The sequence below is a fragment of the Pseudochaenichthys georgianus genome, chromosome 6, assembly GCF_902827115.2.
Source record: "Pseudochaenichthys georgianus chromosome 6, fPseGeo1.2, whole genome shotgun sequence".
NCBI lineage: Eukaryota > Metazoa > Chordata > Actinopteri > Perciformes > Channichthyidae > Pseudochaenichthys > Pseudochaenichthys georgianus.
Genome location: NC_047508.1, coordinates 41,631,845 through 41,703,933, shown reverse-complemented (window position 1 = coordinate 41,703,933; position 72,089 = coordinate 41,631,845). Strand labels below are relative to the sequence as shown.

The 72,089-nt window shown below is 40.6% G+C and overlaps 1 protein-coding gene and 1 long non-coding RNA gene across 2 annotated transcripts; one reads left to right on the top strand and one right to left on the bottom strand.

The window, feature by feature from the left end:
- Window positions 1–26,991: 26,991 nt before the first annotated feature.
- Window positions 26,992–28,798, bottom strand: LOC139434024 (uncharacterized). Its single transcript, XR_011643426.1, has 3 exons — window positions 28,689–28,798; window positions 28,409–28,448; window positions 26,992–28,092 (listed from the first exon to the last, which is right to left on the bottom strand). It is a non-coding gene; the product is annotated as an uncharacterized lncRNA (long non-coding RNA).
- A 4,431-nt stretch (window positions 28,799–33,229) lies between these two features.
- kitlga (kit ligand a) lies at window positions 33,230–62,011 on the top strand. The gene is made up of 10 exons (XM_034085986.1): window positions 33,230–33,525; window positions 52,348–52,458; window positions 53,349–53,405; window positions 53,817–53,969; window positions 54,199–54,379; window positions 56,310–56,363; window positions 57,589–57,680; window positions 57,900–58,009; window positions 58,528–58,592; window positions 58,710–62,011. The coding sequence occupies exons 1-9, from the start codon at window positions 33,511–33,513 to the stop codon at window positions 58,556–58,558; spliced, it is 804 nt and encodes a 267-aa protein (XP_033941877.1). The 5' UTR covers window positions 33,230–33,510; the 3' UTR covers window positions 58,559–58,592; window positions 58,710–62,011.
- The last annotated feature ends 10,078 nt before the right edge of the window (window positions 62,012–72,089 follow it).

The window sequence follows — 72,089 nt, the reverse complement described above, 5'->3', positions numbered from 1 at the left end:
TAAATTATTTGCTGTGGCCAATTGTTTTCATTGCATTTACAGACCTGTGTAACTCTCTGATACCACCCAATGAATGCATTGACTTGCTTGTAGAACCACGCTACACAAAACAGATGGCAACACCTATAAAAACTATTTAAAAAAAGGGGCTACTGTATCAACCTATATAAAGTATATAAATATAGTTTTTCTCCCTGCAGGAGAGGGGAGCGTGCTTTGAGATCAACTCAGCGGTCCAGACATAGACATCATGCCAGTTACTTTTGGCATTAGGGCAGGGATATCTTTCAAGGTTTGACATAATGAATTGTGCTACTTTTAAAGCAAGCAACGATGTTTTCAAATCTGTAATCAAAAAGCTCCTCAAAAACACTATAAAAGCAGTTCCTGCCGTTGTTACGTTAGTTCAAACAGTAACAACGGACTACTTTTCTTAGCGGATGCATGTCAATTTAAATCAATACAAAAAACTATTTTTTAAATCAATAAAATCTTTTTCTAAATCCATAAAAGCATTTCAATTATTATTGGGAGTCATGTCGTTACTTTGTTGAGAATGTGGCCATGTGTAATAAGCGGGATAATAGAGAGCCGCAGTGACGCGTCCTAAAACCCGGATGTAAACTTCTTCCGGTTCCTTCGTCAAAAACGCAATGCAATTTCTCCATAGGATTTTGGAAAATAGCTCGAAATAAGGTCTGTGGTTGACACACATTTAAGAGAAGGATCATGTTTTGTTCAGCCGGATAATCTCCACATGTCTCTCCTACTTTTATAATTTTTGAATCATAAATCTAGTCGCCAAAAGCGAAATGCTAACGTTATGCTATAAACGAACTACAAGCCAGTACAGCAGCAGGGTCGCACGACTTCAACGTCACGCCAACTTAAGATCGTTTCAACTGACTTGCACTGAAACTGCACTTTGAACACTTTAAATATATTAACATTTTAAACTGTATACCCCGTTTATCTAGGCCCTTTTTGTTTTGTTTTATGTATACATGTCACAATGTGGGAAACGATATTTCTGGATGTATAACACATGTAGAATTTGTTTACAATAAAGCTGACTTTGACTTCCGCGTGCTTGCATATTTTAACAAAGCTTTTCATTTTAGCCACACTGAATTTAACTAGAAGTCATGGCAATTGCCAGTCTGATATCGTTTTACAAAGATGACAAGAAGAATGGAGATAGAGGAGAGAACCACTACAAGTCAGGACACGTACAGCAGTGCAGCCTAGATGAAGGTGTGCTTACCGGTGTTGTCAGGGCTAGCATGAGGGACACGGTTTATAGAGTGTCGGTGAGTAGTGATAGCAAGAGTACCGTTAACCTAGAGTTAATTTATTCACATTAATTCCCATCAACAAATCCATTTTATGTGTCACATGAAATCTTTATTAGGCAAGGCAAGTTTATTTATATAGCACTTTTCAACACATGGCAATTCAAAGTGCTTTACAAAAAATGAAAGACATTAAGAAATGGCATTTAAAATCAGTCATTAAAAAGCAAAGCTAATAAAATAAACATTAAAAGAAAAAATACATGGATAAAAGTTACAGTGCAGTTTAAGATGTGAATAGTTCAATTAAAAGCAGCGACAAAAAGAAAAGTCTTCTTGCTGGATTTAAAAGTAGTCAGAGTTGCAGCGGACCTGCAGGTTTCTGGGAGTTTGTTCCAGATGTTTGGAGCATAATAACTGAACGCTGCTTCTCCATGTTTAGTTCTGACTCTGGGGACAGAAAGCTGACCAGTCCCTGAAGACCTGAGAGATCTGGATGGTTCATAGTTTAGCAGGAGGTCAGAAATGTATTTTGGGCCTAAACCATTCAGGGCTTTATAAACCAGCAGCAGTATTTTGAAATCTATTCTTTGACACACAGGAAGCCAGTGTAAAGACTTCAGAGCAGGAGTGATGTGATCCACTTTCTTAGTGTTAGTGAGGACTCGAGCAGCGGCGTTCCGAATCAGCTGCAGCTTCCTAATAGATGTTTTAGTGAGACCTGTGAAGACACCATTGCAGTAGTCCAGTCTACTGAAGATAACGGGACAAGTTTTTCCAAATCCTGCTGTGACATTAGTCTTTTAATCCTAGATATGTTCTTTAGGTGATAGTAGGCTGATTTCGTAACTGTTTTAATGTGACTGTTGAAACTCAGGTCAGAGTCCATGACTACACCTAGATTTCTGGCTTTATCTGTTGGTTTGAACATTGCAGACTGAAGCTCAGCGCTAACTTTTATACGTTCTGCCTTGGCTCCAAAAACCATTACCTCAGTTTTATCTTTGTTTAATTGGAGAAAGTTCTGACACATCCAGTCATTGATTTGTTCAATGCACTTACTCAGTGTTTGAAATGGAGCATAGTCTCCTGGTGAAATGGTTAGGTAAATGTGTGTCATCCGCATAGCTATGGTAACTTATTTTGTTGTTCTTCATTATCTGAGCCAGTGGTAGCATGTAGATGTTAAAGAGAAGAGGCCCCAAGATTACAAATTTTACACACCAGAAAACACAGAAATATCCATGAAATAAACATACAGTAGGCTATAATTGGGAAGGCATTACAAATGTAAATATATTTTAAATAATAAAACAATCCCACCACCACAGGTATCTACAGGAGAAGAGGGAATTCTCTCCACAAAATGTGAATGCCCAGGTGGAGAATGGAAATGCAGTCATGCGGCTGCATTAGCCATCTTTGCCATCCACACTTTCAGCTGCACTGACACCCCCTGTCAGTGGAAGAAGCCAAAGGCAGCTAAACGTACGCATTCAGTGGAGGAGCTATTTCCTCCAACCAATAACTCATTCAACCCGCTGACAAGAGAGCCCACCTCCGAAGATCGTGACTGGCTGAGGGACAGACTCGGGGGCAGGTTCTCAGGAATGTCTTGGCTTCTCTCCCCCGAGCCAGAAGAGGAACGCTACAGCTTGGAAACACTTACTGTTCCTGAAATTCTCAAATCTGTTGGGCATCAGGGGCCTGAGGCAATTGTGGCAAGCATGGCATTGTCTGAGGAGCAACAGAGGGCAATTCAGGTGGCTACCACTGGTCAGCGAACCAACCCAAACTGGCATTTGTTCAGGAAAGGAAGGTTGACTGCCAGCAACGTTGGAGCTGTCCTGAGGTCAAAGCGTGTGACTGCTTCCCTTAGTGCCAGGGTGCTAGGGCAACAACAGACCCTTGGTGGTGTTTTGTCTGTACAGTGGGGGACTATGAATGAATGTGAGGGCGTCAGGGCATTCACCACTGCAACCCAGATGCAGCTCCATGAATCAGGTTTGTGGCTCTCCCAATCAGGAGTGTTGGGGGCATCTCCAGATGGTCTGGTAGGGTCTTCCTCTGTGCTGGAGGTAAAGTGTCCCTACGGAGCCAGGGAAATGACAATTAGTGAAGCATTGCAAGTCAAGGGCTTCTGTGTCAGTAAGGAAGGAGAAACAAGCCTGCGTGAGGAGCATCCTTACTGGCACCAAGTGCAAGGTCAGCTTCACCTCACTGCAAGAAAGAAGAAGAAATTAAGAAATTGTGAATCGTTTTTAATTTACATTTACTCGCCTTTGCAATGTTGTGGTTGTTAGAGTGTTACCCCCTAAACGCACCAGGAGCATCTGCGCCGCGTTACGTTGCGGCTGCGCCACGCTGCGACCTCCTCCTGCGACCTAACACACCAGGCGCGTTTCAAAACGTTGCGGAAGCGGAGCGTCGTGTGTGCAGCCTCGCAGTTCTTAATTAACTTTAAAACATTAATATGTAGTTGTTACCTTCCACTCCACAAACTGCAGCGACTAAAAACCAGGCCTTGTCCTTTCTGATGTTGTCCTTGTAAAAAGCATTGGTTACATCGTATACAATGGTGTGTTTCTCCACTTCCATTATGAACACCTCGTCGTCCATTGTGCGTATCGTAGTGGAGGTGTTGTGATGAAGGAGGGGGGTCTGCTAAATTAGTATATACGCAGGATGGGCCTGGCCCGGATGCTCACCTTTCCACTTCCTGCGAGGGGGGGGTTGCCTGTCCGACCTTACCTTACGGCTGCGCCGCGGCAAAAATAGGATTCATCCTAATTTTAGAGAAGCGCTGCGCCGAGCCGCTTCTGGGACGTGTCTGAGCCGTAACACGGCGCGTGTGGTGGAATAGCACCCATTGACTAGAGTGGCCGCGATCCTTACGACCGCCGCGGCGCAGCCGTAACGCGGCGCAGACGCTCCTGGTGCGTTTAGGGGGTTAGGCTTCCTGTCAGCTCGTCTGTTGGGAAGATATAAAATATTAGTTTCATGGAAGTCACATCGTCACAAATAAGAGCATTAAGACATACAGTACATAGGCTAAAACAAAACATCTAAAGATATAACCTTGCACTTTGTCTCGTGAACATTTTCACTATTTTGACATTTTTATAGATCAAAATTGAACTAAAGAAATAAAGGTAGATTAATCCATATTGAAAATAGGTGTCAGCTGCTACACTAATTATAATAGTTATATTTCTTAATTAATTAAGATATTACTGTATTGATCCCAATTGGGGAAATGTTTGTGTTGCAGCAGCATAACAAGAAAAACAAAATATAAGTTATTATATATACAAAAGTATGTTAGGGATGGAATATTAAATTGAATATAAATGTAAAATGTACATGTGATGTTACGTCCAAGAGAAGCTATGGAGCAGAGAGTTCTCTGCCGGCCAGAGGTGAGTTGTTATTAGTTCAATATGTCAAACTGATTTCCCTGACTACAATCTTTAGTCACATGGTGAAACGTTATGCTGCTTGTACTAATTAGACTTATCATATAAGCCACACAGGTTTTAATAGGATGTATTCATTATCTTTACTTATTTTGCGGTCTTTTCAGCAGCGCCATCTCTAAAACGGCGATACAGTCACTACCCGTCATTTACATTTCACCGTGACATGGACAACAATGTAACGTCAGCTTACCTCATGGCACGAATCCAGACTCTCCTTTGGAAAACATTGGCTGGGAAACGAAAGAACGAGCACGTTTCATGCGAAGACCTGTGGCTGCAACCCGGAGCAAAGCAACAAACCATTGCGTAGCTAACTAGTAGCGCTAGCTTTAGCTAACGTTAGCCAACGAAACGAACTGCCGAGTAAAATTGGAAAACACTGGTAATTAATTGTTCTATAATTTATAAAACTACGGTGTTAAAAATGACCATTTCAAAAATAGAGATTCTAATGGTAAGATATAGATACTAAAGAGACTACAGATAGGCTACTAAAGATAGGCAGGTACTTGCTTTCAAGCAGAACACAGGGGAAAACAAACTTAGCGGGAGTGTTTACGTGTGTAGGCGTAATGACGTACAACGGACTTGACCATTTCTGTAGTCCTATTCAGTCCTATTCACCCTCGGTAACAACCATCGTTTTTCAGACACGTAAACTCTTCACAAATCACCAGTGGGGTCACTGCTGATGTATCTACTGTCGTAGAACAAAACGTGATTTATCTCTTAAATTTGTGTCAACCACAGACCTTATTTCGAGCTATTTTCCAAAACCCTATGGAGAAAATACATTGCTTTTTTGACGAAGGAACCGGAAGTGCTAAAAATGCTAACTTACTTCCGGGTTTTAGGACGCGTCACTGCGGTTCTATAATGTGCCTTCATGCCGATCTAGATCCCTCCGCAAAAACAAAACAAAAAACGTCTCGTTCGCGGGCGAGAGCCGGCTCCCGTCGTTCACTATAGGAAACGCCCCTATAGGAAACGCCCCTATAGGAAACGCCTCCTTGCTGCGGTCTGCAGACAGACTCTATTGCATCAATCTGCTGCTGAGCGCGCCACATTCGAAATGGCTGAGGTGAAGCTCTCTAGTGGAGAATACAGCATTTTCAATAACACTTCCTCAAGAGCGAAATCCAACGTCTGGGAGGCTTTTGGTTCCTAGATGGAGAAAAATAACCAACATCCCACGCTTTTTGAGACAAATATGCAACTGCGTGTGTTAATAATTGCACGTTTTCACTGCTCATATGCGGGGTCGGGTCGGGTTGCGGAACTAATTGGCAATATGTGCGGGTAGCGGGGCGGGTTCGGTATTGCACGTCGCGGGTGCGGGGCGGGAGCGGGTCTTGAAAATCAGACCCGTGCAGTTAGCGTTTTCCCACCAAAAATATGACTTTGTCAAGAACTTTGAGGCAGCCGACTGAATGAGAACCACGCAAAAACACCTGATTCTCTATGTGAGAAAATAAGAATTTCAGGAAACAATAAAATAAAGAATGTTGCTGTGTAGGCCTACAGGTTTTATGGGGTAACGGGTTCAATGTAACACGATCATGTTAACCAGGATACATAAAAAGGTAACCCTTACATATTCCCTTAGTTACAGTACATACAAAATAACAGGATTACTGGTGTATTTTAAATGGGGATTACTCGCAGGATTACGAAAAATAAAGATTGATTCATTATAAGTAGATACACTGCCTGAATTCTCTTTTAGTTTTTCATTATTTTTTAATGCGGTAGGTGGACACCTGATTCATTAAACAATAATACTGTGTTTTCTGTCATTCATGTATTTAACTAAAACAGCATTTGCAAACAAAGACTAAGGTTACATTGTTCTGTTGTCTTACATAATACACATAAGTAAATACAGCTTATTGATATTTATGTTATCTTGTCTTTATTTGAATTGCATTTTATATAGAGGTAATCCAAATGTAACAGAAAGTGATCAGGTTACTTTCACATTGTGAATACAGTATATTGGATTACTGACTACATTTTTTACAGGTAACTACATGTAACAGATACATTTTTTAGAGTAACTCTTACTAACGCTGGCGGTGTCTAAGGTGTCACTTCAGAGATAAATACTGTAGTGCAGGTGTGTTCATGAAGCGTTTGAGCCGCTGTGCACTGAAGCACGATATTCACACTGACATTTTAAATGTTGTGTTTTCAAGCATATCATTTGAAAGAAAGTGCACACCTTGACCTGTATTCCTCAAAGTTCAAACACTGACTTTGTTTAACTTTAGTATTGGATTACAAACCGATTGAGGAGTTGGTTGAAAACATTTAAATATTGCTACAGTACAAAGAATTCTTGCTGTGAAAATCCCAAACTAATTATAAAAGTATTGGCAGTGGAACAGACTCCGTCCAATATAAAAGTTAATCAACGTAACGGGTCCCTTTCAGGATGGATATTCATTTATACAGGTATATGTATATGCTACCTGGATACTAATTCATTGAGATGGTGAGGGGTTAATATTATAGAGCTAATAGGAGAATGAAAATTAGTAGATAAGCGTGAGATATACACCATATAAACAAAAGTATTAGGACACGCCTCTTAATCATTGAATTCAGGTGTTTCATTCAGTCCCATTGCCACGGTGTATAAACTCAAGCACCGAGCCATGCAGTCTGCCTTTACAAACATTTGTGAAATAATGGGTCGTTCTAAAGAGTTCACTGAATTCGACACGCCCTACTCAGATTGGTGTGTCCCACACCGTTGTGACTTTTCAACCGTGCCGACGCCTTTTCCACCGAAAACCCACCGATTCCACTTGTCGAACCGGTGGGCAGTCGGCAAAATAAATCACTCTGATTGGCTGAAGGCAAGAAGGCAAATCTGAGATTTCATTGAACTCCAGCTCTCGACACAGGTTCGGGAAAGCCCCGTGAGCTTCTCGCTGTAGAGTGAAATTGGAACGCACACGCTATTTGTTGTTTGTTTATATCACGCAGTCTGTTCTTCTTCTCTCGTTGTATCACACAGTCTGTCTTCCGGTTGTCGCCTCTTTTGAATGATGAATACACACTACCGCCGCCTGCTGGTAAGGAGAGTTGTTGCCACTCACGCATGCGCAGTTCGCACGTGCTTCTTGGCCGTCGGCTGAAGTCTTTGCGGTGTGTTCCAGTGCGACACATGGCCAAGACGCAGAGACGCGAGGTGACAGTCGGGGGTCCGTCTGTGTCAGTTCTTTGGTGTCAGCTTGGTGTGTCCGGGCCTTTAGATGAAAATAAGGAGCCCCTCCCCACGCCCCTCTGAGAGATATTTGGTTAAAAAGAACACAATGGTGCTCTAGGAAGAGATTCAGGTGATAAGGGGGGGGGGGGCAAATCGTTTTTGCTGAAACTTCCAGAATCTCTTTACACAGAGGGAACACATGTTTATGTAAAAATGAAAAAGTGGATTTTGCATAATTTCTGACTTTTAATATCAGCACTAAAACTGCCTCAGAATGACCTATCAGAATGGTCCTATCCTCACTGCTGCCTTACTTCCTCCTCTACCAGCCTTGTACTTCACTTGAGTATCTTCACATCATGCTACATAGAACGTATACTCAACTATATTTTAAAGTTGAATTTGTTACTCCACTCCATGTATTTAACAGCTAGAGTTACTAGGTACTTTGCACATTTAGATTCTAAACACTAAATGTAAATCAACTTATAAAGTATTTCATAATTTTAAAGGTTGAAATACCAAGCAGGGTATGAACTAATTTTAATAGACACAACCTTTACCGATTGCAACATTAAAGTGATAAACATTAATCCAATTATAATACAGTAATTTAATATACAAATTATTCGGAAACGGGCCGCACTGCAAAAGGAGTACTTCTGTTAAGTATATTTTGATCTAAAAAGTTTAGTACTTTTACTCGAGTACAATTTTGATTGAAGGACTTTTACTTGTAACAGAGTATTTTTACAATGTAGTATTGCTAAATGTACTTAATATACAAGTTTTAAGTAAGTGAGCTAGTGTTTGCTAAGAAGTAAGTCATACATGCTGAAAAAGATGATAATCAGCCATCCTGTGAGCTTTTTTCTGGGCTCTTGTGGCCAAAAATCAATTAATGCCGCTAATGCTTATATGGTGGTCTGATTCTCCAGACATTCCTTAGGGGACTTTTAGTACAGACAATCTTGTCTAGTCTGGTATACACTCATTGATTAATATCAGGGGAGCCATAGTATGTTACAGACAGATTTAGCTAAATAAGCACATTATGTAACAATGCCTCTCAGACTCTAGGTCAGAGGAAGGTGGGCTGGGCTTCGCTAAACAATTAGGCCTCTGATTGCTAATCCTATTATTTCTCGGAAATCAGTACAAATCCTGCACCCACACCACAACATTATTTTCAAAGCTGAACACAGTGTGCAAATCATCTGCAATCAACACACACAAGATTCCTTCTCCTCTGACGAGCCACCCCACAAGCAGGTGGTGACATTTCTGAGCTTCAAGCAGTCATGGTACATATTTAAGAAGTACAAAACCAGTTTCTCTCCCCTTTAGGACACTGAAGTGTTTTTCGAAATGTGTGTGTTAGAATTCCTTTCCTCAGACACTCCTGGGGCTTTTACCTGTACAGTGTAGGATAAATACAGTGGCCACGGTAACTCAAGAGACAAAGAAAGTGATTAATACAAACAGACAAAGTGTTAGCTGTGCCAACATGTTTGAAAAAGTAATTTCAGATTACAAGCAAATAATAATAATAATCTATTTTATTTATAAGCGCACTTTTCATTCGAATAAACACAACTCAAAGTGCGACAGAGTAAAAACCTAACTAAACCTAACATATCTGTCGAGTCACAACATTATCCCCCCCTCTAGGGACGTCTCCTGACGGCCCAGGCAGATTAGGATGTTGCCTGTCGAAATCCCTGATCAACTCCTGATCCACAACGTAGCGAGAAGGGATCTACATCCTATCCTCTGCTCCATAGCCTTTCCAGTCAACGAGGAACTGCTTGCCACGTCCCCTTCTCCGGACTGCCAGCAGTTTCTTGACCGTATAAACAAGGCAAGTTTATTTATATAGCACTGTTCAACACAAGGCAATTCAAAGTGCTTTACAAAAAATGAAAGACATTAAGCATTAAAAAAAGAAAAGCTAATAAAATAAACATTAAAAGAAAAAATACATGGATAAAAGTTACAGTGCAGTTTAAGATATGAATAGTTCAATTAAAAGCAGCGACAAAAAGAAAAGTCTTCAGCCTGGATTTAAAAGTAGTAAGAGTTGCAGCGGACCTGCAGGTTTCTGAAATCTATTCGTTGACACACAGGAAGCCAGTGTAAAGACTTCAGAACAGGAGTGATGTGATCCACTTTCTTAGTGTCAGTGAGGACTCGAGCAGCGGCGTTCTGAATCAGCTGCAGCTTTCTAATAGATGTTTTAGTGAGACCTGTGAAGACACCATTGCAGTAGTCGAGTCTACTGAAGATAAAGGCATGGACAAGTTTTTCCAAATCCTGCTGTGACATTAGTCTTTTAATCCTAGATATATGCTTTAGGTGATAGTAGGCTGATTTAGTAACTGTTTTAATGTGACTGTTGAAACTCAGGTCAGAGTCCATGACTACACCTAGATTTCTGGCTTTATCTGTTGGTTTGAACATTGCAGACTGAAGCTCAGCGCTAACTTTTAAACGTTCTGCCTTGGCTCCAAAAACCATTACCTCAGTTTTATCTTTGTTTAATTGGAGAAAGTTCTGACACATCCAGTCATTGATTTGTTCAATGCACTTACTCAGTGTTTGAATTGGAGCATAGTCTCCTGGTGAAATTGTTACGTTTGTGTGTGTCATCTGCATAGCTATGGTAACTTATTTTGTTGTTCTTCATTATCTGAGCCAGTGGTAGCATGTAGATGTTAAAGAGAAGAGGCCCCAAGATGGAGCCTTGAGGAACCCCACATGTCATATTTGTCAACTCAGATGTGTATTTACCTATAGAAACAAAGTTGTTTCTGTCCTTTAAGTAGGATTCAAACCAATTTAGAACTGTTTCCGAAAGTCCCATCCAGTTTTCCAGTCGGTCTAGTAATATGCTGTGGTCAACAGTGTCAAACGCAGCACTGAGATCTAATAATACTAACACTGAAGTTCTGCCACTGTCTGTGTTTAAGTGAATGTCATTAAAGACCTTTACAAGAGCAGTCTCAGTGCTGTGGTTTGGACGAAAGCCTGACTAGAACACATCGAAACAGTTATTTAAAAGGCCACCATCAACAATTCTGGGGGGTGGCGGAGGTTTAGTTGCGGGCACCAAACTGCTTTCCTTGACAGGCTTGATCTTCCCAACGTGGAATGTAGGGTGGACCCGCAGGGACCTGGGGAGTCGCAGGCGCACAGACACAGGGTTCGCAATCTTCGTTATTGGAAAGGGACCAACAAACCTGGGGGCTAATTTTCTTGAAGCGACATGGAGGGGTAGATCTTTCGTGGACAACCACACCTTCTGCCCAGGCTGGTAAACTGGAGCTGGCCGGCGGTGTCGGTCAGCCCCCCTTTTCATTGAAGAAGAACTCCTTAGAAGGGTTCGACGGGCAGCCGCCCAGATGCGGTGGCAACGTCTGACCAGGGCATGTGCAGACGGGACCAAGACCTCCTTTTCAGTCTCAGCAAACACGGGTGGTTGGTAGCCAAAGACGCACTGGAAGGGAGTCAGACCAGTGGCAGAGGTGGGAAGAGAATTGTGGGCATATTCCACCCAGGTTAGATGCTTGCTCCACGATGAGGGATTCTGAGCCACCAAGCACCTCAGACATGTCTCCAACACTTGATTTAATCTCTCCGTTTGTCCGTTGGACTGGGGGTGACCCAGAGGAGAGGTTAGCGGTGGCTCCAATGAGACTGCAGAACTCTTTCCAGAACTTGGAAACAAACTGTGGGCCCCGGTCTGACACAATATCCCTGGGAAATCCATGTACCCGGAACACATTCCGGGTACATGAACATCATAATTTCCGCCGTTTCCTTGGCCGAGGGTAGTTTGGTCAATGGAATAAAATGAGTCATTTTAGAAAAACGATCTACCACTGTTAGTACAGTGGTATTGCCTTGAGACACCGGGAGTCCAGTAACAAAGTCCATGGATATGTCAGACCAGGGCCGTTGAGGAGTGGGCAACGGCTGCAGCAACCCAGCCCGAGACCTGGAAGAAGATTTGCTGCGAGCACAAACAGGACAGGCATTCACATATTCACCAACATCTTTAGCCATGGACGGCCACCAGAAACGCTGCTTAAGTGCGAACATGGTTCTTCTAACCCCAGGATGACAAGTGAGCAAGGACGTGTGAGCCCAGTGAATTATCTTGGAGCGTAAAGGCACTGTAACAAACAGCCTATTAGGCGGACACTCACTAGGTGCTGGGTTCTCAACATTTGCTTGCTGCACCTCTTTTTCTATCTGCCAAGTTACCGCTCCTAACACACGGTTCAGTGGTAGGATGGGTTCTGGTTCCTTGGCAGCAGGCTCAGGGTCAAACAGACGGGACAAGGCATCTGGCTTGGTGTTCTGGGAGCCAGGTCTAAATGACAAGGTAAAATCAAAACGACTGAAAAAAAGTGTCCATCTAGCCTGGCGTGAATTCAGTCTCTTAGCCTTTCTTATGTATTCGAGGTTCTTATGGTCTGTCCATACCAGGAACGGCTGAGCGGCCCCCTCTAGCCAATGTCTCCACTCCTCCAAGGCTTGTTTCACTGCCAGTAGTTCACGATTGCCCACGTCGTAGTTCCTTTCCGCTGGGGACAACTTACGGGAGAGATAAGCGCAGGTATAGAGCTTATTATCCTTTGCAGCCCGCTGAGAGAGAACTGCCCCCACACCGAGGTTAGAGGCATCCACCTCTACCACGAACTGTCGAAGTGGATCTGGGATGGTGAGGATGGGAGCAGAGGTGAACATCTCCTTTAGAGCTTGAAAAGCGTTAGCAGCTTTGGAGTTCCATTCAAAAGGGACATGAGGAGAGGTAAGTACATGTAGCGGGGAAGCAATAGAACTGAAATTTCTGATGAAACGTCTGTAAAAATGTGCAAACCCCAGAAACTGCTGTAGTCTTTTCCTGTTGACAGGAACTGGCCACTCAGCCACGGCACTTACCTTGGCAGGGTCCATCTTTATTTGACCGGGGGCAATGATGAAACCCAGGAACGATGTGGTTTGGACATGGAACTCGCACTTCTCTGCTCTAACATAAAGTTGGTTCTGTAGCAGGTGGTCGAGGACTTGACGGACATGCTGCTGGTGGGTTATGTTGTCAGGAGAAAAAATCAAAATGTCATCAAGATATACAAACACAAACTTATTCAGGAAGTCCCCCAACACCTCATTTATGAGGGCCTGAAACACTGCCGGTGCGTTTGTCAAGCCAAAAGGCATCACTAGGTACTCATAGTGTCCACTAGGTGTGTTAAATCCAGTCTTCCATTCGTCCCCCTCCCTGATTCTCACCAAATGATAAGCATTCCTTAAATCCAGTTTGGTGAAAATGTTGGCGTCTTGCAAAAGTTCAAAGGCGGAGGAGATGAGTGGGAGAGGGTACCTGTTTTTGATGGTGATTGCGTTCAGAGGGCTGTAGTCTATACAGGGCCGGAGTGATCCATCCTTTTTGTCTACGAAAAAGAAGCCCGCTCCCGCCGATGACGAGGAAGGGCGAATGAGTCCGGCCTGCAAGGAGGTCTCAATATAATTGTTCATGGCCTCCCTTTCGGGTCCGGAAAGAGAGTAGATGCGACCCTTGGGAATGCGGGAGCCAGGTACCAAGTTGATAGCACAGTCATTAGGTCTATGTGGTGACAGGGCAGTGGCTCGGGCTTTACTAAAAACCTCCTTTAGGTCCCAATAGCAACTGGGCACCTTGGACTTGTCAGGGAAATATTGCTCCTGTACTTGGATAGCCTCAGTCATTTCTGTACATGCAATCTGAACAACAGCTTGGGTCTCAATCCTTCTAGCATGGGGAGTGTTGTCACCAGTCTTATTGTCTCTCAAACAGAAATGCTTGCAGTCCTCTCCCCATCCCTTAACTCTCCCAGATCTCCAGTCTATGTGTGGGTTGTGCTTGACTAACCATGGGTAACCAATAATAAGTGGATGCTGAGCAGAGTCAAATAAATGGAAAGTCATGTGTTCAGTATGTGTTGCATTTACGGTTACTTCAATGGGCATAGTACAGTGGGTAACGGTAAACAATAACCGACCATCCAGAGCAGAGGCCTTTAACGGTTGCGTCAAAGGAATTACCACACAGTTCCACTTCTTGGCCAACCCCCAATCCATTAAACTTTCATCTGCACCAGAGTCTATGAAAACCCCCTGAGTTAAAACATGTCTGTCTACTTTTACTTGTACGTGTGTCAACGTACGAGGAGGGAATCCAGATGACAGTCGGCTCACCAGGGTCCTCTTCGTCCCTGATGAGCCCGATCTTTTGCTGTACAAGAAGCCAGGAGGTGCCCCTGCTCCCCACAGTAAAAACACCTGCCCTCCTGAATGCGCCGAAGACGTTCCTCCGGAGTCAACTTTGCCCGACCCAACTGCATGGGCTCCTCTGAGACACTAGGGAGCACTCTTCTCTCAGGAGGAATATCGACAGGAGGCCTCCAGGCGGGACGATGGCTTGGTGTGTCCCCTTGGTGTCGAGGCAGACGTGCCACATTCTTGAACCTTTCTTTTTGTCTTTCGGCCAGTCTATTGTCTATTCGAACTGCCAGTGCAATGACAGAATCCAAGTCTTCTGGGAGGTCCAAAGGTATTAACTGGTCTTTAAGGGAATCCGAAAGACCAGACAAAAAGGCGTCGAGCAGTGCTGCAGAATTCCAGCCACTATCTGCTGCAAGGGTCCTGAACCCAATGGCATAGTCCGATACTCTGCGCTGACTCTGCGTAATCTGCATCAGTGCTCTGGCTGCCTCCCTTCCAGGAGCCGTGCCATTAAACACCTTGGTGAGAGTGTCTGTAAATACATCCAGAGAATTACAGGTAGATGAATCTCTCGCCCATTGGGACGTAGCCCAGGCCGCTGCTCTCCCCGTTAAGTGGCTCACCATGAAGGCCACTTTGGAGTGATCAGTGGGGAATGCAGCAGGGTTATATGTATAATGGAGATCACAATGAACAATGAAAGGGCGACAGTCACCGGAATCTCCGGAGAATCGCTCTGGAGATGCCAGACGAGGCGGTGGAGCATGGAGTGGCACATGGTCAGCTGGAACAATTGATGTGTGAGCAACAGCAGGAGGCTGATGGGATGAACCAGCTTCCAGGTGAGCGAGGACACGGTGCAGCTGTTCGGCAAGGTGATTCACCTGAGTATTGACGGAGGCTTGAACATTTTCCTGACGGCCGGTCAGGTCCCTCACCCCCAGGTTGATGGCGCCCAGCTGCTCCTCATGCTGGTGTAGTCTTGTTCCTTGAGCTCGCAAAGCTATCTTCACTGTCTCTGAATCCGCTGGGTCCATATTTTGGTCAGTTCGTACTGTTATGAACCGAGACACAGGACGCAGGACCCAAAAGCAGGACTCGGAGACAGTTGTCCAAAAATAGAATGTTCTTTAATCAGAAAAACTAAATCGTACTTTCCAAAAATAGAAAGTAGTTAAAAAGCCAAAACAAAGTTGTACAGCAACACAAAAACTCACTTGGCAAAAGGTCTAAATCACAAGGTGTACGTATCAGGTGTCAAAAGGCCTAGGTGCTCACGACATGAAACATAACGAACTGACAAAGGAACAAAGAAACACCAGGGCTATATATATAGGTGAGGGGGATGGGCACAGGTGAAAACAATCAGGGCAGGGCCAAGCAATCTCACGGGCGGGAAACACACAAAGGCAGGAACTGTGAGATCTGGAATGACAGGAAAGATTACTTTCAAAATAAAAACAGGAAGTGACAAGATCAAAACACACAACTAGAATAAAAACATAACTAAACCTAACATATCTGTCGAGTCACAACAGGTTTTCAGTTTGGTCCTGGGGGGAAGGAGGAGTGTGTGGTTTTGTAAATTGTGTTTAGTGTTCTGAGAAACTGAACAATTGAAAAAAGATGTGTGATAGCAATCGAGAAAAACTGTAACTGAAGGAAGTTGTGCTTCATCCACACCTGTATCTCCTCCAGGCATGTTGTTATTGTGGATGATGGCAGAGGCAAATAACAAATAAACCATTTAAATCGAATGTGTGCACTTTAAAAATATTCACCGTGAATTCACAATAAATACCTGGCAACTTTTTGCATGACTTTCACAGTAGGTTCACAGCAATTTACTGTGAATGTCTTCACAGCAATGTATTGTAATTTCACATCCATGATATTACAATGCATTGTTGTAAAGGTAAAACTGTATACTGTAACTTCACAGCTTCAATGACTAAGGAATTACTGTGATATTACAGTATGTTACTGGGGAATTACATCATTTTGTTGTACATGCATTACAACATTTACATTTCTATTGTGAAAGCAATGCAGGAGTTGCCAGTGATTTACTGTGAATTTACAATGTGTAGTGTGAAAGTAATGCAGATGAGTTGCCAGTAATTTACTGTCAATTTACAATAATAGACGTGCATAACTGTAGTCCCCAGCTCCGGCACTTCCTGGAGGAAGCTCATACAATGGTTTCCTGTCAAATACTATTGGATGACGTGATTAATCACGTCATCCACAAACAGCAAGCAAAAATGCACAAAAAGCATTTCACACGTGAGTCCAGTTGGGTCAAATCAAATAGGCTACACTCTAAAAGAAAAACTCGTAAAAAAACGGTCAAAGTACTGGCAGCAGCGGCTGCCAAACAAAAACCCTTACATTAAAGTAAAAATACTAACTGAAATAAAGTTCAAAAGCCATTAATTTACGGGAATTGTCCTTAAAGATTTTACAGGAAAACACTGTAATGTTACAGATGTTTCCTTACATTCAAATACCTTAAAGGGGACCTATCATGCAAAATGCACTTTTGTACGTCTTTTATACATGAATATGTGTCCCCGGTGTGTCAGGGAACTCACCAAGTGTCAGAAAACACAACCCTCTCTCTTTTCCTCCATACCCAAATCTCTAAAAACGGGGCTGCAACGGATCTGATACAGATTTGTATTTTTCTGATGTCACAAAAGGGGTGCTACGCCTATATGGGCAACTCTCCACCTATCAGGGGAATGAGAGGTTGAGCCACGGCCATTGCCGCTCGAAAGCGCTGGAGACGCTGTAGTACATATGCCAGGCCTTTAAGTGGCGCTGTAGTCTGCCACAAAAGCAGCGAAGAAGACTTCTCACAGAATCAGCCCCTGTTTCTGTGAGAAACAGGGGCTGTTTCTCACAGAAACATGTTTTATATAGGTATGGCCCTACAATATATTATTCAAATATAGCATGATAGCTCCACTTTAAATAAAGTTCTGATGAGAAAAACAGTTTTTAACATTTTTTGTATTAGATTTGTCAAACACTAAACAAATACAGAACCTAACGTTCTACAGGTAGAATACTGTTATTTTACATTTTCCAATCAAACACGTTCAATAAAATGACAGCACAAAATGTTCTATAGGGAACAATTACAATAAAACGTTTTTAATTGAAAATATAAAAATATTTGTAGAATTATACAACCATTAATGAATACAGCATTTCATATTTAAACATCTACATATAAACAGTAGAAACAAAAGTAAGTTACATTTTTTAAGATTACTTTGAAACATTCTCAACTAGGGGTGTAACGGTTCACAGAAGTCACGGTTCGGTTCGTACCTCGGTTTGGGGGTCACGGTTCGGTACGGGTTCGGTACAACAAGAAACAGCAAAAAAAAGTCCCAAATGCATAATTCCAGGTTTGTTGTTATTTATTTTTGAACAGTAGTGCAAGTTTCAGTTTAAAAACAAGGAACTCTGACATTTTGAATAATTAACTGTATTAAACAGTTAAAAACAAACCACAAACAGTACCACACACTCAGGTGGCCATATTATCTATAATGGCTGATGTCAAACAAAAAGGTTTCATCAAGCTGTAAAACTAAAAACAATGTCTTGAAAATATTACATCATAAATAATAAGAAAGTGTTTCCAGAGCGCAAAGCCGTTGAAAAACATATGCCAAAAGCTTCCGTTATTTCTTTTGGTCTCACGGCTCTCATGTCTATTGGCTTCTTAAAAACAGCGGGGATCAGCTGTTGAACTGCTGTTGTCTTTTGCCGGGCTCCGGTGATTGGCAAACCTGGGTGATCCCTTCTGATATGATTTAGCATGTTCGGCGTGTGTTACTATTAGCATACCGCACCGCTATCGAACAACGCCGACACACCGTCCTCGTCCGATCCACCACTCGCGCACTCCATCGTTATTGTAGTCCACAGGGAACCCGAAATGTTCCCACACAGAAGAAGAAGGTGGGTTATAGTTCCTGTGTGTTATCTGAAATCGCCATACTAACTTTTCTTCTTCTTGTATTTTGTTCGTTTTGTTGTTGTGTTTCTTCTTGTTCTTCATTTGTTGTTTAAGGGCGGCTGGCAAACAGCTTTTAGGCGCAATACCCCCCCCCTGGATTATAAATAGTGTAGTGGATACTGCCCTGAATTACTTTTTTCCCATTCGTAAAAAAAAGGCGTAATCGTCGTGTGACTGTATTTGCCGAACCGTGACGTCCGAACCGTGACGGTACGGGACGAATACGGATACCGTTACACCCCTATTCTCAACTGAAAATAACAGAAATTACAAAATGGCGACATATGCTCACATCGTCCATTTGAAAGAGCAGTGTGCAGGATTTAGTACGTCTAACAATGGGGATGTAGGTTCCAACCAATGGATAACTTGTTCACTCACCCTCCTATCCCAAGTTTGTAGGAGAATGCGTATTGGCTGCAAAAAACTTGAGGCCCAATCATGTTTCCTCTGTCCATTCTGCGCTACTGTAGACGTGGCAGTTCAAAATGGAGGACAAAAAGACAACAATTAGTAAACCACAATGGTGAATGTTATTATCAGCAGCTGCCAATAGATCCCCTATCTTGTATGTTGGACCTTTGAAGCAGGGTTGGAAACTTAAACACACACACACACACACTATTGATTGTAAAACAGTTCTTGATAGCATCCCAAGGGAATTGATCCTATGCTAAACCCCTTCCAGAACACAAACTTTCTAATACCTTAGAAACTACAACTAGGCGCTGGCATGCCTCAGCTTCCTACAACTTTAAAGCTGTGTGGATGTGGCTCTATGAAGAGTCGTTCATATTTTTCTCATTCATTTCATACGTTTAGAAGGGGGGAACATAGTCTAACTACAGTTAGCTTTTGTTAATGTTACCTCGAGCCAAACTTGTGAGACTTGTTTCTGAAATCCCTTTCTCTTAAAGTGAATACATTAAAAAGAACAATGGAGTTTACCCTAAAACTAACCACTGGATTGCTTGTCTAACATGACCTAGTGCAGGGGTGGCCAACCCGCGGCTCTCGATCCGCATGCGGCTCTTTGCCTAGTTTCATGCGGCTCTTCAGTTCATATCGAATTTTATATGTGTGAGTTTGGGGGAGAGACACTGACTCCTGACTAGTGTTGCACGGTGTACCGATACTTCAAAGGTATACCGCGATACTCTGCCGTTAAAAACGTTACGATTCCTCCGTTTCATTAGTATCGGTACTTTAAGAATGATGGGGGAAAGTACTCCGGTGAGAAAGCGCCGTTTTAATAAGAGCCGTGTGTGTTCAGCGCTCTGCTTCCACTCCCTGCACTGCAGCCGTGCCTGCAGTCCCTCCCCTCTCAAGCACGCTCTAAGTCCCTCCCCTCTCAAGCACGCTCTAAATCCCTCCCCTCTCTCGTGCACGCGCTAGCTGCCAGAGCATGTGAGAAAACAAGAAGCATGGCTGCAAGTGGGAGTCCAACTGCCGCTGCGCCTCGGCTTGTTGACAAAAAAGACGCCAGAAGCGAAATTTGGAAGTATTTTAGCGATATCTCTGACAGTGAGGGCAAGCCTACGGACACCACGAGGCCTGTCTGTGAGAAATGTATTAATTTTATTTAATACGAATTATTGTCATTTATTTTATTTATTGTTCTCATTGTTTAAAAGTGTGTTATGGTTCTGGTGTGAAATAAAGCACAATAATTACATTTAAGACTGTTTCCCTCTTTTTAAGAAAAGTATCGAAAAAGAATCGGAATCGCAATTCTTGACTTGGTATCGAAACCAAAATGTTGGTATCGTGACAACACTACTCCTGACAGTTAAACCTGATATCTAGTTGGTCTGTTAAGTATTGAATGCTGATAATTCTGACGTAATTTGGCCGGTCAAAGTTGTTTGGGCTCGGATAAAATCGCTCTGTTACTTTCGTCCCGTGTTACTTTCGTCCCGGCTCTCCCTACGTGTGTATGTATGGTGTCAGGTGTCAGTATGAGAGGATGACAGCGCGTCTAATTTTGATGTGGCCCAAGAGCCAATCACAATAATACCTGCGATGCAGTGAACCAATCACCTTTGAGGGGGGGGGGACCTATCGTTGATTAAACACTATCCAGTGTTTCCCCTACCATTGTTTTGGAGGGGCGCTGCGCCCCGCCAACGGAGCCCCGCGCCCCCTCTGAAATTCAAGGTGTTTAAAAAAGAATATATATATTATTTTATTTTTTTAAATATATATGTAGCACTAAATTTAAAATAATCTATGACGATGTCACTTTTCACATTGAACATGTGCTCTTTTATTAAATAAACTAAACGCTTTCATTTTAAGTGGTGGGTTTAGTGTTTTTGACCCTAAGATGCATTAATCAATAACAATAATCCACAGCGCCTCTCTCTGCTCCAGAGGATTTAAAAAACATATATCCCAATGCCACAAAAATGCATCCGTGACGTGGTTGAAATCTTGTCTCCAGAAAACAAAAAACTGAAACAAGCGGTATCAGTGACTGTGTGTTTGATGTGGCTCTTTGCAGTAACAGAGAAAAAATGTGGCTCTTAACCTCTGACTGGTTGGCCACCCCTGTACTAGTCCATAAATGTGGTAAGGGTGGGAACAATCAAACGCACCCTCCCAGGCACTGCATGTCAAAACAATTGTCTGATGATCTTTGTTGAACAAGGTCTGATTGTCCTGTACATGTACAATGTGGGGTCTTTTAAAATACTTTACTAAACCACATTCAATACTATGTTAGACACAAGTTAGTTATTACTCACATATCAAAGTCTTTTCATCTGCAAGATGGAAGAATAGCTGGGTGCTGCCTGGAGAGACTGATGAGGGACACAGGCTGGCTTCAGCAGCTTTCCACACAAAGCCATCACATCTTCTCTTCCATAGTCTTCACTCCACTGGTGCTCTGTCAAAACAGTGAACATCACAGCCGTCATGTTAACCCTTTGTTACACAACATACAACCAACATGTGTCAAAACAAAGTGACCCGAATTAGTTTTAATTGTAAATATCTTTGCAATAAATTACTTGAACCATTCAGGATTCCAGGTATTCCTCAATGAACCTGTTTTGGATCAACACCATTTCTCATTTTAATTTTTCCTTTCTTACTTTTTGAATAAAAATCATGTTTGTATCTCTACCCTTCTAAGGCACAACATGGGTCAAAAATGATCCGTATTATTTTCCTATGTTATATCATGCATGACCGAAAGAACGAGATCGCGGATACAAGCGGCCGAGATGGGTTTTCTCCGCAGGGTGGCTGGCGTCTCCCTTAGGGATAAGGTGAGAAGTTCGGTCATCCGGGAGGGACTCGGAGTTGAGCCGCTCCTCCTTCGCGTCGAAAGGAGCCAGTTGAGGTGGTTCGGGTACCTAGTTAGGATGCCACCTGAGCGCCTCCCTAGAGAGGTGTTCCAGGCACGTCCAGCTGGGAAGAGATCAAGGGGTAGACCTAGGACCAGGTGGAGGGATTATATCTCTTGGCTGGCCTGGGAGCGCCTTGGGACCCCCCAGTCAGAGCTGGTTGATATGGCCAGGGAAAAGGAAGTTTGGGGCTCTCTGCTGGAACTGCTACTCCCGCGACCGACCATGGATAAGCGGGAGAAGATGGATGGATGGATGGATGGATATCATGCATGGCTGAGTGTTTCTTTACTATACATTTTCAAATCTATTTATTTAGTCATTAAAGGTGGGGTAGGTCATTTTGGAGAAACCAGCTCGAGTGCGCTAGAATTTGAAAATACACAGCCGGAACAAATCTGCCACTTCCTCACAGAGCCCCTCCTCCAACACACGAACGCGCACATGACCAATGAGGGCACGAGATAAGTTTGTGCACAGATGGACGGCTGACAGGCAGGTAGGCCATTCAGTTACTTTAGCCGGGCCGGCTCAGATGATTGGTCGTGCTTTTTACAGCGCCACGGCTTCCACAGATGATATGTTGTTATGGATTTTTTGTCAAAGCACTTCAGATATTCATTGCTATCGGGATGTTAAGAGCATTCCCTGGAATATAACAAAAAGTGTATCTCGAGCCGGTTTCTCAAACTTACCCACCCCACCTTTAATATTCAAAGTATTAATTAAATACCTTGTTTTTGATTGCAACAAATCATTATTTTCATTCTCCCGTTCTCAATTGATGAACTAAAATAGTTGATGCCAAGTGTGATAAAAATGCAAAAAAAATACATACTATAATAATAATTTTGTTAAAAATATTAATTTTAGCAGTGATTTGGACAAAGCATGTATGATGTAGTAATACAAAAACTATTTTAGTTCACACAGTGTGACATTAGCTAGTCATGTTAGTTTGTAATATACAGAGCAGAGCTAACAAGCAAGTTGGGTGTAACGCGTTAGGGTTAACGGGCTAACGGGCTAACGCTACTTTAGCACATAAAAGCGATCTTTTCTACTTCATATTATCTGCACAATCGACATATCATATGAAAGCTGATATTCCACAGATTCCATATGTATACGTCTCATCACTGTACGACCAATACTCACTGAACTAGAAGAAGAAACGTAACCTTAAATTAAATATAAAACATTCACAAACTAAGGATTATCTAAATACATGTTTAACTCCATTACAGTTGCCGAACTCACCAGATCTCAAGTCTTCTGTTCTTTGTTGACGTCCCGATGCTCATATTTAATGTGTAGATGTAAAACGATCCCAATATTAATCCATAAACTCCTGCAGCAGACATACAGACAGCTGTAGCTCGCAGGAGGAGACCCGCTCAAACTGACGTGGATGTTTCAAATGTGAATGACAGGCGTGGACAGTTCTCATTGGCAGGTTTCTTCGATGATGTTTATATTAACCAATCAGGAGTGTTGTGGACTCATTCCAAACATGCCTGACTTGTCTGCCGTGTTTTGGCCAAGCGGCAAACTCTGGGGAAGAGCCGGGAAGCCAATACGGAAGTGCCACACACTGCAGTTCATATATTGGCCGATAGGCGATGGCTGCAGAAAGGAGCAATTTCCATAGACCCCCATGTTAAAATGCCCAACTTTACAGCGGAAAAAAACATGTTTTTCTCCCTGGCTCCATACATTTTATTATCGATACAGTTAGATTCCACCTTCATGATTATGGATCTGTGAGTGAATTGTTTTCTAACGCAACCCTTTTATTTATATTAGGTCTTAAAGTTTTTGCATTAATTAGGGCGTGGTCACGTTGATGGACACGTACATGCCTCACTGTCAGCTAACAGCAACTTGTCCACTCTGCTAGGCTACAACCATAGAGGCTACAACGTTAGTTAGTCATAGTACTGTACTTGACCCTTTAGCTTTAGCCGTGTTCGTGGGTGATATACCAGACAATTAAGATGTCGTGCTGTGCGCTTGAATGTACTAACAGAACTTCCAAGAAGTCTACTCTCAGCTTTTTTCGGTGAGTAAAATGATAATATTATACATGTTAACCCCGTTAGCAGGTGTTTGTGTGCTTGTTAGCTTAGCTTGTTATGTAGCTTATTAGCCAGCTAAGGATGTAACCCTTTATACGTGTGTATATATATATATACAGTTTAGTTTATGATTCAGCCTTGGGTAAGACTTTTATAGTCTATGGCTATGACGCCCATAATGCTAAACGGGAGCAAATGTTAAAAGGGGACCCAATTATCCCAGTGGTGGGATAACCGAAGCTAACCGGAGCCGTAGCTAGCCCTTTGCGGCTCCGTTAGCTTCGGCCAGCGGCGGAGCCCGGCGTTATAACTGGAGATCAAGGAATGCAGCGAAACGCGGACTTGGTTCGCCTGCAGCCCGCTATAGTATTAGCTAAAGAAATGATGTTGAACAAGTCTTATTAAGCTGAACATCGCCACAATTGTTCTGCTATGTATCGGTATTTATTTTATTTTATTAACGTGTGAATGACAAGCATTAAGAATAACAACAAATAGCTATTTATCTTGCATATTGTCTCGTTTGATTATGAATGTAACGTTTATATAGTGGAACTACACTGTTTTATCAAAACCAAAGTGCCACGCAGTAACTTGGTAGGCCCATGCATGTATTTCAGCAGGAAATGTGCAACCTAGATTACATTTACCAACACAGACTATATAGAAATATTTGTAAAAGTTGTTCATGCGTTACTAAGTGAATATGGCATTAACCCTCCTGTTGTCTTTGGGTCGGTTTTCATGTATTTTTGAATAAAGGTTTCCTTTAGGTGATCCAGACAGGCTGGACCAGTGGGTGCTGAACATCCGGAGGAATACATGGACCCCCAACGTTTCTTCTCGCCTGTGCAGTGAACACTTTGAGAGTCATCCCTTCAGCACGGACTCATGGGTACAGATCCTTTTAAAAAAAAAAAAAATAACTTGGTTCCATTTGTGAGTGTAAATTGTTGTTACTAATTAAATACATGTTATACATCATACAATGCTAAATAATTGTTATGGCACAGCTTGCACATCAGTGATAAGTAATGTTCTTTTGATTAAAGGCCAAATTAAGATTTAGCCAGTTAAGTAAAGAAACATAGAAATCGATTTATTTGCAAACCATCACATTTCTCTTCAATTTATGCAAAGACTCTTTATCATAGATAGAGAATTGCCATTTCCCCCCACATACTCTATGTTAAAAACAGATGAATTATATTACCATTTTTTACATTATTTTAATAGCAACATTCATTCATCTGTTGTCATCTTATAACTTATTTATCTTAACAGCTATCACTGTAAAAAAAAAAATGATTTAAGTTAATTTTACTATACAATATTTATCTCTACATTCTGTTCTTGCATATGTCTTATTATATTTACGTGTATATAGATTTCTGCCTGCACTAATTTATTATTCTTAATTTAATTTAGAATTTATTTGATTGTTTTATGTCTTATATAACTATGTTGCATTGTTGGAGGAGCTCGGGACAGATGATTTGCATTGCCATTCCTACACTGTAGCCTATGTGCATATGACATAAATCCTTTGAATCTGAATCTTGGAAACACGTAATTGTTGAATAGATTAACTGCATAGTTAACATGTTGGCCCTCTATTGTCTTTTATAATGCACTCTTACATTTAAAACAACATTATTCAAAAGAAAGTTGAATATCTACAGACCTCAAAAAGTTATTTTATATGTTTTTGTTTATTATTTTTATTAGGGAAGGAGAAAAACACTGCAGTGCCCACCATTTTCTATTTCACCAATGGCAAAGAACAACAGCCTGGAAGGAGAAGCAGGTGAGTAGCAATGACGAGGTAAGTGACACTCCTAGTTCGCCTGTTAATAGTAATGAGGAGGTTGCAGATGTAGACCATGGTAGTGGTGAAAACAGTCTTGCTGCTGATCAGAGCAATATCATTATGATACAAGGCACACCTGAAGAAGCCTTTGTTGTTCCACATGTGGAGCGTAATGACATTCCAACAGTCAATGCTTGTGAGGAGGGTGTTGGTTTGGGTAGCAGCAGCCAACAAACAAAACAAATTGGAAAACAGGCAGACTCCGCCTCTGTTCACTCTTACACTTGGGCTTTAAACTAAGACGGGTCATACTGAATAGTTTGTGCACACATTTCTAACATGTGATCTTTCTTTCATGTAGGACGCTTGAGGGAAGTTGCAATGCCTCGGCCAATGGGATGTCTTCTCCACGTGAAAGAGATTGAAGGCATCATTTATAACTTGAGACAATTTTCCAAAAGTTATGACTTGTATTGGCTTAGATGGTAATGGATTACATCTAACACAAATCAAGATCGTATAGAAAAAAATGAAAGTGTAATCCTTAGATACATAGGAAGAGATGTAATCGGATTAGTTTTACTTTTTTTAATAATAGGGAAACTCAGGATTACAATCTTATTCAAAACCTAAAAAGAGCATATATATGTAAAATGATCAAATGGTATCTCTTCTCTGGAAGCGGTGCTGTTCTGTAGGCTAATACTAATTGTGAATCTATACACCTACTGCCTGAATCTGCTTTATGGTATTATATTATACATTTTAAGTAAAAAAAATCATATTAATATTTCTTCTCTCCTGTGTTTATTTGCATTGCATTTGATATTGAGGTAATCCAAAACAAAAATAATCACAAAGTTATCACGTTACATTACTTTTATATCTTGACACTCACATGAAGTTACTGGTTGTGTTTTTGGCAAGTAGCCCTCCCAACCCTGTACATAAGTTATATCATTTTAATTACTGATACAGTTGTTGCACATCTTTAATTTATTTTCTCGTGTACTTAAGTCATAAAATGATTCGAAACCTTTACTTTTCATAAAATGCAAGATGTAACTTTCAATGTGGCTTTATCACATTTTCAATGTAAATAGATCTGATTAAATAAAGAGTAAAAGCACAATCTTAAATGTTGACAGTTATCATTTGCCTATGCTTATTGTTAATGTAGTGGTGTTATAAACAAAATGTTGTCCTAAAGGAAATTAAGATGTTTTTTATTTGTTGATAAAAGATTTAAAGTTGATGCTCACAACATGTGGGAACATTTATGGAGAAAAATGTTTCTATTGTAAAACAAATATTTATCTGCATACTGAACAAAACTCTCTAAAAGGTATTATCTTCTGTGACGTTACGACCCTGTAGGGATTGTGGGTATTTCACTTCATAATTACATTCTATGGTATGCTTATGACATTGATGCCAAAATACATGGGATTAGGGGAGACCTTCCTGTTGTTTGCATTGTCATGATAAATGACAGCGTAGTATTCATTGTCAAGATTTGTGTTTTTAAACTTGGGACTCTTTTCAGACTGCTCCGGCTTGGGAAAAGATTTGAGCCTTAATTTGTAATGTTTTCTGTATTGTATGGTAAGCTTATCCTTTCATTTGATAGTCCCATTTGGATGTGATAGCTAACATTTTCAGTAAGCAGTAGACAAAAGAAGTGAAAATATGAATGTAATTTATTTTCAATATTTACATAAATACAGAATTATTTTAACAAATCAAATAACAAAAAACATCATAACAAATACAAAATAAAAGGTTTGACAGACAGCCATGCCCAGCATGGGCCTGGAGAGCTGCAGAGTCCAATGGGGGTAAGAGGGGGGGGGTGGGATGTGGGGAAGAGGAAGAGCAGCCATGTTAACAGTGTTATGGCTACAGATGTAATATCTAACTCAACATTAGCCATGACAGTCTGGGCTTAGCAAGGGCCTTAGAATACATACTCTAAAGGCCAAATCCAAAGACAGTGATACTGACATTTTAGCAGTTCACAGTCTTTGGAGGTGGTCTTTCAGGCAATTGGCTAGTGACTTAAAAAAAATATAATTTCCCCTAGGGGTGAAATGAACTCCATCTCGCAAAAACAGCCCAGGACTGTCATGTCTAATGTTGGAGTGGTCAACAATGGCACCATTTAGGCTATGAACAAAAGTAGCCATAACACTGTTAACAAACTTCCGGGCCTTGTCAATTTTGACAGGATTTGCACCAGCCCTCCACCGGCGCCTCTGGGAGAGCATGATCTTCAAGCCAGGGTGCCGATGGTGAAGCTGGTCCAGGTCCTCCTTCATCTGGTTCAGCAACTGAACACTGGGCACATCCCCCAAGTCATTGCCGCCACAGTGGATGAGGAGGACATCCGGGACTGCTCTTCCTCGCAGGGAGTAGGAAAAGAAAGGGAGGACACCTCTCCAGCGCAGTCCACCCCAACCGAACCAGCACACCCTCAGGTCGAGGCCAAGGTTGCTGCTGATGGTCTCTGTAGCTCTCTGGGCTCCACGCCGGACATAGCTCCCGATTATCCATACAGTCACTATGGGAGGAAAATAAATGAGAGTAACAAATGCTTCAGATCATGAGGAATATCAAATAAAGGGTTGCTCATTTTGTTCCTTTGACAATAACATACAAAATAACTATGAAATCACACCTGTATGGTTAAAAGTAACAAGAGAGCAAAACCTCAAAAAACAGATTAACAGCACACAGTTTATATATATATATATATATATATTTATATACTGTGTGCTGTTTATCTACAATTGTGCATACATGTATATGTATAGTATGTTTGTGTGTAATGTCAACCATCTGAAGTCCTGTAAAGTAAGCCAGGACCATCAACTTACAGGTTGTGCAGTTTGGCGTGGATCTTCTTTTTTCTTAATTCTGAAATAAATAAAAATGGTTTAATCAATATAAAAGCACCTTTCTTTTTCTACAGTCATATTTCATTAATCACATTTAATTCACGCAACACTGGCCATATCTCTGCTAGTTTACAAAGTTTAGTTACAAATGACATTTATATTAGAAAAACGGTGAAGCACTTAAAAAACATAGTATAGTGTAGGTTCAAGAACCTTTAAATCAAAAGGACAAGTTTTGTAAAGTTACAGGGTATCTTACCTTCAGAATATGCCGGGAACGAGGAGCAGTGACCGCAAGCTGGGTTGTTAGCATAGGTTGTTAGCTTAATACTGAATAGAGCATGTTAGCTTAGCTTCTTAGCCTGAGCTAGGTCTGGATCGTCACGCTCGGTGGCAGCAGGTCCCGCCCTGTCCCACCTCGGCTCCGCCTCAGCACCGCCTCTTTGCCCTTATTTGGAGCAGGCGGGAGAAGGCGGGAGTTAGACTCTGACGTCGCTGTCGAGCCGTTAGTGGCCGACTCCGCCTACTAAGGGCTTCACGGCAACTCTGCAGAATCCTATGGGTGACGTCACGGACCCTACGTCCATTTATATATACAGTCTATGGTTTTGGCTGAATTCTATTTCAAGTGCCGTAGCTCTGGCTGTCGGCCAGAAACCCGAAAACCATACATGATACGGCATGTTAGACAATAAGGCGTATTACTGTATTGACCAATGGAGAGAAAAAAACACAGCAACATAACACATAAATAAAACAAGGATAACTGTGACTTATTGTGTTTTTCAAACCTTGGTCCTCCCTAAAGAGATTTCTCCACTTTCTATAATTTTATTTTTTTAAATGATAGTCAACTGTAGATGTTTACAATATAGTAAGTTAGGAATTTCATGAAAAACTATTATTACTTTATTTATTTTGTGTTTGTCGTGGATTCAATCGAATATTGAAAAACTGATTTATGTAAAAAAATTACTTTTTCAGTTTTATGTTTACCTTAAAATTACAAAGAAATATCTTAAAGTCTTATAATGTTATTACACTTTTATATTACGAGTTACATATTTAATCACAGATAATATTTTTAATTTACGTACATCTGCATATATTTTCTGAAAGTGCAAAAATGAAATAAATGTTATTTGTTGTTATTGTCAAAATACTTAAAATAATGTTTTGGGTTGTTAATTTATAGTTCATCTGTAATTTTACAGGATTTACAGGAAGTTATTTAAAAAAACATGATAATTACTATAAAAAATGTGTTATTTCCTGTAAAATTAGGATATTTTTTTACGGTGTATAGAATGTCTCCAAATCTTCCAGACGGCTTGAGAAGTAGGCTGCAGGACACATGCCGGTTAGAATAATCTATTCTGCACATGTGCAATGCTGCACAATTCAAATGTTACAGTAATGGGTTGGATTTTGAGTGCAGTGCTTTAGTGTGATATAATAGTTAAAGTGGACCTATCATCCTATATTTGAAAAATATATTGTAGGGCCATCCATCCATCTTCTCCCGCTTACCCGTGGTCGGGTCTCGGGGGTATCAGTTCCAGCAGAGAGCCCCACACTTCCTTTCCCCTCATCAACCAGCTCTGACTGGGGGGTCCCAAGGCGCTCCCAGGCCAGTGAAGAGATATAATTCCTCCACCTGGTCCTAGGTCTACCCCTTGGTCTCCTCCCAGCTGGACGTGCCTGGAACACCTCCCTAGGGAAGCCCCCAGGTGGCATCCTAACTAGGTACCACCTCAACTGGCTCCTTTCGAGGTGAAGGAGGAGCGGTTCAACTCCGAGTCCCTCCCGGATGACTGGACTTCTCACCTTATCCCTAAGGGAGACGCCAGCCACCCTGCGGAGAAAACCCATCTCGGCCGCTATTTCTGAAACAGTATGGCGCTCAAATGCCTTTTCTCTAGCGGGTTTATCACAAGGTGAGTTCTTTTTTTTATTTCTTGCTTTTTAAACACATGTGCTCTCCAGTACAGGTTAGCTCTGAGTGTTAGCGAGAATTACTAATGTAAACAAAGACGAGATTACGTCCAAAACACGTCAGGCATTGTTTCTGATAGCAATTTTCTGTGGGTCCGCTGCCGATGTGACGTCAGATCGGATGGACACCTCACAGCGGATGGAAATCTGGATCAGCTCCGTTGTTCCCCGTTTTTAGAGATGTGGGTACGGAGGAAAAGAGAGAGGGTTTTATTTTCTGACGCTGCGTGAGTTCCCCGACACACCGGGGACACATGTTGATGTAGAAAAGACATTACAAAGTGCATTTTGCATGATAGGTCCCCTTTAAATGATGTGATATACAATATTACTGTAGTTGTATAGATATTTTGTTGTGATATTACAGGGGCTTTTGATTACAATATTTCTCTGTAATATGATACTCTTAAATGCTGTGAAATCCTTGCAATGTTTACAATGTTGTTGTGATATTACAAAATGTGATGTGATATTACAGAGGATTTTGATTGCAGTATTTTATTGTGAAATAATAGTTAAATGCTGTGAAATCCAAGGATACAGTCCTTTTTACATGCATGTGTTGCGATATTACAGGGGGCCTTGATTACAATATGTCACTGTAAAATAATACTGTTAAATGTTCTGAAATGCTGGTACAGTGTGGTGTTAATAATTGGAATGTTTCACTGCAGCTAAAGACAAGCCAAACTACTGAAGGTGAGTGTTCAGTGTGCGGCTGTGGCCATCAGGTGATCAAATGACTTGTGTTGCTGTAAGTTATACGTTAAGCAATATTGCATGATGCAACAAATATGATCTGAGTAAATGACTTATTTGTAATATATTGGCTTATTTATTTTTGTTTGATGCAATGGGTAAAATAGTCTTGCTATAGGCCTGTTTTAAGGATTAAAATAACAGCTGAAGCACAGTATTTAGTTATTTAATCTGTTAGTTGTTTATCACAAGGTGTGTCGTGATCGATGTGTTCCCCATGTCTGCAGTTACATCACATTTAGCTAACGCCGCTATCCAGAGATACTTCCAATGATTTGTCTTATTTCACATAAAAAAAGTATTAATATTATTTGTAATCTTTCAATCTTTAGTTATAAATGGAATACATTCCAAAAAGAATTGTTAATGTTAAAAACTTGGTTAAGGTTTTGTATACATTACGCTTGTAGCTCTCGCTCTCTCTGTGGCAGAGTGTGTTCACTGCACAGAACACATTGTTGATGATTTAACAGACAGATTAGATACTTGTGTTCATCCTTTATCAAACCATGTTTGTTTACTGAGGTTAAATGTAACGACATGCTGTTCAACCTGAATTAAACTGTGCATGCCGTGGAAGATGTCCACGTTTTGAATGTTTTCCTTTTATAGTTTTTGGCAGACTTTTGACATTTTATTGTGAAACTGTAAGGTTTTATAGATGCTGTTACTCACTCTGACTCATTCCTCCACTGAGTCACTCATTCACTAATGCTAGAAAAAGGAAAGGGTGGTGCAATTTCACAGTTCAAAGGTTTTTCATGTTAACTCCTTTTATGAATAGCTTTAGTGTAACCGTGTAAATAAAAATCCTACACACATGTAATTGTTTTATTTATTTTATATATAAACTGTCAGATTAACTTGCAATATACTTTGAGTTGAACAATTTAAATGCAACATGTTGTGCCGAAACACTGAGATACATCGTCTACAATAAAAGAAAAACAGATCAAATGTACTTTATATATCCTAAATTGGGTTGTTTAGTGGTTAGTTGCAGTGGCATGTTATCATGCATTACTAATGAACTCAAGAATATAATCAAATGAAAATGAAAATTGAATAAAAAATAAATTAAAAACACTTAGGCTTATAATAGAATAAAAGATTATTGAAGCAAAGAAGAGAATAATTAGGTAATAATAAGTGGTTTTATATCACTTTTCCTGATGCTCAAATAAAGAAAATAACAACAACATACATCAAAAGTCCTAAACCAAGTGGAAGAGGGAGAGGACGGGGTTATTTGATTTGAAAATGCATAGGGGACTTGTACTGATTTATTTAGTAAATCCATAGTGGCACAGAGAGTAAAACAGTATGTTTATGGTGATAAGATGATGGCGATCTTTTGATCTGCTCTAATTAAGATCATTTAAAGCTGTACATTTTTCAGGAAAGTCCAAATTCTCTGATTTTTGGTTCGAGGGAGATCGAGGGATCGAGGGAGAATGTCATTTATCGTTAGATGAAAACCCTGTTTGTTCACGAGAATCTGCAAACTGAAACAAGCTGTGGCACACGAGGTTAGAGTGTGTGCGTGTGTGGTGTGTGTGTGTGTGTGTGTGTGTGTGTGTGCGTGCGTGCGTGCGTGCGTGCGTGTGCGTCGCGTGTGTGTGTGTGTGTGTGTGTGTGTGTGTGTGTGTGTGTGTGTGTGTGTGTGTGTGTGTGTGTGTGTGTGTGTGTGTGTGTGTGTGAGTGTGAGAGTGAGAGTGAGAGTGAGAGAGAGAGGGGGTGCTGAACAGAACAAGAGCTCCTTTAAAGTAAAATAGTAAACGTTATGAGTTGCTTGTCTACTGAAATCACTTATTATTATAGGCCTATATAGTATTATATTATATATAACGTGGAATAAAGTCACACTCGATGCACACAAGGTCTGGTTCTGATCCGGATCGGTTTACACTCGCAGAAGTGGTTTTGGGGTGAACCTCTTCTTCACACTCCGCTCGTCAGAGGGCGGCTCTTTGACGGTTTCACGCATCGTTGTAAATGCTTAATGCCCTCCCTCCGCCGCTGCGAGCCCTCAGTGTCTGGATCTAAGCTGTAGATAGATGGGCTAGATGCCACACACCAGTCAGTTCGAGGTTGCAAAGGCTCAGAGTTTGATTCTTCCGTTTTTCTTATTTTTCTTCTTCTTCTTCTTCTTCTTCTGCTTCTTCTTCTTCTTCTACTTCTTCTTGGGGCTTTTTTCTCCTCTGCTTGGATACCACTGACTGAGGCATTGGATATGTGCACACAGGATGATGACAATCCCTTTCCTCCCCGTAGAAGTAAAATAAAATAGGCTTTCGCACACACTGGATTTACTCCTGTCGTTCCATATGAAGAAGCCACAAGTAAGTGATTGTTTACTCTTTGTTGTTTTCTTTACTTTGAGAAAATGAATGGCTCGCGCTGAGGCATGACGCACGGACACGTTGCTGCGAGTCGTTAAACTCAATCAGACAAACGAGTACTTGAACTTCACCTGTTTAAGCTTTTCTTTAATTCATATCGTGCACTTTAATAAATCGCCGTTTGGTTTAAATATCTGAATTCAAGGGACAGCGATCTTCCTTTTTCTCTCGGCGTTGCTTAATTGCCGAGCCAAGTTGTTAAGCATGCTTTCCCACTATATATTTTAGAGTTTTCCCAAAACAACCCACCTGTCCGGAGTTTATTCAGCGTGTCCACGTCTTCTTTTTTCGTTGGAAGCTCCTAATGCCTCTCCGATCAATACGTCTGTGTGTATTAACGACGCCAGTCTGAGAGCCGGTTGCAACTTGCGTAACTGTATTTATTCTTCAAATGATTGCATTTTATAATCGTGAGACAGGAAGATGTTCAGCTTTTTACCTGCTGAGCATCAATATGGATATCTCCAAGAAGATATAATGTATGCACATTTCCAGGCTGCCACAAACTATCATTTGTATATTAAGCTAGCTATAATATGAGGTCAGGGTGTCCGTTTTTTTTAGTCTTTCTTAATATATTTCTGTTTGTATCGGTGGAACTCGTATTTAACCATGAATATATCATCATCCTCCGGTTCTGGCTCCTCTGCATTGGGAGCTCTGCCCGAGTGCCTCTGAAGGGTCAGACTCTGACTGCAAGCTGTGACTCCATAATCTCTGTCCTCTGACCTAGCTGTTCTTAAACTGTACAAATTGAAGACTAACGACTTTACTTTACAACAATTCTACCTGACAGCAGCTGTGATTTGTGGCGTAGGTACGCATGGAAGGTTTGATCCTTAATCCACACCAGCCGAGTGGTCACTTTAAATTAAGGGCAGCCGATTTATACTGGTGGGAGAAAACCCCAGATTTGAAGTGAAAACAGACTTTTCTTTATTTAAGCAACATTGTACATGTAGGCTTTACTGTACGCCAACTAAATTTAGGCCGGTTTAACCTGCATTACATCCCCCGGGCTGTTAGACCAAACCCTGCAGGTTTCTGCCTAATCCCTGCCTCACTCCGAATGACAATTTAAGCTCCTTGAAATGATTTAACCGGATGAAAAAATATAAGAGCATGAAACATTAATACTGATTTGACAGGGTGGATGTGTGTGGGAATGTAAGTCTTTGATGTTTCCTGGAGGAAGGGTGGGCATTTCTGCATCCCTGCCGGTGTTAATCATCCTCCGAGCAAACTTTCCTTTATGCTTTCATAATGAAATGATAGTGTGAGCAGCGCCTGCAGGCTCCTTTAACTGACACCTTTCATCTGCAACTTGCTGTCTGTGCCACACTGTCGCTCATGGATTCACGTGCGGAAAATGCATAGGGAACTTGTACTGATTTATTTAGTAAATCCATAGTGGCACAGAGAGCAAAACAGTATGTTTATGGTGATAAGATGATGGGAATATCTCTGTTATATGTAATAAGGTTTTGATCCGCTCTCATTAAGATCATTTAAAGCTGTACATTTTTCAGGAAAGTCCAAATTCTCTGATTCTTGTTTCTTAAATGTGAGGCGTTCCGGTTTCCTTACGCAGTATAATGAAGAAATTGTCAGCAAAACAAGATATTTGAGGAGAACATTTTAAGCTTTTGGAAACAAAACTTTCACTTTTTTCTGACATTCGATAGACCAAACGAGAACAATGTGATCGAGGGAGACTGTCATTTATCGTTAGATGAAAACCCTGTTTGTTCACGAGAATCTGCAAACTGAAACAAGCTGTGGCACACGAGGTTAGAGAGAGAGAGAGAGAGAGAGAGAGAGAGAGAGAGAGTGTGTGTGTGTGTGTGTGTGTGTGTGTGTGTGTGTGTGTGTGTGTGTGTGTGTGTGTGTGTGTGTGTGTGTGTGTGTGTGTGTGTGTGTGTGTGTGTGTGTGTGTGGGGGGCGTGTGTGGGGGTGTGTGTGGGGGGGTGTGTGTGTACTAGCGTTACTATACTTGTGGGGACCTACATCTGTTTACATAGTCACGTGTGGGGACTCGCCTCCCTTATGGGGACAAATTGGAGGTCCCCATGAGGGGGATCATTAATTTTAGGGTGAAGACTTGGTTAGGTTTAGGTTAAGGTTAAGGGTAAGGGTAAGGGTAAGGGTTAGGGTTAGGCATGTGTTGGTTAAGGTTAAGGCTAGGATAAGTCTCCAGGAAATGCATGTCAGTCATTGTAATGTCCCCTGAAGCGATGTATACATGGTATGTGTGTGTGTGTGTGTGTGTGTGTGTGTGTGTGTGTGTGTGTGTGTGTGTGTGTGTGTGTGTGTGTGTGTGTGTGTGTGTGTGTGTGTGTGTGTGTGTGTGTGTGTGTGTGTGTGTGTGTGTGTGTGTGTGTGTGTGTGTGTGTGTGTGTGTGTGTGTGTGTGTGTGAGTGAGAAAGTGGGAAGTATGTTGAGACCTTCACACCTTCACAGAACATTTAACACCAGTAGGGAGAGCTGGTTTTCTAAAGCCTGCTCAGTTTGGAAAGACGAGTTAATCAGGTCTTTGCTGGGGTAATTGTTGTTTTTCAGCAGACATCGTGTCTGGGGCCTCCTCCTCCTAAACAGGGACAACGATGTGCTAAAGTATGTTGCCACTGATCTCTCTGATGATATATAGCTCGTTGGCTCATCCAGGAGAAGTGACACACGGCAGGTGAAAGGCAGCTTAAGCAACAGGATGAGTTACACACACATGTAGTCCATCCAGAGGGGCCAACCTCTCACACAGGCTGTAAATCCACAGGCCAACTTTTAATAGGCTCGTTTTGCTTCTGCTTTATCGTCGTGGTCAATTACCCCGCATGCAACATGAGAATCCCCAGGAGTAAACCAGACCCCTGCAGGGAACCTTCATAGTTTCAAATGTAAAAGATGCAAGTAGGGTTATAACGGTAAGTAAGAGCATAAGGCAAAGCGTGCATATGTCTCAGACACGAGGTGGGCGTTGTGGCACGGAGCGAGTCGGTCACTTCCAGTAGTCACACCTGCATGAATCACATGAACCCAATTTGATTATAAAAACAAGATGTTGTGTCGTCGTCTAATTTTGTTCTGTAGCTTTTGCGGTTTTGTCTGAAGTGTACATCTTGCTGTTGTATCATCCTACGACTGTTGAGAATAAACATGTTAAATATTAAGAAATGTATAGACAAAGAAGATATTGATTACCTTGGTCCAGTCGAAACATCCCAGGTACCACTTTTCTCTTTCAAATACATCCCAAATTGGATCAGAAATTAAAAACACATTTATAAATGGACTGAGGGCGACATATGGGGGAAATAATCAAATTCAAACATTTTGTATCCAAATATCTTAATAAAATGGTTGCCACAACATTGTGGTATCGATGCTCTCAAGTACGTGGAAAAAGCCAAATAATACAACAGATGGAGTTCAGAAAATGTACTTTTGCTTTACTGTAAACGAGGAAAATAAACATGTATATATAAATCTATTCTCATAATATCAATATATTCTCTTTGAAAAGCCTTAAATCTGCAAATCCAGCCTCAGGATAATGATATTTCTAAGTAGTGTAAAGTAATCAGCTGCAGGAAAGCTTCCTCTAAATAGGATATACTAAAACATGGTGTATGTCTCTTTGCGTTCGGTGCATTTCCCTGTGACCAGTTATTAATCACCGTCTCATTCCTATGCCGATATATGAGCAGCTCGCCTCGTGATGAATGCTCTTTTGTCGCTGCCGCATATCAAATGAACTCTATGACTCATGTTTTAGTCACAAGATCACATCTGGCTGCACATCTTTCTCGTTAAATGAGATTTAACACTGCCCCAATACTTTCCAAGAGATAAACGTTGTTGTTCACATTCAGGTGATGCTATGTGCATGTTGGTGTTTTTATGGCCGTATCATTATAAAACACTAATGGATGACTGTTCTTCCGCTCGACTAATTAAACCTCAAGCTGTCCTGTAATTAAAATGTCCACTTAATATTCTGTAAGTTTGAACAATGTACTCATGCTCATCGGAAATGCTGCAGTACACGATAACAAAGGTTGTGTTGGGGTCGTGGACGTTCAGTAATATTGATCATGGCGTTGGTCAAACTAAACTCATTTGGTTTGGTTTTGAGACAATGCGTTCTTGGAAGGCTGAATACATGAAGTATTAGCTCACATATTCATTTGATATTATCCAGGTGGTAGCTCAGAGTCTCAAACAAATACTAAACCTCCAACAGCAATAAAAACAAGACGAAATACATTACAAAACAAGGTTTCATCACTAATGGAATAAGCCAATGGCGATGTTTTCGATCCAAAGCCTGCACAGAATTAAGAGGCCCCTGTCCTTTGCACTCAAATCTGATGTGTTCAAGGAGTTGATAAAGATCCAATTTAAAGCAACATTTTGTTTCAATAGTCCCGGAAAGTTCAGTCTTTCCCAATGTCTTTCGTTATGTTGCGGTAAAGGTTTGTCTTTGCACAGACTTTTTATTAAGACCGTTAAAGCATGCAGAACAAAACCAACAAAGGGAACATTTGGTTTAAAGGATGTTTTCTTCCTGTCACACAGCCCAGACCTCGTGCCCTGAGCATTTCATGTTTTGCTTGGAATAGAAGTTCACTGTTGCAGATCCAGGGGGAAAGACAGTCTGCAGTCATTGTGCCCTGTGACGCCCAGGATAACTTCAGTATTCGGGGCCTTTTCATCTTGACCTGCAAGCTTGAAATTAACCGTTGGATCGGATCAAGGATTTATTATGTTGTGGCTAGTGTCATGTGAATGCGAACATTAGTGGGGGAAATCACTGTCACAAGGACGCAGAACTCGACCGCAGCCTGGATGATGGGTCTGTTCTGTGGGCTGAAGGCAAGTGTGAAGCAGAAATCACGGCGATACATTTATCAGAGGCAATTAACAGCACTTCACACAACAACCGCACATTTGGTCTCCTCTGAACTGAAGTGTCAAACATTTCCCCAGTTGCTACTTATTATGATTATTACATTTGGAGCAAATCAGGATTTTTTTTCTCTTCTTTTTGATTCATGAACGTCTTAAAATCTCTTTATTATTTAATTTTGACAGTAATATTGCTGTATGTAGTAAATACTGAGCAAGGAAGACACAACAAACTTTGATGATTTATTATAACCAAAATCCAACCACCATGACTTTCTGGTTTTCTCTTTTTTGTGTCATTTTAAATGTAACAGCAATGGGTTTTAGTTTGTCTGAGTGTGGGATATAGGAAATTGCACTTTTAAAGAAGAAACCAATTATAGTTTTCGTGCTGTGTGTTTTCTAACTCTTCTTAGAGTGATACATTTATCTAATTTTCAGTTTCTTTGAATAAAAACAAGTGCATCCCTTGAAGGAGAGTGCAGCCACTTACGTTTACATCTGGCAACCCCTTGAAGGGTTAATTTAAATACTCTCCTCTGCTGTATTCTCGTGTGAAATGAAACAGAATATGACAACGTCGTATTTTGTGGTCTATTCTTTGTCCAAAAAACACAAGGACAGAGTGGGAAGCTTTGGTCCCACAGTGCTTACTTATCATAAACCTCTTTCCCTTCACCCCTCCGTCATTTGATCATTCCGAAAACATCACATTTAAAAATTAGGCCTCTTTGCACTCTTATGGGCTTGTGATAATGTATTTAAATGCACTGGATAAACTATCAAATCGATGGTAGTCAAGCAAATCCGAAAAAAGTCTGTTTTGGTTGGTCCTTGGATGGCTGACATTGAGGCTTTTTAGGGATTTTGCAGCGTAACCACATCTTTCAAAGTATTTCTAAGAAGCTGTGGATTTGACCCGCAGTCACACCCTTTCAGAATGTAATATCCCCCTAGAGGCTTAAGGATATCAACGTAAAGTAGAAACAGACAACTTTTCAGCCCTACTTAGGCATCCCCGACAGATATTTGACTTGTCAACTCTCTGGGGGCGGCCCTACTGTTTTGGTTGCGCAATGGTTGACACACAAGCTGGTAATGGAGCCTCCATTTCCCCTAAAGATCATACCTGGAGGCAGACAGAAATGTATATTAAAGCAAGGCCTCAATGGAATCTAAATGTCAATTGTTTTAATATTCTACAGGCGCTACTTTGTGCAATCGACATTTACGTCTAAGCTTAAAAACATGTAAATATGATCAAATGTTATTCAATGTTCGCTTTTGAACCTCTGTGCAGCCGTCTGCTGTCAAGTGGATGACATTTGAAGTTGTGACATGATTAGTGGATGACTTCATCCTTTCTGTAAAGAAACGTCACACTTAATTAGGAGACTCATCGCACCGTGGTCGTTCTATGCGTGCTCAGAGGCCTCAGGTCTTTGCGAATGGCTTTTTGCCTTACATCTGCATAAGTTCGAGGTGCATGCGTATTTGGGATGTGTGAAGTCATTTTAAGAATGAACCGTCCCAGTGTGTCAGAGCATCTGTTCCTGGGGGCATTCAGATGGGCTTTATTCGTCTCATGTGTGCAGAGGTCTAGGGAATTGGCATTTCCACATGATCAGTTCTTCCTCGAGATAAGAGGAGAGGCCACAAAGGCATGTATTAATCATATCTGCTGTTCACATGGGTGCACGTGGGTTTTTCCGTGAACCCATTGCTCTTAGTTTGACATGTTTTATTGTTAACTGTTTGTGTCAAAGATTGTTAACTGGTTTAGCATGCCTGGGCTTGTGAATGTATATATTTTATCAATCTACTGCTCATCTTGTTTTTTGTTTTTATTCAAGACTCAATTAGATCTCAGCCTTAACCGCTCTTTTAAACAAATAAGTGAAAGTACTTCAATTCTATCTAGGAACAAGCAGTCATTTTGGGAAATGTTAGGATTTAAATTAGAGAGTCTCGTATACAAATAAAGTTTAAACTTGAGGACGAATTCAAGGCTAGATCTTATTGCTTGATAACTTTTTACTGAGGAAGAAGATAGGTTACTTCTTAAGTGGCTGGCTGGAAGATTCATTTCCGTCTGACTCAACCCCCATTGCAGTCGTGGTTGAGTCCATTACCAGAAGCAAAACAAAACCTTTACTTCCTGTCTTCAAAAACGGTGTCAGGCATATGTTGCTGATCAGAAGGACCGATGATGCGCCTCGTGGGATCAAAGCACACGGCATAATAGACTTTGGTATTTGAATAACTGGTCCACAATGAGCTGGTTAAAATCAGCCATTACTGTCATGCATATCCGGGAATGACTCACAAGATCAAAACGGCAATGATTTATTTGTTTGGTTCAGCAGTTTATTGACTATGAGTAAAACAGGAAGCAGTCTGGACCTTGCTGATCAGTGGGTGTGAAGTTGTGAAGGTTAAAAAAAATTGGCGGGACATCCGTACAGTAAGTGAAGCTGATACAAAAACACAGTTGTATAACTCAACTTTCTTCCTTGTTGTCCAAGCCAAATTCCCCTCTTGCACTTAGTTCATAATACCCAATACGTCCTCGCTAAGTGATTTGGCTATATAAAGGGACTGTAAGGGGATCATAAAATATCACTTTTCCCTTCCAAGGAAAACAGCAGAGAGCATACAGTCATCAAATGCATTTTATCTCCATCCTCCCCCTTTCAGATTGACTCCCCAAGTAGCGAGATCAGGTTTCCTGTTTGACCCCAACGGGGAGATTAAATTGCAATCAAAGCGTCAATAGTTCAGGTCAACATGTGATTTCACAGTGAATAAGAGAATATCTATCTAATAGGTTGACATTACGATGCTGCTTCCATAATCACATATTAGGACTCTGAGGACACGTCTCAGATACAGAAATCAAATTAACCAGTGTCAACAAAATGTGGAATAACAAGATCTCAACACGCCAAAGGACAGTCACTGGTTCCAAGTTTGAAATAGGAATCTCGTGTACGTCCTTTAAAATAGCCTCGCCAAGTTGGTTTTCCTCTCCATCCCCATTGTTCCCTTGTCACTTTTCATTTGTGTTTTAACCGTTAAAACCCTTAATCCTCTCAAGTTTCTTTGGTTAAAAGGCCGCCCACATTTGATAAACACTGTAAAGCGTTGTCATTTCCACTGAAGCCATTGGTGGGATCTCATTAGACATTCGAAAATGTTTGTTTGCATCCTGTTTTTCTCCAAAAGATATGTTGGGCCACAACTAATTGTTTCCATGTTGTATTAAATGAGAAGCTTAAATTAGACATAGCATAGTGTGGCAGCTTGCTAGTTATTGTGAGCACTATACAGTCATGATGTAGTCTAACTACAGGCAACCAATGGATGTTTTCTACTTGTTATATCCCTTTTAAAGTCCATTTATTATATCAAAGTTGTTCCCTTTTTCTGCCTTTCAAGCGTATAGCCATGGCAGCAAACCCTGGTCCCAAATACTTCACTATCAGTCCCAATACATGAGGTAGCTGTAATACCTTATTAACTTGTTTGGGTTATGGTCCGATCGATATCCGCCATCTTTATTAATGTCAGTATAAAAGTGATTGTTTATTCTGTGAACGACATTATTTCAAGTGTTTCAGTGAGGTAGTTTTTATTCCGGGTTGAGTTGGGGAAAGCTTACCTCCCAGAGTTATTGATATTTGTAATATTGGGTTAGAGAAAGACAGTTTATTGAATCTCCTTTTGTTGGTGGCTCCAAAACATGTCTTAAAACCCTTGAGCCATGCATTACGGTTAATGTTGACGGACACTCCTTTTGTCCGAATAAGAAGCTTTATTAGACACTCAATCGGAAAGGTCATGTTATTTTTTCTCATGCACATTATTCACCATCTTCACCTGGAGATGATACTACAGTATCTACCGAGAAACACACCACATGTGTGCCTCAGATATGCACTAGTTTAAAGTGCATATTGTCTAATTAGATTTTCACTGTGGATTGTGGTTGCTTCATATTTTATTATGTAATCAAGCAGTCTTGTCAAGTTAATGTTTGACTTTTTACAAGTTCACCAGAAATGAAATGTTTGTTAAGAAATACGGCTTATCTTTAGTCTTATCTTTTTTGGATTCAAGAGGCAACTTCTTCCTTCTGGATATGGAGGAAGCTTTTCTGTGCAGCTTTCTTTGTGTTCATTCTTAAAGGTGGGGTAGGTACGTTTGAGAAACCGGCTCGAGATACACTTGTTGTTATATTCCATGGAATGCTCTTAACATCCCGATAGCCATGAATATCTTAAAGGTCCCATGTCATGGTCATTTCCACTGATCATAATTCCATTGTTGTGGTCTACTAGAATAGATTTACATTGTTCAATTTTCCAAACTCACATTGGTTTCTCACAGCATCTCTGTAAAGTATGTGGATTCACTCTCTCCACCAAACGGCTCGTTGCAGCTCGTTGCAGCTCGTTGCACCTCGTTGCAGCTCGTTGCAGCTCGTTCCGGGGACGACATGACATCATGATAAAAAACCTTCATAACTCACAAGGGGACGGGTAATAACCGGAAAAGCATGACATGTCAGCTTTAAGTGCTTTGACAAATTCCACTTTTTGGAAGCAATTGGTTTTGGACTCAAGCTTTGTTGGACTTAATGCAATTGAGTAAAGATTATAGGCCAATAATCTACTTCCTATATTTGCTATTCATACCTTTGTCACAACTATTGTTGTTACTGTTTGGCCTTCATTATCCAAAATAAGCTTTTATCCAAGATGTTTGCATTCAACAGGAGAACAGAGGTTTAGAATTGGAAACAGACTTCTCTGACGATAAATATAAAATGGTCATTCACTATTCATCAAATTCAGAAGTTGGTTTATTGCAAAGTGTGTTTTCCCAAACAAAGACTTTCTCTGGTGTATAATGATGCACACACACACATTAAGAGAATGTAAACATGTCAAATAAGAGCAGAAATGTAGCAAATAGGAGACAAATTATGAAAAACATTTAGTCAATCTATTATTAAACCCAAAAATGCAATCATAAAAGAAACTCAGGAAGAAAATTACAAATGACTGTGAAAGGTTTATCTGGATAAACAAATTATAGTGTTGTTCAGAAATGTTCAAAATTCTCAGAGGGATAAATCGCTTCTGGGAATCAAGTGGGATTGTTAAACATTCAACGTTCATTTTCCAATACACATTGCTTTGATTCGACCGGATTACCGGCACAAAACTAAAATAAAGAAAAGTGATGAAAAACATCTGAATAAAGCATTTTAAACCCTCATCTCAACAACAACAACAACAACAACAACCGCTTGGTATTTTCTTTGCACATCCTTTATCATCTGACATATTTTAATCCTTATTATAAAACATGGGAACTAATATCACATGGCAACGTTCAAAACAATGATCAGGGCAAAATATAAGAGTAACATCTCTCCGACAAAACAGGCTGCCATGGTGCAGGCCCTGCGTTCCACGTTATGAGATGATGTGGTTAGGAGAGGCACGAGGCCAGCGGTCTGAGAGCCTGTTCAGATAAATGATACCTTGGGTTCAAAGTGGTGGTGGAAAATGAGACGGGGGTAATCATCCTCAGCATCTCAATGATGAGAGTAGGCAGGTCTCGAGAGCCTTAAAGCACCTGACAATGACGAGCAAGAGGTTTTACTTTGAAGGGTCGCATCTGGCTGTCCAACTCTTGTGGTTTAAAGGATCTGTTTTTCATTCATATATTACAGGTCTCAGATAAATACAAACATGTCTCTGATTGGCTCCAAACTCCAAACACATCATTGCAGCATTACCCATAATCCCCTCTGTTTCAGCCCTGTTTCCAAAGTGCTGATTCTCTGTCTGTTACTTTAGATCAAAATAAGGAGCCCCTCCCCACGCCCCTCTGAGAGACATTTGGTTACAAAGAACTCAATGGTGCTCTAGGAGGAAATTCAGGTGATAGGGGGGGGGGGGGGGGGGTTACCTTGTTGCTGATTGGCTAATGGTTACACAAGACAACACATCGTTATGACATCATGAAGTGGCCAAAATCTGATCAGCTCATTTTCAGACAGGTTTTTATAGAAATGGATCAAAAAGAGAGAGAATCTTTGTTCCTGAAACTTTCAGAGTCTCTTTCCACAGAGGGGACACATGTTGATGTAGAAGAGACATGGAGAAGAGGGGACACATGTTGATGTAGAAGAGGGGACACATGTTGATGTAGAAGAGACATGAAGAAGAGAGGACACATGTTGATGTAGAAGAGGGGACACATGTTGATGTAGAAGAGACATGAAGAAGAGGGGACACATGTTGATGTAGAAGAGACATGAAGAAGAGGGGACACATGTTGATGTAGAAGAGACATGAAGAAGAGAGGACACATGTTGATGTAGAAGAGGGGACACATGTTAATGTAGAAGAGACATGAAGAAGAGGGGACACATGTTGATGTAGAAGAGACATGAAGAAGAGGGGACACATGTTGATGTAGAAGAGACATGAAGAAGAGGGGACACATGTTGGTGTAGAAGAGACATGAAGAAGAGGGGACACATGTTGATGTAGAAGAGACATGGAGAAGAGGGGACACATGTTGATGCAGAAGAGACATGAAGAAGAGGGGACACATGTTGATGTAGAAGAGACATGAAGAAGATGGGACACATGTTGATGTAGAAGAGACATGAAGAAGAGGGGACAAATGTTGATGTAGAAGAGACATGGAGAAGAGGGGACACATGTTGATGCAGAAGAGACATGAAGAAGAGGGGACACATGTTGATGTAGAAGACATGAAGAAGAGGGGACACATGTTGATGCAGAAGAGACATGGAGAAGTGGATTTTGCACGATAGGGGACCTTTAGTACTAGCTGGTTGTGCTGTTAAAGGGTTAACAATGGTTGATTTTATTTATAAATTTCACAGAAACAACATCGTCTTCAGTGATCAAGATAGAAACGGGACCTTTTTACAACATCATTCCTGTCCCTGTCAGTGCAGCTGTGAGTCTCATAAGGTCACTCGAAGAGTATGAGGGAAACGTTCAAATGAATGACTTGAAATCTTTTCTCACTGAAGCCGTGTTGTTTATTGATATGTTTGGCACAAGCTGTGTTGGGAGTTCATGAGCATTTGGTAACTTGTGTATACAAGATATGTTTGTTTTTACACGGGTATTATTTAACCAAGATGTTTTCCCGTTCATGTCCTTGTTGAAACAAGACGGCTCAGGATAAGATAGGAATTATTGTTGCTTTGTGCATCTTTGTGTTTGTTTGGTCCTTGGGTTCAGTAATGGATCATGTAATGTTATAATGTGTTGTCCGAACCATGGGAATATGGTTTTCCCTCAATACTGTAGATACATGCTTTACAAACATTGTGTGCACCGACAATATATCCACTTTTGTATATTGCTCACTGAAATACATTGAAAGGGTGGTAACCACAGAGTGCATGCATGATGGGAATAAATATTTCCCATGCTTTCGCCACAGTATGTTCGCTGACACACCGGCCTGCAATATCTTTAGAAGCCACAGATCACAAGCTGAATTTAATGGGATATTCTGAATGGATTCATGCAAACATAACATGTGACATGCAAACAGTTTTAGCAATTGGATGCTTATTACATTACCCTTTATATGTTGACTTTCCATAATGTGTTTGTATAAAATAAATGTTAACCCATAATGTTCGGCTGTAAGCACTTTATAAATTGTACATATTGGTTTCACACAATTTTTCTATTCAACACCGACATAAGAACTTACAGAAAATATGTTAATAGCTGCTTTAAAAGTGGTTTTCTAATGTGAGGGTGTGTTCAAGTACTATCTGTTGTCTAGTTCTTGTTTATGGGCAGCCATGCAGTGCACCAATACTATCTCTTAAGCCCGCGTCACACTGTCCCGAAATTGACACCGATGGACACACGAATATGGAATTGTGAATTTCGCACGAAGATGGCCCCGAACCACACACGAAGGCAACATTTACATTACATTTAAGACGTACAACTGCAACGAAAGTGACAAAAACAATTATGTTAAAGTACTATGATACTGTACTGATATCTTCAGACTTTGTTCTTTACTTTATCCGTCTTTATATGTAGAAGATATTACGTTTTCTCCGCAATGTTGTTTCCATAGCAACAACAACTTCCTGTCAACTGTCCTTCAAAATAATATATTATATTCTTTTCAGTTTCACAGAACACAAATTGGGTTATTTACATAATATGTTTACATGATTTTGTTGTGCAATAAAACAACCCGATGGACACACGATAAAGGAAATGTTCAAATTCGGCTGTGATCGTAGCAACATCGGGCCGTTCGTGAGGGCATCTTAAGCCATCGTATGACCGCCGGTGGAGTTTCTCAGGCTCCGGCAGCAACTTCGTGAGCGGTGGCAAAATCTTTGGCATGCCTAAAAATTGCCGAAGGACCTTGCGAAGGTTCATTTTCGTGTTGAATTCGTGTGTCAATTTTGCCCTTCGTAAGGCCATCGTGAGGGCATGTTGTTATCATCGGTGCCATCAGGCATTCGCCCCGATCAGAGTGAGGGCGAATGCCCGCTGGCACCGATGATAACACGAAGATGACACGACTTGACAAGATGCCCTCACGAGTGCCTTGCGAAGTTGCCGCTCACGAAGTTGCTGCCGGAGCCTGAGAAACTCCACCGGCGGTCATACGATGGCTTAGATGCCCTCACGAATGGCCCGATGTTGCTACGATCACAGCCGAATTTGAACATTTCCTTTATCGTGTGTCCATCGGGTGTCAATTTCGGGACAGTGTGACAGGGGCTTTAGGGTTAGGGTTGTTCGACATAACTGCAGATTTCAAAACGTACCAGCTTTACCTCCGATCTTTCCTCCTCTGCAAGTCCATAAAGGGGAGTTACACAGCTTTGGCAAGAGTGCACATGTTTCACCCAAGGTTTACGCCTCTAGTGCCTTATGCTCCGGGCGATTTTCACTTTTCATTTGTTCAAAGGTATTGTGATGTTTGATATTTTTTGTATGGCCAAACCTAGCCTAATTGATACATTGGATAAACGTACAATTACATATTAAATATTGTAGAACTGCACCAATGCTGCACTAGCAGAGACCGGACGTGAAGGTAAAAAGGCAGGAACAAGTGGTTAATCCGGACCAGAATCAAATCTAATGAGTAGCTCTATTCCCCAAGCTCCACCTGCCCACAACATTTTATGATAAGCTGTTTATGTTTCATAACTTGTCAGCTCCAAAAGCAGTGAAATGTTAACCTCCCGCTCGACGTCAGAACTTGCGGTTCATCTAACATTAGTTGCGTTCAGCTGGCTTGTTTAATGGGCTGTGAATCGGTCTCATAAAGACCTGGGGAAAGTCAGTCAATATCGCTGTCATCACTCACACATCACATCCTGCTGTGTATACTGCTGTGTTTACTTGGCCCTACTTGCCCTCACAAGAAAAAGCCACGGGGATGACCATAAGTCTTAAATGAATAATGTCAGTAAATGGCAACTATGAGCTCAGCTGAGCTCCTGAGCAAGGCACCGTTCCCCGGCCGCCGTTCAAAATGGCAGCACACTTCTCCTAACACTAGGATGGGTCAAATGCAGAGAAACAATTTCCCCACGAGGGATTACTAAAAAAGTCCATCTCAGCTAGCAACTCACAGCTGCTCCGCGCTCAGCATGAAGTGTGCATGTTTCCCTTTACTGGCTTTCCTCTAACGTATACTCTCAACACATGTTCAGGGAACAATCTATGGTTTCCTGTTAAGAGAATGCATGTGGTTTCATTGAGCGTTTTTCTTCAAAGTGAGAGAATAAATATGTTAATGTCATAGCAAGTACACGCCGTAAATGTAGTGAGCGGCAGTTTTCTCAACTCTCTTCCTCGTTGGTTTAGCGCAGTGTTTCAAGATGACAGGAACCTTTCTTCACTAGTTTCTGTTTCGTGCCCTGGCTCTTGGCCATAACAAAGAACGTGGAAAGGAGACGATATAAGGATATATGTATTAAAACAAACTCGACTTAACCAAAAGACCCCCCACGATGGGGTGTGTTAGTCAGTAAAATCAGTAGTGTGGGTGTGGGTGTGTGAACATGGTGTGGTGCGAGGTGTTGAATGCCAAACTAAGATAAAGGTAAACCAAAGCATAAATAAGGTAGCTGCTCTCCAAACGAATCCTCCAACAGAGAGACTCTGGCTCGGGCCATTCACTCCTCAGCTACCGGCGACCAGGTGCGATCAATCAAGGCTGATGCGAAGAAAGGGAAAATCACAAAGGAACATACTCACACTACAGGGAAGACGCAGGGGTCGTCACATCTGTCCAAACCAAATTGGCGTGATATGATTTTGTTATGATTTCCCAGCCGCTCTAAACTGAATATCATAACATTTGCTTTCAGATGTTTGTTTAAGGAATTAGTGGCCAACACCTACTGAACCATTCCTTAAACAAACATCACATGCGAGAAACAGGGTGGTGCCGGATAAGGTGTTGAGTGAAATTCCCATTCATTGAAACCAGATACAGTAAACATGTCTAATAGATGAAGTAAAACGGATCTGACATTTCTGATTCAGATCACATGGAGAAACCACATGGATTAATTATGTCCTTCAGGTTTTCATGCATCTATTTTTTCATGCATTTCTTTTTGATATGGCACAGTTGTGAAGAGGCATGTGCTCCAGTAAAACAGGCTTGGTTCTCATTCATTCAGTTCAAGTATCAAACACAAATGTGCCTTTGGCGTAGAGAACATTTCAAGAGTAATTGCAGTAGATTATACTACTCAAAAACTGTTAGTGAGTTGGGATATGCCTTGAGATTGTTCGTGACTGTTCACATCTGGAAGTTCTTTGATACATATGTCGGCTCAAAGCACCACAAATGTTCTGGAGAAGACAAACACAACATTGTGTATTTTGTCTGATATTTGCATTATGTGCATACTTTTCATTGAAGATGAAGAAAGAAGTGAAATCTAAGATGTGGTCGTGTTCTCGGGGGGCAAGTTTGAACTCGCTGAACAACTTTTTAAATGTTTACTTGCACTGGTGTTGGCTTCACTACTGCATCCTGTATAAATGTGACAAGAAGATGTTGAGACGTAAAGGACTTGTTTTTGTCTAATCTCTCCTAAAGATGCTTGTCCCTGTCTGCCATTGAGCGATGATTCGATTTGAATTGAATTGCATCCCATCTGTGCTTAACATGCCGCTTCCCTTCGGCCTTTCCTGCTGTTGATGGATCATTGTTCCATTCTCTTCCTGTTGTGGCTCCGTATGACAAATATATAGTGACAGGAGGACTGTGGGCGGTGGACTCTGCCTTGAAGATTTGAAAAATGACGATCTTAATGGCCAAACTGGCAGGGAAAGTGTCGAATGTAACTGTGAATAAGAGGCAACAAGCTGCTGTAAAAGAGCATGTCATCAAACCTTGCTTAAATAAACTACTGAACAAAACCCTGTCATACTGGTTGAAGTGCCTGAAGATTAAACATGGCTCAGCTCGCTATTATATGTGTATCCCTCTTTGTGCAACGCTTAAGCTTTATTTACCAAAAGGGAGGTTGACATCAAGGGTGCTGCATAGTTTTTCCAGCCCTAATCTCTATAACATAGAGAATGATGGCTCTGTTGCGTAACATGGTCAGATTTGGTAGGAGGTTACTGTTGCAGAAACCAAAGCTAACGCAGCTCCATTAGGCCCTGACAACATACGGTGCACCAAACTGCCTGCAAGACGCATAAATCAGTTCTGTTGGGTCCTTTTCTAATATGTAGCCCCTGAACCCCTCAAAACACACACCATGAACCAACTAAAAGTGTAACAATTAAACAACTTATCAGAAGTACCACGCTTATTTACCTAAAGGCTGTTTTCTGTTCGGATTATGGTGTGTCGTTGGTTTTGTTGTGGTCTTGGTTGAAGTGTTTTTAGCTCGAATACTGTATCGTCAAAGAAAGCGACGACAACAGCCACTGTCAGTTTGGTGCTGACTTGCATAGGCTTGAATTTTAGAACAAATAATGACAAAGAAATGACGGTTCGTACCAATACTAATTTGCTTATTGGCTATAACAATAATGTGTCATTCGCACACACTAGCTAAGACATCTAATCGTTGACAGATCTCTTCATATTCTGTCAGTGATTAATCCTGTTGATCAAACAGATTGTGCCATTAAATAAATCATGATTATCAGGTCTGGACATCTTAATCTTGATGATATGTTTGATATAGAATAGTATTGGATAACCTGCATGTTACAACACCATCAAATGTCAGTTATACAACGACTACTTTTTCTCACGGTCTTAATATTGGCCGAGAGCCTGGTCCAGTACAGCAACTGAAGACACATTCAAAGCCAACATAGTTTTAATTGAGACAGCTCACTTGTTGTTGTTGTTGGGAAATGTCCGATCAGTTATAATACACGGAAAGCTGCTACACTTCTGTCATCTGTATGAAAAGACACTATGTTAACTTATATCACATTTTACAATTACTGAAAGGAATTGGTTTGCATGGAATATCGAAATAGCTATCATTACAATATTAAATAATCAACATTGCATCCAAATGTGATCAGTGGTAAAATGATGATGTACCTAACTTAAAAATGAGCCCAGGTTTCCTTTATTCAATCAAACCAAACAAAATTCCAGAAAGACATCAAAACAAAAAGGCCTTTATTGGGGCGACTGTGGCTGCGAGGGAGTGCGGTCGTCTTTCGACCAGAAGGTTGTGGGTTCGATCCCAGCCCGTGCAGTCAACATGTCGATGTATCCTTGAGCAAGATACTTAACCCTGAGTTGCTCCCGATGGCATGGCCAACGGTGTGTGAATGTGTATGTATGTTAGTGCATGTCCTAACATACACTGCTCAGTATGAATGGGTGAACGACATGTAGTATGTAAAGCGCTTTGAGGGGTCTTAAAGACTGGATAAAGCGCTATATAAGTACAGTCCATTTACCATTTCCATAGAAGCCATCTTGAAAATGTCACACAAAGGAGAGGTTGAGGTGAAAATAGTCGAATGAAGCATCTTTGGTTTCAGGGTCTTGTATTGTTCATGTTAGCTCACCGTCACACTGTCAAGTACAACTTTATTTCTGCTATGACATGTCGAAATGTCTGCTTTGAAAAGGGCTTATTGGGTCTTCTTCGCTCGTACATTCAAAACTTCTATTGGATGACTTTTGCATCAAGACGTCTAAAGTTTCAACCTCAAGAATGAGGCATGTGTGGCATCCATTCACTTAAAACAGGCACAGACTGAACTTTCAGTGGGCTGCATGTGTGCCAATAGTACGTTTTTTTATATTTTGAATATGCTGCTTGGATTATAAACTCTACCTTGCATCCTCTTATTGGTTCATCAGGTCCATTTAGAGTGTTTCTATTAAGACGTGAGACTAAATAAAGTGATGTAAAACACATATGACCTGGAATCTAGACAAAACTGATAATTTGCCGTCTTCTTTGCAATACTGAAGTGAGCCCTTGTGAAATACTCTTTATCAGAATGTAAAATATCTGGGAGTCACAGTATCTCATTGTTTATTGCTGACTCGCTGAACAAAAATAGATGGTTTCAGCATATCATATTGCAGTGAGTTGCATTGTCACCATGCGACTTTAATTTACTGCGTCATTGTCAGGTTCAGAGGAACTGTCCTCAGTTAACCTGCCAGTAACAATACGTTGACTATTATCTATCGATCTAACACAAATATCATGTTGTTTTTGTTACTATGTGTAGAAGATGTAACTAATTTCCAAAACGTCTTGTGTTTGTCTCTTTTGACCTTCAGATTTGGATACGCGTCTGTGTCCATTTACTGCTGTTCGTCACTCTTGGGGTACATTCAACCAGGTTTGATGTCAACCCAGTGACAGATGACATCTCGAGACTCTCTATTTTGGTAAGGACAATACTGTAATTTAAACATTCCTCGATAACCCTAACCCTTAAACCCTACCAGGGCCGGCCCTCGGCATAGGCAGTATAGGCGAATGCTAAGGGCGGGGCGACGAAAATGGGGGGGGGGGGGGTAGTTAGAAATTAAAAACATTTATTTATTTTTATTTCATAATTCAATTTCCCGATTTTGGATCAACAAAGTATATCTTATTATCTTATACTAACATAACTACGCCTATATTGCGTACAGCGCCCATAAACTATGGCACACACCCCCCCCCCCAAATGAAGTTGAACTGCCCCAGCCCCAGTAAAAACCAGAGGTTTATGTGAAATTGTTATTTTTTTTAAATAATGGTAGTGTGCAATTATACAGTAGGTTTTCATTTTGTATTTGTGTTAATTTAAAATAAATCAAACTTTCAAAAAACGTACACAGCTTCTAACCCTAACCTTAGCCTAATAATGTTCATTGTATATATTCTGGACCAACTCTTTACCATACAATCAATAACTATTAGATGGTGAAATCATAACACAAATTCCTTTACGTTACCCATTCTATGTCTGGGAGAATATACTGTATAATGTTATAAGTTATATTCTTCCCTTGCCTGGGCCGGAGCTTTGAATCTACCCAACCCTACCGCCTAGGTCACCAATTCGTCTGGCATTCGCTCAAAAAACATCTTGTCAACCAAAACAGAACTTGTACCTGTCTAGAGCATGTGAACACATACAAGGACCTGGACGTATTGGCAAATAATTTGTTATCCACATGATGCACAATACTGGTCTTTGTGAGTGTGCTGTTATTGCTTCTAAATGTGCTGCATGGATATGTTGTAGGATCAAAATGCAATAATGTTTTTGTACTTTTTCTATTTACAGAGACAAAATATTCCTAAAGATTACAAAATTCCTGTACACTACATTCCAAAAGAAGAGGTAAGATATTATGGTTTCTTCCAACAGTGAATCTTATGGAATAGTATATTGGGGTGTAATTACCAAGATGTAATAAACTATGTTGTGTGAAACTCAGCATGTATACACATACGGATCTTTGTAAGTGAGCCGATGTCCCAACCATTACTCAAACTGATACGTCTCTTTAACACATGTTCACATACGTGCTCTCACAAGCAAGAACCTGTTGGATACCCTTTGCTCTGCTACACCTCCATGCCAAACTTTGGCTGACCTGTATGAAGTGCAGCTGTGAAAGTGGGAGGATTATTAGACATTGGTGGATCTATTGAAAACCTTCGTAGTGTTGTTTTTGGTAATCCAGTATTATTCAAACTAAAATACTAACTACATCTCATTTAATGCCATTGTTCTGCTCTTTTCTTTTAGGCAGGGATGTGTTGGGTACAATTAAACGTCTACTACTTGGAGGATAGTTTACAAGATTTAGCACATAAGTTTGGAAACATTTCATCGAACAGAAGAGATATTAGTATATTCATCCAAATGCTGCAAGAACTGCGGCTCAACATGGGGTCCGTGGTGAGTGCATTTTGTTGTTTATACTTAGCTATTGATTGTGTCCAATAAAACATTCAATACATACAAAAAAGACCCTTGTTTCTGATAGAGAATAGTTTAAGTGTTTAATTATTAATTCAATAAATGAAGTCATGTTATAGATTCAAGTTTTAAAGCCCAGTGTATCCTCCCAACTTCTCTGCCTCGAGAGAAACATGAATCTAAACTGTGTGTCCTTTTGTTTTTCCAGGAGCTGATCATGTATGATTTTGAGTGCCATTACAGGAAAGAGCGGTGGCAGACCGCGCGGTACTTTGACTTTGTCAAAGACTTCCTTATAGCTGCACAGAATAAAGAAGTTTCAGATGACTGTGATCCGCCCCCCTGTCCCACAACACCATACCCAGTAACACCAACAGAAACATATAGAGGTGAACATTTATTATATATGGACTAATTGATGTGTTTGAGATGGTCTAACTCTTGGTCTGCATCTGGTTATAAAGTCAATCATCAATAAGCATAATTCGTTTTAGTCAATTATCAACAAAAATCCGCTTTTTTACAATTTGCCACTAGCTGCAAGATACAAAATGTTTTGTAAAAAGTCAAGCAATAAAAAAGTGAAGTAGTATATGATTATCTATTGGTTATGATGATGAAGATCCTTAAGATAATTGTTGTGAGTACAGGATGAAATCAGTCAGCTCAGATACTCTCCTAAAAAAAGCCACGGTTGAAAATAATACTGTATCTTAGTGCTCAAATGTTAGGTTGAGTAATTGATTGGTTTAAGACGACTGAAGGTTTAACATTTATGACAATTGATTTGTTGTTGAAGCATCTACAGCAGGGGTGTCAAACTCAATTTAATCGCGGTCCACATCAGCATCATGGCTGCACTCAAAGGGCCGGTTGTAACTTTAAGACCATATAAAAATACATATATATAAAATAATGTATTATATTACATTACTGCCTCTGCATTGGATTATTATGGGATAGCTTTATAATTAACTGCAAAAGCAGAAGTCTGGGGCAAATACTTGCAAGTCTCTTCAGTGAGAATGTCACAAAATGATTTTAAAGGAAAAGCCAAATTCTGGAGAAACAAAAGTCAAAATCAAAAGAAGAAAAATTAATTACATGAAAAAAAGAAGTGACATTTAAAAAACAGATTCAAATCCTGATGAAAGGGCACATTCTAAGAAAAAAGGCAGATTTAGAAGAAAAAAAGTCTAATTTGAGATGCATTGTGGGACATGTAGTTCATGGGCAACGTGCTTCTGTAAATCAGCATGTAACCGTATAATAAACATATAATATTCTTTTGCAGTGGGGGGGGGGGGGGGGGGGGTATTCGGTTAACGCGACCACTGCTCCCAAGCCCCGTTGTTGCCATTTTATTTTCTGTTAAATAAGGTGAGTTAGACCCGAGTCTTCCTGACAGTTCACAGTGTGCCGCTGGCCCGGTGTAATTCAAATGTACCGCCGCGCGCAGCGGAAATGGAACTGCTGGGAGAAAGACTGACTATCAGAGATGTAACGTTATCTTTGATAATATTCCGTCTCGTCATTTTTCGTCAACGAAAGTAAAGAGAGATTTTGGCATAGTTTTTATTTAGTAAACTACATTTTCGTCTCGTCACTTTTCGTCTACGATATTGCATCTTGATTCAAAACTGTCATATGCTGCCAGTGATAAGTGAGTAAACATGTGTTTCTATGTCGTGGATTTACCAGCTCGTTCAGGGTTTAATTGTCTAATTGTAGAGAACAGCAATTGACAATTTACAATTGCCACACACATTTTCTGAGCCGTTCTCCGGATTCACATTCCAGTCACAAGTTCACGTTTGCTTGTAAAACCCCCACCACCCTCTTTGAACAATTGTGAACAGGCTCTATTTAGGACAGATCTCTTGTGGCCGTTTTGAGAAGCTTTTAATCCAGGAACCATTATTTCTTCACAAGAACTTTGCAAGATAAAAAACTCAAAGCGGTCTCACTGCGTAGACGGCCCATTGAGGCCCGGCTGAGTCACAGCACTGAGGGAAGGCGTCCCCAGGTAGCACATGTGAAAAGGAAGAAAAGGCCCGAAACCTGATTGTGTACGTGTTGATTACAGAGCAATCTTCCAATCTTCCCAAGCGATTGGCTTTTCTTTGCCAGAGTGGTTGGATTATATCTTGTGTGTGTTTGAGGGAGCTAGAGGGGGCAAAAAAAAGGCTCTGTTGAGTTAATTTTCGGCCTTAACTCTTCACCTTTTTCCCTTTTTCGCCCCTTCCCTCATCTTTGCTTGTCTCTTCCTGAGATAACTCCAAATTAACTGACTAATCTTCTTCTCCCCCCCCCCCCCAGAATCAACACCACCCAGCAGTAAAGCCTCCGTGTGTGAAACAGGCTGCGGACCACGTAAGTTTGCAACTGTCGGTATTTCTGAGAAGTGTCCGGTGTGTGCTCGGCTTGCTCAATCAGCCCAGCTGGGGTGTAAAAGCGGAAACTTTTGCCAGCTTAAATTATTGCGACATTCTCTAGCAAGTCAGCCCATTTCCCACAAACTGAAAGCACTTGATTTATGTTTCTCTGCAGGGCTATTTCATCATCATCGCTTACTGTATATCTCATATCTCATCTGGCTTTTTACTATGCATTTTGCTCAACCCCTTTCAATATGTTTTATGTAACATTTGTTCAAAAAGGCTCAGCTAAAAATGTGTGAAATGGAAAATAACTGATAAACTATATAATGCCTGCTCTTGTGTCATGCATACACAGATTACAACTAAATGGTCATGTGACACGACTTGAATGTCTGCTTATTGTTATTTATGTTTGATGTTTGAATGATGCATATGCAGAGTTTGACACACTGTTTGATCTTATGTACCATTGTGACTATTTTAGAAGCCAATGATGGTACAAAATGAGATTTATACAAGGGTGATGTTGACATTTAAAACCTTGAGAGCACATCAAGTGGACAAGGGAAGTAGTGTACCTAGATAGATAGATACCGGATGTATCAATAATGGAGATGAGAGGAGTCGATATGCTTAAAAAAAACGTTATTTATAGTAAACGTTAGTAATGGTCTCTAAAAGCCCATTGTGAACTGACGTCAGACAGAATTATTAATATGAAAGACAGACAATAAAAGTTAGGTGCTAAATCCTTAGAACCGTTACAAGGTGTGTTTTTTGTATTTTGTAAATTGTGTAACTTGCTGCTGTTAAATACCATCAAACTATGTGCAATATATACGTATGCCATTAATAACTGGCTGCTAAATCCTAAGAACTGTTCCAGGATTTGTATTTTGAAAAATATTTTTTTTACTTACATTTTTTTATTATATTTTTTATTATATCATAACTTGGTACTTTTTTTTAACATATGTAACATTAAGCTGTCTGTGGCTCTTTCCTGCTGTCACGATGCACATGTCCCCTCTGTGAGACTAATTCTGATTCTGATTCTGAAAGAAACAAAGGAATGAAGTTACAACATTCCCCAAATTCCTTCGACATGTTTAATCTGAAATGTTCTGGTGAAATCCCTTCAAGGCGTATCAATTGTAAAAAAGTTTCTGTGTGAAGAGCCAAATAGTTGAATGTTATTGTTTTGTCTCTTTTCTCAGAGCATGGCGACCTGCCTGGAGTGTTGGAGCAAAGCCTTTTATCCTTACTCTTCATTCCACTCCTAGCTTTCGTATTCCTGCTTGTGTGGAAGGTGAGCTGACCTTTGACCCCCAGCTATTAGGCTGCTTAACTCCCTGAGACACTCCAGAGATAGGATTGTTTGTTAATGGCCCGAGGTACCGCTTTGTAGCTTGAGTTATATGACAGTTGCCACAGTCTTTTAACTTCCTGCAGATGACTGTTGATATGACTTGCTTTCAGCTTGGACTGAGCTTGAAGCGTTGGTAGTAAACATGATTTCCTGATGCAGGTCCGATCACGGAGGAACGTGGAGGGTCTTCAACGGAACCCTGGAGAAGTTGGACTCTTCTCAGGAACAGAAGCTACCGCACCTCCACTAGATGCTGAAATATCGGAAAAGTGAGCAGTTTTTCCGCTATGACACGCATTCACAGTGCAAAAGTTCACAAGGAAACTATTCCCCTTTATGTGACCTACTGACTGTTAACTCTGCAAGTAGGTTTGGCAGTTCAAATAATAATACTTTTGTTGTAGTCTTCTCAATACTTGAAATATAACTCAAATCTTACTTTAAATGTTATCTTGACAAGCTCAACTGTTATCTTAAATCCTTCACAAGCATTACAACGAAGCATATGAAATGTGATTGGCTCGTGAAAGCTTCTGACCATGAAACAAAATACAGTCTAAATATCCGCAAAGCAATATAGATAAGATAAGATGGACCTTTATTACAGCGAAAATCAGGACAGCACAGATTCACACAAGTGTAATACAATGTAAGATTACATTGAAATGATATACAGGGAAAGCAGCTTTTAAAACAAGAAATGAATTAAATGAACATGTATACATATTTGATTCCGTATAGGAAGTGAAGTTTACTCTCTAATGTTGATCTTTCCGTCCTATTACAGAAACATGTTGAACGTCATTGAAATAGTGTAACGCTTCTACTCTTGGATGTTCTCCAGCATAATTGGTGAGCTTCTGCATGTCATGTAAAATAAGTGCTAACAAAAAAAAAACAGAAACTCTTGTTTTAATTACTGCCTGTCACTGAGCTCTAACAGCTCTCCCCACCTGTGTCTTCCCGCAGGGCTCTATTATCTTCTCCTCGTGGTGTAAAAGGTGACGACAAAAATACTCAAAGCTGAATTCCATAGATAGTTCTCGAAGGTAAAAGGCTGGATTTTGACCGCTCTCCAGATTATCGCTTGCAGGATTAACACCTGCAATGAACACGATTCTTCTGGATGAACCATGCCTGCTACCACGTGGATAAGCTTGCCTTCCTTGTAAGACTGCATTTACCCCATGCTTTTGAAAAAGACAGTGAGATTTTGGCAGTGAAAAACCCCTGGACCACACCCCTGCTGGGTCCACGGGTTCCTGCGAATCGTCCATCAGAACCTGCTGCATCATGAACTCTTTGGGGGAAACGTTGCCCCCCGTCAGCAAGTTGCTAAAGACTGCCTGTGTTTTAAAGGCTCACCAGTTCATCTTCAAACAGCAAACCAGAGAGAGACGGACAATGGTTGTCTCCTCTAAGAACTGAGGCATGAATTACTACCTCCGGTCACACTTAACCACATCTTCAACAGCTCTACTCATTCGTCCTCGTCCGGGTTTTCCTAAAGAATATAATGTTAAAAAGTGTATTCCCAAGGTGTAGTCACATTGTCTGGTACCCATGGGGATGTATGATGTATTTATTTATTGGTGGCAGCACTGAGCTGCTTCTGTTGATACAACTGAACTGTTTCAAGCTATCAGTTAATAGCACCTCTACTAATGGGTTACATTTAAAGAACAATCTATATACTAACACATCGTAAACTCAACACATTCTTCAACAAGTTACATTTCATGATGTTGTCGGTATATATGACTTGGGTGATGAAGCTTGTGTGTGTACATGGAGAACAAAACACATATGTACAAAATATGCTGCTTTGACTAACTTACATTTAGACCATTGATATCTGCAAGCTAATGAGTATCAGGGATGACTTCCAGATTCGTTTTTTTTTAAAAAGGTAAAATTAGAACGTAGTGATAGACGCATGCAAGACAACGATGGGCCTCGAATAATAAATACTTGCTCTTCAATGCCTTTAATTAATACAAACAAAATAATACGACTGAATATAAAAATGCTATATAATATAACATTGTTAAATTCCTAACTGTTCACTTAACTCAACCAAATATACTCTCAAATCAAACCCATTAGCTCAAAATGTTCTTCCATATGGTTTAATCTGTTCTTACTGACTTTGCCTTTGTCCAGTATCAGTGTTGTGCTTGCATAATAAAACCTATTACAGACAATCTGACAAAGCTAGTTAGTGCATTTATCAAGACTCAAATGCATATGAAATGTTGAAGGACGATACCACTGTTTATGAAATGTACAGACCTTAGTTATTTCCACAATCCACAAAGATCGGCACATGGGAATTTCATAAAGGCCTAAAAATCAGTTTTGCCTTAAAGTTCGCTATAATACACTGTCAAAGGAAGTGCACTGTCATCTCCTTCACATACTGAACGGTCGCACAATGGTATTACTTTTCTTTTGTGAGTTTTCGATTTGTTTCTCCCTGAGCAGAAAACAATTGGTAGTCAAATCCAATCAGTTGGCATGATGTTGTTAATTGCTAGCTACTGTATAGTAATTGCCTAAGCCCTCAGGTGCATTCCAATATTAAATCAATATGCCCCTCCACGCCTGCTTTCCTTCAGACAGATCTGATAAGTTGGGAGTGTGAGGTGTTTCCCACGTCTCCTCTTACATATCTTATCAGAGGAGTTAAAGGCAACACGTTTGAAATCATCTCAACATGGCGTGTCCACGCAGAGCCTCGCTCAGCGCAATGTAAAGCAGCTCAATCGACGGATTAAATAATTAAGATTGTTAATGACAATCAGCAAAGTGGTAGGAGTGTGAACAGGACACGCTGGCTGTGACCTTCTGCGAATAACTTACTATGACAAAGTGGCCGGACACAAACATCTGTTTCCATATCTAGTTTTTCTATCATGTTTATGGTCTTACATTGTACCATTGTCAATTGGTTTTGTGCCTTGTTTGATTCGTGTCACTGACCCTGTGTGTGAATGTCCAAAGCCTGTCTATGTTTCTGTGTGGTAGCAGAAAGTGGAGAGATCATTACAGTGCAGATTAAAAACCTCTCCCCACAATAACAGATATAATCACCAATCTCTCTATTTTAAATAAACTCATGACAGTTTAGTTGGCTTGACCTGTGCCCAGTTATAACAAGGAAAACACTTTTTGTGGAAGAGCAGCATGTTAAAACTCAGAAAAAACATCAGTGGTTGTGACATTTCTCTGCCCTGTGTCGCATTTGAGCTAATGACCTTTAGGAGAGTTCAACTGGTACCCCCGTTTCTGGGACTATTTGATGGGAAGTTGTAGAATGAGGAGTATATTGTGCAAAATTAAATCTGTGTTTGAAAAAAAGTATACCACATTGGTGTTCATACAATTCAGTCCCTTCCGTCATCAATAGCTGGATATAGTTAGTGTGATAGACTATTGTTTGTTATTTTGACCGGCAAGACATTCATTCAAAAATGCATTTTTGAAAAAAGTGTATTAGCATTGTCGTGCCATATTCTCTATGGCAGTTTAGATCGAACTCTGTGTTAGAAAAAGTACACCACATTGGTTCTCGTACAATAACTTTCCAAACAATACTTTGAGAAAGAATCACTCAAATCAGTGGTGTGGTAAAATACTGTTTATTTCTTCATCTCAAATCCAACTATTCAAAAATGCATTTTTGATCCATATTCAAGCATTCTATGTAATGGCAGTCTAGACCTGAGGCTTTTTCAACAATTATCTTTTATATGACATGCAGTCCCCAGTATTCTGACAGAGACACAGGTTGGTCGAGCCACAACCATACTAACAAACAAGGTATAGTCTGTCAAAAGTTGCTTTTTTTACATAGTCTATGAATATGCAACAGGTCTAAGCTGTGAAAAAAAAAACGTCTCCCATTTTCCTGTCTACAAATAGTCCATATGTCTATTGCAAGGAAGTCAGAAACACAGCAATTACATGCATTAGCTGAGAGAAGGACTGCCCTTAAATACTGTTCTTGTGTGGGTAGTCGTGTGGTCTGAGAGTGAGCAGAGCTGCATCCTGAACAGTGCTTTCGGGCTTGAGTGATCCAATCCATCCCACTTCAGTGGGGGAATGAAATGGCTTTAGGCAGGAAATTAGTCTGGGTGCCAAAAAGCAAAATGTAATTATTGCCCGGTTGGTATTCTGGGTGAAAACTCTTCTGTTTTCTGTATTTTTGTATAAATGTAAAGAAACATATATGAGATATGAATAAAGTACACGTATCCAACTATTATTTATTGGTGTGTTGTTGTGTTTTTTTGGCGGAGAACCACACACACACACGGTCTCATTAACTAATCATTTATTTAGGCAAAATGGCTAAAGGTACTGACTGCCCCACATGCCTCTTGGAAATAGATTTACAAGTTTACAACTACTTGTTTGTAACCATTTAAATACAAAACTAGATCCAGTGCTGTCCTGATTTCAAACGGAAGTTCTTTTTTTTAACATGCAGTAATGGTAGGACTTAATTAAAAGAATTTGTAATTTTCTAAATAACATTATACATCTAAAGTGCTGTAGGAAGAAAAGGGTTGTTCAGTATATGTATTTAGTATAGAATAAAAATAAAAAAAGTCTTCTTAACTCACATAGCATTAGTTAGAGGATCGAGAAAAACGTATGTCAAAGAAAACTCAACAATATACTTTTTAAGGTCTTCTGTCCGCTTGAAATAACGACATATAATCTTGTGTTTTGTTACAAAGATAAAGAAGAAAACATTTCCTCTCCTGCCCATCAATAAATCACTTTCACCTTCGCTGCTCACCCTGAAGGTTTCAACTCTCCAAGAAGTGTATAAACACACATTGTAAGTGTTGTTAGGTGCTCCAGGACCATCCTTTTATAAAGCAATATAGTAGGGAATGCTTGGCATGGCCAATTCACACTGCCAATATCTCTCTGTTTAGTTGAGTGTGTTATTGGTTTCATGCAACATTTAGTACATTCAGTATCAGAAGGCTTACTTAGTTTTGATTAACTGATTTGTATTTTCGGTCATGAAAGAATGAATAACACATCCCTGATGTTCTAAAGTGCTCAAATGTTCTGATCTCTGATTGTGAGTTCTGGTCCAATTTCAATACAATCAATCTTTTATTTTTCTTCTGTGATAATGGTTCCTGTTTCTTTTACGGTCTATGCTCAATATATCTTTATTAATATGGAATATGTTGCTTTAAAAGAGCTGCACTTAACTTTAAGTAAAAATGTCAAATTACTTGGTTTATCGCTTATCAAGAATATATATCTTGAGCTATAAAGACTTCTCATGAAACATTGCACGCAGATTTACCCTCACAGGCATTTGGGGGAAAATATAGCTTGTGTTTTCATAAAACCATTAAAATCCCAGGGTGTGTCAAACTCAATTTCATCGCGGGCCACATTTGCATAAAGGTTGCACTTAAAGGGCCGGTTGTAACTATATAAATATATAATATATATATAAAATAATGCATTATATTACATTATTGCCTCTGAATTGGATTAGTATCGGATAGGATAATAACTTCTGAACGTCTGAAAGCTGAAGTCTCTTCAGTGTGCATGTCACAAAACCAGATGCATTGTGGGACATGTAGTTTATGGGCAACCTGCTTCGGTAAACCGTATAATAAACGTATTATATTCTTTGCAAGCTCTTGCGGGGCCACATAAAATGAAGTCGCGGGCCGGATTTGGCCCCCGGGCCTTGAGTTTGACACCCCTGCCTTAGAACTGTCTGCCAGTTGTCTGGCTCTGGGAAGCTACACTGCAGGTGTCGTGAACGTGAAATGTTTTAACCCTGTTCTTCAAAAGGTTTGAGGTCATAAAGAAAACGGCTTTGTTTTATGGACTCTTATAAAGAGCTGATGGGCCATCAATCACCATGCTTATTGTTTTTTTCCCCTGAAATGTAGCATTTTGAAAACACTTTAAGTATGATGAGGACATTTCCAGACTGATTATTGTGTTTCACTTTCAAAAATGTTACATTTCTCTTTAACATCTTTGCTCAGTTCTTGAGCCTGTGTATTTTGTTGAATTAAACATACATTGTCGCAACAATTACATCCTCTGTATAGGAAACCCTAACCCTACCTGCTAATACAGTACAGTTGTAGACTTGCAATAGGGTTGTTATGGAGCTGAGTCTTGTCTCTATGCTTAGTCCTGTGTGCATATATGCATACCGTTGTGTTTTCTGTTGGTTTGTCAATGTTTCCCCCAGCTAGATTCCATCTGTCATCATTAGGCCCTCCTGGTTCTGCTATACCCATGTTCCATCGATTATAAACAAAGCGGCTTAGTTTTATGGTCGCAGCCAATTTAAACAGGACTCTTATAAAGAGCTGATTGGCCTATTGTTGGACCATCTATCAACTCTCTAAGTGGGTTTTTTCCCCTGAAATGTAGCATTTTGAAAACACTTTAATGTTTTGGTTTTTTATTTGTACTATTCTAAAGACATCTCCAGACTGATTATTGTGTTTTTTCCCTTACAAATAGTGTACATTTCTCTTTAACAACAACAAGTGTGGTGTACCACAAGGCTCACTTCTTGAGCCCATGTATTTTGTTGAATTAAACATACATTTTGGCAACAATTACACACTCGTGTTCCAAAGTTATGTTTCACCTTACTTGCTTCCATTAGTTTCATGTTTATCAGCTTTAATAACGCTCACTTTTTGTTATAAACCTGTTTCCCTTTTTTTTTTTACTGCATTTGTGTCCTGACTTCCTTAACCCTGTGACTCTCACATTCTTTAGAAAAGCATTGCCGTTTTGGTCAGGATAAACTTGTTTATTATTGCCACTGTATTGACTTTGCAAGCTATTTTGATATACATTGCATAGTTTCTGTTTAGAAAACATTTCTACCACAGTTTATTTTCTTATACAGCTAAAGGCAAAGTTGTAAGAGTTTCTTATTTGGCACAATATATCTCATCACTTTGCAAGTGCTGTAAAATAAATTGGTTTATCAACTGTTTAGTGGACGCGGAGGACATACGTCAAACTGACCAATGTTATGATTCGGCCTTTGCTATCAGGAAACAACAGGAAGGCACTGAAAGGTCCTTTGTTCACAGACATGTTACAATGAATATGTAATTGCATCTTTGTGAACTGAAGCATGCATTTAGTGCCGTGTGTGACGTGATGAAGTCGACTGACCTCAGCCATTGACATGTACAGTATAAGGACGAAATGTGGATCAGCTGTTTCCAAGGGTCACACAGGTCGCCTCCATCATGCCGTTCCAGTTTAAAGACTCTCTCAGAACAAATGATTGGTTCAAAAGGCACTCCCATGACCATGAGTCATTCAATTGCACTTTAATAATTACATCCTGGCAGCGACCGCAGCTTCATGACTTTAGTTTTGCCCCTAGTGCTAGAAGAGGAAGCTGATTTCGGATTCTCGTGGAGTTCAGGAGGGCAACGAAACAGAACGAGGAAAATGGCAAGTAAACCAGAAGCAAAGATCAAAACAACTTCAGCTTTGATTGATAATACCGCAGATTATATCAGCAGAATACCTGACAAAAATGTAAAGCAAAATAGACCAAATGATTTATTAGTAAGGTGTGTCAGTGCAGTTGTAGAAACAACATCTCTCTGAGTTTGCGGATCCGTGGGTTTCCAGCACAGCAGACAGGACCCCATGGATTTGGGAATTTGGATAATACCTCACAGCCAGGAGCTTCTATTTTCCCATTCCTCCCCTCAGACGGCTCCCAGCTGCACAGACTGATGAAGGGAAATCATTTAGCTTTTGATTGTTTTCGTGACTGTGCGTCAACTGAACTTGGACCACAGTGTGTTGGCTCCTTGTGTGAATGCACTTGATGGATCTGTCCCTTATGTACCCATGAATGCTACTTGGATATGTGTTCAAAAAGGGGTTTTGTTTTGTCTTCTTTTTTTTAAAAATGTGTTTGTGCTTTGTCTCGGACAGAATTCTTTTTTTGTTACTCATGTTACTTCAACAAGTTCTGGTTTAGATAACAGCTCAGAGAAACAATTAAGAACAATTGACTGCAGAAAGGGATTAAACTGTTTGTCATGTCCAGAAATAACAACGCGTGCATCTGAATAGTGATATAGTGAATAGTGAAGGCTAATGGAAACTTAACACAATGAGAGAACGTCATACTGCTCACGTAGGGCTTTGTATCTTTTCCCCAAACACTCATATTTAAAACAGAAATATCTTATGAAGGAAAAGGCAGTTGTTTTGTATAAAAACTGCACAAAACATTTGGGCATGCGGCCCATGTGTCAATACTTGTGATTTTCTTTTGACCTGCAAATAGCTTGGTTTGACCTAAACCTGGCTGAAAGAGATAAAGTGTAGACAGTACAAAGCATTATTTCTCAAACAGCTTATTAGTAATGTGGACCTATAAACACACTATTTAAGTTAGAGCAGATGGAGTTCATTCACATGAGTGTTTTTGTTTTTTTCTCACTATGTTAAAAGTACTGAGCTGATCTGTGAAGTGAACTGCACAACAATATAAATATTGGTGCTCTTCTTGAATAAGAAACCACAATTCAAAGTATCTGACATGATTACCTCTTGCTCAAAATCCACTGATTACAATTCAGTCTAAAACAGGGTAATTTAGTAAAAGTTGAGCTCAAAATTCTTTGTACATTCAAAAATGTAATATTTTGGGTGGATTAATATTGGATGCCAGAAGATACTATGAGTAAATTGGACTTGTATAACTGCCGACATGTAATTGAAACACTTTTAATCTCATTCAGCGACCGCATCAACGTGTGTCAGCATGTGTCATCATTTGAATATTTGGCTGTTTGGTTTGTACACATTTTTCTCACATTTGTGTCACGGGTTATGACGCTAGTGAAAACTGTGGGTGTGAATTTTTACCGGGTGCGTCAGAGAGTGTTTACAGATGTATTTTTTTGAGGAAGGGCAGGTATCAAAGGTAAAGACAGGAAAAGGCGTCAGGCGAGTTGAATGATCACGGCTCTACTGTGTTAACACATACATTAACAACAGAAAACCCCACATTCTCCACTCTCTTCAGCGCATGACAAAGCTCTTTATCGTCATGAACTGTCTTTTTTTGTGTGTGTCTATGAGTGTGTGTGTGTGTGTGGGAATCAGCACAGGACCCTAGTCACAGGTCAGGGGCTCTAAGGTTACTAATAGCCCACACCAGTAGACTTGTGATCTACGTCTTGCCCTTTATGGCGCTCTTCCCTGCGGCCAGAGGAGAATGCTTCCCCCCCAGGTGGGGAGCGCGGGCCTGGCCAGCCCCGTCCCGAGAGATCGTAACAGGAGGCTTATCGGAGCGCCGGGCTGGGCTGTAATACTCCTGTGAAAGGGCTTTCAGGCCGCCTCCCAATATTGATTTTTCTGGGCAGGAGGGAAATCGAGAAGGCCCCCCTCAGAAGCAGTGGAGCTGGGGAGGAGGAGGAGGAGGAGGAGGAGGAGGAGGAGGAGGAGGAGGAGGAGGAGGAGGAGGAGGAGGAGGAGGAGGAGGAGGAGGAGGAGGAGGAGGAGGAGGAGGAGGAGGAGGAGGAGGAGGAGGAGGAGACAGGTAGAGATAGAAGTTTAGGAGGGAGGAGGGGGAGAGAGTGAGAGGGACAGACAGTAAGCCTTAAAGAGATGAGCAGGGTTGGGACAGTTAACTACACAAATACAAATGTGATCAGTAACCTTTCTCCCAGCTCTGCAAATATTCGAAAGAAATATCAATAAAATGTGTTTATTTGTAACCGGTAGATTAGCCTTCACACTTGAGAATGATTTCTCTTGGTGTTGTGAGACTTGTAAATGTGTGCCTTTGTTTTTAAATGTATTGCAACATTATATTTTGCTAGAAATCCCCATGTTTGTAATGAATAGGTAAACTGATTACATCTTTGTTATAGCTTTTGAGAATAAAGGCTTTTGGTTATATCCTGATGATGTAATCCTGTAATGTGTTGTCCGTTAGTCCCAAAGCCTGGAGATGAGCTACGTGCACTCGTGATTCCTGACTGTTGACAATAAACAAAACAAAAACACTCGCATAACCCGGTCACCACTGATGTGTTTTTTGTAGCTAACAGACTACTTTCAGTTTGTATCCAAATTGTTTCATGACTTGTTGACTATAAATAAAAACAAGGTAATCCTGTTACTGCTGGTGTGGTCTGAATTCACTTTGTACTCCACATTGTGTTTCAATAATGGACTGACCTTTGGTATCCATGGATTATTTTCATAAGTAAAACAGTATTACCTGACAGTATCCAGTCGTTTCAATGTATGACCATCAGATGCATCCTGTCGATATTTGCAAGCAATACAAAGTGAAATAGTGCAGTATGCTGTCATCGGTTAAATCCCTTTTTATCACGTTTTACAATCATGGATTTTGCAAATAGAGCGATCTCTTTTGACAAGCTGTAAATTACTTTGTATACCGGACAGAGAAAAGATGATGATCGACAGTGATGTTAACCTCAGTTTGTGACAAATTGTAATGAAAATGTTTCCCTGCCAAAACAGCCCATTGCAAATTGATTGTAAACCATGCATCTGCACCAATTATATTTTAATTTAACTATAGATTGGTGCATTACCTTGGCTGACTGAAAGCAGCTGTGACCACATGAGACCAATGTAGAACAACCGCACTCATTAGGCGACCCAACCGTGGAAAACTAAAACAGAAGACAAAAAACGTGCATTTACTGGTGAGGTAAGTTGTGTTTACAATTTGTTTATTTCTGTAACATTTATATGTAACAGTGCAGCTGTTCTTATCGAATCAACCCCTCCCAACTTTAGTTTTATGAGTCAGGAAAGAATGCATAAGAAAGGGGGTGGAGTTGCCATTTTGTTCAATGATTCCCTTCAATGCAGGAAGACATCTTATGGGAACTTTGCTTCTTTTGAATATGTGGCTCTTCAGCTGAAATGCTCCTCTCGAGCTCTGTTCCTAAATATCTATAGACCACCCAAATACTGTGCAAGCTTTTTTGATGACTTTACTGAACTGCTGTCTCTAGTGTGTATTGACTGTTACGTTCCCTATTGGGCTAGGGGATCCAAAGGGAAACGACACGACCAGAGTTGAATTGGTATATGTTATAAGTGGTTTATTTGTAACTGTAAATGAACAAAAGGATATACACGAACAGCCTGGACCAACAACGGGCCAAACTGTTACTATTAACAAAAGGTGAACTCCAAAAGAGAGTTGCACAGTATTATACAAAAGGAAAGAAAAGTACCTCACTTCTAAAGTGGCACAAACCAATAAACAAAATGAGGCTGTGTGAAAACGCAGCTGTTGCTAATCACCTGGGTCTAAGCAACACACAAACAAATGCTGATCTACAGGCGCTAAGCTAACCTGGGTCTAAGCCATACACAAACAAACCCTATACTAAACACAGAACACTACGACACACTGCTAATCAGTGTACTCGCACAGAAAGCCTACTTAACACACTGCTTGGCAGTCTAACGAGGCACAGAATATGGCAGTAACACGATGAGAGGCTTGAGGCGTCTGTCCCACAATACAGAGCCTCCTGAATGATGTTCGTGCCCGGCCTTTGTACTCCTCCCCCGGATGACGTGGCAGAAGCGGGCGGGATTGGGTGACGTCCGTCCAATCACCGCGGATGTTGCGAGGGCGGGACGGCCAATGACAGCAGAGGAACTGCACAGCTCATTTACATATGCACACACAAACAGAATTAATAGCACAAGGAAAACAGCGGCTGTAACATTGACTTTGACCGTCTAGCCATTGTTGGTGATTTTAACATCCATGTTGACAACCCCCAGGACAGAGGGGCTAAAGAACTGTTTTGTGTTCATGATCGCTATGGACTGACTCAGCATGTGACGGAGCCCACGCACAATAAGGGGCACACTCTGGACTTAATGATCTCAAAGGGTCTGAATATCTCTAAGGTTGTGGTGACTGATGTTGCACTCTCTGACCATTCCTGTGTTTTCTTTGAGAGCTCTATTTCTGTTCACAAAAATCTTCAAAAAGAGGCAACCACAAAGCGATATTTCACTGAAAGAACTTTGTTTCTATAGGTAAATACACACTGAGTTGACAAATATGACATGTGGGGTTCCTCAAGGCTCCATCTTGGGGCCTCTTCTCTTTAACGTCTACATGCTACCACTGGCTCAGATAATGAAGAACAACAACATAAGTTACCATAGCTATGCGGATGACACACACATTTACGTAACCATTTCACCAGGAGACTATGCTCCAATTCAAACACTGAGTGAGTGCATTGACTCAAATCAATGACTGGATGTGTCAGAACTTTCTCCAATTAAACAAAGATAAAACTGAGGTAATGGTTTTTGGAGCCAAGGCAGAACGTTTAAAAGTTAGCACTGAGCTTCAGTCCAGAAATCTAGGTGTAGTCATGGACTCTGACCTGAGTTTCAACAGTCACATTAAAACAGTTACTAAATCAGCCTACTATCACCTAAAGAACATATCTAGGATTAAAAGACTAATGTCACAGCAGGATTTGGAAAAACGTGTCCATGCTTTTATCTTCAGTAGACTCGACTACTGTTATGGTGTCTGTTACGGCTGCTGTTTCTGCCTGCTCGGTAACCTGTCTGGGATTGTCTGCAGCTGTGTGTGTGATAATGTAAATGAGCTGTGTGGTTGCCCCAACGTGATTGGCTGTCATCTGGTCCACTTCCGAGGACACTGATTGGAGCACGCCAGGCCCGACGTTCTCCAATCGCAGCGCACAGCCGGCGCACACCTGCTGGAGGCGACTACAAAGCTGGGGACAATCATCACTCTGGAGGGGTCTGTTGAGTGAACAGATGCCTCTCGCTACTTGCTTTTCGTTCTGTGGTTAACTTGTGTGGTCTGTGTCTGGTAGTGTGATATTGTGTGTTAGTAGTGCCTAGAGTAGCTTAGTTAGAGGTTAGAGTAGTTTACATAGTGTTTAGAGTAGCTTAGTTAGAGGTTAGAGTAGTTTACATAGTGTTTAGAGTAGCTTAGTTAGAGGTTAGAGTAGTTTACATAGTGTTTAGAGTAGCTTAGGTTTTGTGACTGTTGCCTTTAGTTTAGCTGTGTGTTTTGTATATATTCCCTGTGTTAGTCTGTACCACTTTTATAGTTTTTAGTTTCTATTTAGTTCCGTTATTATCTATTTTGTTGTATGTAAACAGGCTCCCTGTTTAGAGTCCTCCCTTTGTTTGGTTATTTGTCAACCTGTGCCCTTTTGGCCTTTTTTTGTTGTTCCAGGCTGCATGCCTGCCATTTTGTTTACCGCTTCTATTTATATTAAAAACACTTATAATTATTACCAATCCCATTCTGGTTGTGTTGCTTCCCTTTGGTTCCCCTAGCCCAGTAGGGAACGTAATAGTGTCTTTGCAGGTCTCACTAAAAAATCTATTAGAAAGCTGCAGCTGATTCAGAACGCCGCTGCTCGAGTCCTCACTAACACTAAGAAAGTGGATCACATCACTCCTGCTCTGAAGTCTTTACACTGGCTTCCTGTGTGTCAAAGAATAGATTTCAAAATACTGCTGCTGGTTTATAAAGCTTTAATGGTTTAGGCCCAAAATACATTTCTGACCTCCTGCTAAACTATGAACCATCCAGATCTCTCAGGTCTTCGGGGACTGGTCAGCTTTCTGTCCCCAGAGTCAGAACTAAACATGGAGAAGCAGCGTTCAGTTATTATGCTCCAAATATCTGGAGCAAACTCCCAGAAACCTGCAGGTCCGCTGCAACTCTTACTACTTTTAAATCCAGGCTGAAGACTCTTCTTTTTGTCGCTGCTTTTAATTGATATATTCACATCTTAAACTGCACTGTAGCTTTTATCCATGTATTTTTTCTTTTAATGTTTATTTTATTATCTTTGCTTTTGAATGACTCATTTTAAATGCCATTGTCTTAATGTCTTTCATTTTTGTAAAGCACTTTGAATTACCTTGTGTTGAAAGGTGCTATATAAATAAACGTGCCTTGCCTTGCCTTGTGACATGCTTAAACATATTTCAACAGTAGAGCTGTTAAACCGACTCAGTAATATCATCAAATGTAGCCAAACAGTCCAATAGTCAAACACCCTTCAGTTGTAAAGTGTATTGAGTGACAGTGTGTTTAATTTGTTGTGACTCATAGATAATGTTATTTCTCATTTTGTTGCGGTAATCCTAGTGATTACTGTGCACAATGCCTTATTTAATTTGTCTTTTTATTGGCAAGAGCTTCATGTGGCGTCAGCAAATTTGCAAAGAAACAGAGTAGGAACAGTATTAACACAGGACATACTGCAT

What these genes read in the sequence shown, in the direction of transcription:
- kitlga (XM_034085986.1), top strand. An exon ending in TGAAACAGGCTGCGGACCAC is followed by an intron (nt 56,364 to 57,588) that starts GTAAGTTTGCAA and finishes CTCTTTTCTCAG; the next exon opens with AGCATGGCGACCTGCCTGGA. An exon ending in GATGCTGAAATATCGGAAAA is followed by an intron (nt 58,010 to 58,527) that starts GTGAGCAGTTTT and finishes GTCCTATTACAG; the next exon opens with AAACATGTTGAACGTCATTG.